This window comes from Culex pipiens, chromosome 1 (assembly GCF_016801865.2).
Source record: "Culex pipiens pallens isolate TS chromosome 1, TS_CPP_V2, whole genome shotgun sequence".
Lineage (NCBI taxonomy): Eukaryota > Metazoa > Arthropoda > Insecta > Diptera > Culicidae > Culex > Culex pipiens.
Window position 1 is genome coordinate 68,350,371 of NC_068937.1, and position 68,584 is coordinate 68,418,954.

The 68,584-nt window shown below is 36.6% G+C and overlaps 3 protein-coding genes, 1 long non-coding RNA gene and 2 pseudogenes across 4 annotated transcripts; 2 read left to right on the plus strand and 4 right to left on the minus strand.

The window, feature by feature from the left end:
- Positions 1-2,974: 2,974 nt before the first annotated feature.
- On the minus strand, positions 2,975-4,595 carry LOC120431100 (uncharacterized; annotated as a pseudogene).
- A 19,513-nt stretch (positions 4,596-24,108) lies between these two features.
- LOC120431102 (uncharacterized) lies at positions 24,109-25,443 on the minus strand. The gene is made up of 2 exons (XM_039596256.2): positions 24,835-25,443; positions 24,109-24,774 (listed from the first exon to the last, which is right to left on the minus strand). Exons 1-2 carry the CDS (start codon positions 25,038-25,040, stop codon positions 24,513-24,515), a joined length of 468 nt encoding a protein of 155 aa, XP_039452190.1. The 5' UTR covers positions 25,041-25,443; the 3' UTR covers positions 24,109-24,512.
- A 4,027-nt stretch (positions 25,444-29,470) lies between these two features.
- LOC120431096 (60S ribosomal protein L8-like) lies at positions 29,471-49,325 on the minus strand (annotated as a pseudogene).
- On the plus strand, positions 30,494-32,034 carry LOC120431105 (uncharacterized). Its single transcript, XM_039596259.2, has 2 exons — positions 30,494-31,688; positions 31,740-32,034. The coding sequence occupies exons 1-2, from the start codon at positions 31,474-31,476 to the stop codon at positions 31,837-31,839; spliced, it is 315 nt and encodes a 104-aa protein (XP_039452193.1). The 5' UTR covers positions 30,494-31,473; the 3' UTR covers positions 31,840-32,034.
- Positions 49,326-58,797: 9,472 nt separating the features above from the next.
- Positions 58,798-60,465, minus strand: LOC120431099 (2-(3-amino-3-carboxypropyl)histidine synthase subunit 2-like). The gene is made up of 2 exons (XM_039596254.2): positions 60,186-60,465; positions 58,798-60,121 (listed from the first exon to the last, which is right to left on the minus strand). Exons 1-2 carry the CDS (start codon positions 60,333-60,335, stop codon positions 58,859-58,861), a joined length of 1,413 nt encoding a protein of 470 aa, XP_039452188.1. The 5' UTR covers positions 60,336-60,465; the 3' UTR covers positions 58,798-58,858.
- A 6,818-nt stretch (positions 60,466-67,283) lies between these two features.
- On the plus strand, positions 67,284-68,584 carry LOC120431104 (uncharacterized). Its single transcript, XR_005607800.2, has 3 exons — positions 67,284-68,328; positions 68,393-68,460; positions 68,525-68,584. It is a non-coding gene; the product is annotated as an uncharacterized LOC120431104 (long non-coding RNA).

The following is a 68,584-nucleotide window of genomic DNA, read 5'->3' on the forward strand; positions in this document are numbered from 1 at the left end:
ATCACGATATGTGAAACGCTTCCACGAACACCTGTAGAAAACCATGTTTTGATTAATGCACCTGAATCAAGATTTCAATGTTTTTTTGTTGGCCGATAAATGGCCGCCCGGGAATGATACAGCCTTAATCAATGGAGATATTTTTAGACTTTAAAAATCAAACGCAATTTTATGAAATCTTTGATGATCTTTGCTTTAAAATTTTACAAATCAAGGTTTACCATTTTAACTTTAAAATACCCTTCTGATTTAACCATGGTAACCATTTCAAGAAAAAATCGTAAATAGATTTTTATTGTTCTCAAAAAAACTTGTTACCATTACAAACTTTGAAATAACTATAACAATTATGGTAACCTTTTGACAAACAATCATCCAAGTCCGCCAGTTGAACCATTTGAATTTTAAAATTACCTTATGATTTAGGGTAACCATTTGAGAAAACATCTGCAAATAGTTTTTTAAAGTGATCAAGAAAATTGTTTACCATTACAAACATTAAAATAACTCTATTACTTATGGTGACCATTTGACTAATACCCGCATAAACGAGAACTTTAAAAAAACTTTTTGTTAAATGGTTTTCTCACCATTTCAGAGATCGTAACCACTATTTGGATAATGGTAGGAAAACCTTTAAAATACTATATCGGAAATGGTACCCTACCATTTTTCATAAAGTTCGACCATCTGAGATGAGGGTGGTTAGCAACCCCGCATAGAAAAAAACCGTTTGAAAATCATTTGTTAAATATTCAATCAACCTTTTACCAAATTGTATAGCAACTATTTGGTAAATATTTTTTTTAATTCTTCACTGTCTCTCAAATAGTGAACTATTCCCCATATATGTTGTTAGCAATATTCACTATTTGATTTTTTCTTCTAGCGACACTTTGTCAAATTCTTTTTGAAAGTTCATTTTTGCGTATATATTTTAGGGATTTCACCATTTCTCAAACGGTATTTTTATGGTTTTAAATAGTTATTTGAGTGATTTTCCATGGCGCGTTACATTTTGAGAAATAGTTGTTACAATTCGAATTAACATCAATTTTTTAAGGGTTTTCGGGATTTTGAGCAAAAAAACAGTGCAGTTTTACTTTGTCCAAATGTTTTAATTTATTTTGTCATTTTAGTAGTACAATGATCGAAAAATCCTAAGCTAAAAAAGGGGGTTCCTTTTAACTGGTGTTTAATTTAGGGAGGAAGAGGTATTGCGTGTGTCTAAAGGTTTGACTTGTCAAAAAAAAGACATTTCTAATTCTAAGTTAAACAAATCTGAAGGAAACTTTCGCTACAGCAGGATGTTGATCAAAGTCGTACGCCCCATCCAGCACAACTGTAGCATTTTCGATGCCAGCTCCATCTTCGCCATCCTGTGGACGTCGTCAATTAGGTACTCTGCTTGACTTGAAATCGCTTGCGATAGGAAACGGCGCAGCTATATCACGCCGGTTATTCGTAGTTTGGAAGCTTCGAGTTTAGATAAAAGTGGCACCGCTGGTTGATGAGAGCGTGTCGCACCCTGATGACCTGTCGCACTTGACGAAATTCATTTTAAGATCAAAGCATGCTTCAGGTACAAACCTAGACAAATAAAACAAAATAAACCACAATGTATTTATTTACAATATAATATTCAAGTCCCATGGTGATATTCCACTCTACGTTGAATACAAAATCTGCAAATAAATCGAGTTGCACATTTGAAATGAGAGAATTTAGAGAAAGTGCAAATCAAACAGAGTACTTCTGATTTATTCGAATTATGTTTGATGGGCAAACAACGAGATTCACATAAAAAAAAGCAAATGGGAATAAGAAATGAAACTTCTCGACATACATACCAGTACATTCTTTGTGATGTTTCCATTTAGGCCGAAAACTCTCGGGCTGCATTGGTTCTATTGCCAGCTCCGTCAACAGAATATCAACTGCTGCTTGGCCGCTCGAAAAGACTTTTTTACTCAAGAGGAGGACGAAGAGGAGGAGGGAAGATAAGCTAAATATACCTATCTAAATGGCCGCGACGAACTTTGCCCACGACCATCCTCGACAATGTCGACTAGAATGCACAAGAACAGGTCCACACAATTCGGGATTCACCGAGAGAATCTGTCGCTAAAAACGCGTCCTTGTTGGTGGCAGCCGGGGTCGGAATCACAAATCTGAAAAGGTACTTTTCGTCGAAATCTGAAACAACATGATTGTTTGCATTAAAATTTAATAAAAATTTGCGTGGTTATCCGGTTGATTTGTTTTGGTTGGTTCTTGGAAGTAAACAAACCTGGTGGATTTTCACGTAGCACTCTAGAAGCAAACACTTCTGTAAACAAACGATCCGGAAAACCACTCAATTGTCACCTTTGTATTGTTTTTCCTCCTCGGCGACTTCGATCCCGCTGGACGGAAGGATGGAACTTTTTTTTTCTAGCTGCTCACGGATGTAAACAAACGCAGCCAATACTTGCTGTGAGGATGGAAGGCAGTTCTTTTACACTCACTTTTGAAAACAAAACACGAACGCGAAAATAGTGAAGATGCTTATAAACAACCGCGAACCGTGACGACCACGACGAAACGCACCAAAACAAGAGGAGTTTGGACTTGTCAACTTTCAGCGCAGACCTCTTTTGACTGTCGCTGCGCGCGACGGGCGAAAACAGAAATATAAACACAAGGGAGAGAGAGCGCGCGCTTTGTGGAATAGCCTTTCACCACATACAAGTTTTTGGTGTAAAATACAAAGCAAAATTCTAAATTCCGCATTTTTAACCTTCGGGAAGTCGCGTGTTTTCGCCTTTCTTACAAGTGCCCTTACAAACTGTGTACAAAGTACACGTACGCGACCTCCGGTTACGTTGCCACCAAACAGCAAGAACAAATTGCGACAAATTTCAAACCGTGAGTTTATCAAAAACGGGACATCATAAAAAATCGACTCACTCTCTCTTTGGGCAGGTTCAGCTTGACGTGACCCCGCGTAAATGCTGCACCATGTCCTGCCGCGTCAGCGCGTCTTACAGTTTCATCGCTCGGCACTGGAACTGCTCATTCTGCTGCATTCCACTTTCGGTTCCCTTGATCCCAAAAAGGTAAGCCGAGGTGAAGAAATCAATCGCTTCATACACATCCGTTTGAGACTTGGACATCACCATGTCCTGCAGCATAGACGATTTCCGCGAAACGGATCGAATCCTTCAGGAAGTTGACCTCGTTTTCCTTTTCTGGAACTCCTCGTTCAGGTTCGGGCCGTGCTGGGTCTTGACGTAATACGCTTTCGAGAACATCATGTAGTACACCCACTGCTGTTGGGTTTTCTTGAGCGCCGGGTCCTGCTCGAACATCTTGTTGCGAATTTCCTGCAGCTGACCGTCTTCCGTCCCGTTCTTCATTGCGAAGTTTCGCCAGGGAGAGCTTAGCGGAGAACGGATTATGCTCGAGGATCAACGCGATCGAGTTCTTGCGCACCAGCAGTGACTTGTCCTCGAGCCGTTCGACAGAACCTTTCAGCACCTGGTGCTGCCAGCTGCTAAGTGGAACCGCGTTCTGGCCCTGAATGTAGTGCCTAATCTGAAGCACCTTCGAGCGGACATGGGCCGAAACGTCCATCGTGTGGTTGAACAAATCATGCAGGAAGTCATCGCGTGTTTCCTTCAGCTCATCGGCCAGTTCCTCCTAGGTCAGCTCGGTCACGATGGCTTCGCCCATGATATGCAGGACACAGTTGCGCATCACGTAAGATTCCAGGTTCCTCAGTTCGTCGCTCATCGTGGACAAATGTGGAATGATAAGCTTCGGAGCGAGCATTCCCAGCTCCAGCAACTGGCTCATGTGCTTTGCAGTTTGGCTGTAGGTCGTGTCCACGTTGACCCGCTCGATCAATTCCTTGTTCAACACCAGGTAGATGGAAGCGATGCAAAATCTTCGTACAGCAGCATCACGCCGTCAGCGATCAGCACAATGGACGCTTCGCAGTGCTCCAGGATTCGCACTTGATTACGCTGAAAACGAAAGATTGTGATCATCTCAAAATAATTAAACGAAACATGTTCCAACTTACGGCCGTTGAAACAGATTGTACAGCACCTCAGCCTGCTCGTTGTCCTTCAGCGCCGGCACCCATTCCGCCTGCGGCACCCCCTTTTGCCATCGCTGTCCTGCCGACAGTCCAATTCCGGTCTACGCGAGACACTCCGACCAAAATACGGACAATCTTGCCAAGTCAACCTTGACCCTAAGTGGGGGGAGAGAAAATTTTCGCACAAAACAATCACAAAAATGTGCACTTTGGCAAGTACCCTTCACTCGTCGCAAATTCCGCGCGGATCCACGGTCGGAACGGAACGCAAAGGTCCCACCGGAACAAGGATACGGAGCGCACAAGGTTTTTTTCCTCCTCCACGAACTGTGCTGAATGTTTGGTTGTACGCGAACTTTGTGTTTTGACAGACGTTCAAAAGGGGGTTTGGCCATTTATGTCGATCATGTCGATTGATTAATTAAGTCGATCTATATTATGCAATGTTGGATACAAGTGGAATGCATTAAAACTTGGATGCAACCAACGACATTGAAACGCATGAAACTTTTTTTTTGAAAATGCAGTGCAAATAGTTGGGAATCGGTTTAGTTAGAAATATTGCAAACTTTGCAGAGTTTTTTTTTTTTAAAGGACGAATAAACTATTGTCTTTCATATGTTTATATGACCTAATAAAACAAACTCTAGAATTTCAAACTAGGGTGTGTGTCTTATATAGTTTTTTTTTGCACTTTGTGCAATAATTAAACTAAAAGGCCATCTAATTGAATGTTGATGTCACCAACAAATTTTTGCCCGAGTTGGATGCTATGAAACTATGTGTTACAACTAAAATTATTTTTATACTTCATGTAGATTAAATAAAAAACATAAATATTTCTTATTTTGTAGAAACAATATATTAATTTCTAATTTTGTAAAAACAGCTTCTTTAAAAGAATTTTGATTAAAATTTAAAAATATATATATAAAAAGAGTTTATCTGAAAAGGTCCTACGTACACAAACAACGTGTTACACTAAAATTTTACATGTTTGCATTTTACCCTAAAAACATAAGATCTGTCAAATAATTAATTCATAATCAGGAATATGATCAAAGTCTTGCAGCATTTAAAATTTAAATTAACAATTTTCCAAATACTGACTATTTGTGAAAACATAACTCCATATTTTCGAACCAACAATTTGACAAATCGTCAACATTTCCCAAAAAGTAATTTAATGTTTCTTTATGGTCACTAAATCATCCTCGTTCATCCGGGACGGTAACCTTAAAAATCTCCGAACAACGTTTCGTCAGATTACCATTTGTGTAATGGTAGAAATAAAGTTAATTTTCGCGTGGAAGCGACCTTTTTCCTCCGGTTTTTACTGTTTCAAAAATGGTTTTCAAATGGTATTTTAAGGTTTTTCTAACAATTTTTAACCTTGCTGCTACTGTTTTACAAATGGTTCGTAAATGGTTTTTTAGGGTTTTTCTTGCTATTTTTACCGAGCACTACTATTTTAGAAATAGTTTTCACATGGTTATTTAAGGTTAATTCTATAATATTCTCCCAGTTCCACTATTTGAGAAATAGTTTTCAAATGGTTTTTAATAGTTTTTCTAGCATTTTTTACCTACCTAATTTTTACAGAATTGTTCACTTTTTGACGGATGGTTCACAACAATAATATTAAAACTTTTTTGGCTTTAATTCTAGTTGATTGCCGATTCTGTTCGGTTGATCATACTGCCAAAGTCGTCCAAACCTGAAGAAATAAGAAAAAAAAATCACAAAGTATCGAGTAGAATGTAACATTCAAATATGTGTACTTATCTGATGATTCAAATAATTTCCTTGATCAATGCCAATTGTGCGTTCGCTTCGATTTTTTTTTGTCGGTCGGCTGCCGCCGAATCTTCCAGCACCAGCTGTTCCGTTGTTTCAAGTTCTCCACGGCGCTGAAATGATCAACGAGGAAAATTTCACTTCAGACTGTTTTTGCCTGCGCCAGCCTGCAACGAGTGCAGGTAACGAGCATAGCTAGAGAAGAGAAACGAGAGAGAGCGCAAAGCAGAGTAATAATACTCTGCCTGGCGCGCTCTTTCATTTCTCTTCTCTCGCTACGCTCGTTACCTGCTCTCGCAAATATGCCGTAAATCCAAAATTATCAACTGTTGAAAAATGATTCGCTCATACAATTGAAATAAAGTAACAATTATCACAAACATGATATGCTTAAAATTGAATCGTCAACGAAACTCAAAGGAATTGTAGCGCATCAAGGAACCGACATTTTCGAGCCTTTTTGTTCTTGAGCTCCTCAGTTTGTTTTCTCTTTTTGTTGGTTTAGATTCTGTCAATTAAAATTGGTAAACTTCGGATTGGCTTTCTTTGGCAGCTTAAATGTGGGTAAAATCCAGGGCCAAGTAAGCCAAATGATGTTCACATAACTTGGTACTACTGGTGCAGCTGCACAACGAACACTTCACCGTATAGTGAATGCCTTTACCATGTGGTTCAAAAAATTCTCCGCCAAAGTTGTAATTCTTCGCTTTTATCAGCCCCACCATCGTTGAGTAGATCGTACACTTTTCCGGCAACTTAGTCAGACAAAATCTTGTTCCGGAAGTTGCCCAAATCCGACTCCAGCACAAACTCAACCTCTTATGAAGCTACAGAGAAAAAAAATTATTCTTTCATTTGAAAACAAAACTTAGTCAAATTTGGTAAACGCTTTTTGCAAATTCTAACTATTTTTCAAATGGGTATTTAATGTTTCTATATGGTAATCGTGAATCAATATGAACCATTTGAACTTAAAAATCATCTTATGATTTAGGGTAACCATTTGAGAAAACATCTGCAAATAGTTTTTTAAAGTCATCAAGAAAATAGTTGACCATTACAAACATTAAAATAACTCTATTACTTATGGTGACCATTTGACAAATAGTTATCAAGGTCCGCCAAATAACATTATTACAAATGGTGACCATAACTCATAAGGTTGTTTTAAGGTCCTCACTAGAATTCATATAGTTTTCGTTTATCCGGGTAGTCATCAAGGTCCGCCAAATAACATTATTACAAATGGTGACCATATCTCATAAGGTTTTTTTAAGTTCCACACTGCAATCGATATAGTTTATTCGTTTATCCGGGAAGCAATATCTTGACTCTTGGAACAAAATCTTGCACATTTTATGATTTAGAAGTTTTATATTTACGAAACCTTGCTAAATTACGTGGCAGTGCGTGGCCGAATGGTTACGCTGTCCGCTTTGTAAGCGGATGATTCTGGGTTCGATTCCCATCTGCTCCAACCTTCCATCGGATGAGGAAGTAAAATGTCGGTCCCGGCCTTGGTTGTTAGGCCGTTAAGTCATTCCAGGTGTAGGAGTCGTCTCCATGCCATAAGTACAAACAACACACCACCAAACCAAGCCTACTCCGGTGGAATCGCTGGCGGCGGTTGGACTCGCAATCCAAAGGTCGTCAGTTCAAACACTGGGGTGGAAGGTTCCTTGGAGTAAAAAGAGGTTTGGGTGCTCTCCCCATTCAAGCCTTCGGACTCCTAGGTTCGAGCAGAAACTTGCAATAGAGACCACAAAAGACCCGGGGGTCGTTAATGTGGATGGTTTGATTTTTTGTTTGCTAAATTACAAATAAAGAAAACTTTATGTAAGAATTCATAAATCGATTAGTTTTATCCTGTAAATCTAATCTTAGCCTGCACTAGAATACAAACATACAAATATTCGAAGCATCAAAAAATTAAGATTATCAAAACATAATTTATTGAAATGATTGAAAATTATTTTTTGAATATCTTTATTTAAAAATGATAAATTTTTTTTTTTAATTTAAGGATTTTTTTAATTGTAATTATTTTATAATTTTTTAAGTTTTTGATTTTTTTCATTTTTGGAATTTCTGTTTTTTTTTTTAAATTATCATGTGCAATTATTATCTTACATTGTTCATGTTTTAAAAGTAAAGAATACTTTATGTAAGAATTCTTAAATCAATTAGATTTTTCCTGTAAATCAAATCTTAGTCTGAATTTTGCTACAAGAACTATATTTTACATTCAAACGAAAATTAAAAAAAATGTCCTGTAGTACGGAGACTCTTAACATTCCATACAAAAAAAAATTATCAAGAAAAGGTTTACGAAAAGATATGTGTTGATGAGATTTTGATTTGTTTATTTGAATGCGACTGAAAATAACGTTTGGAAAAAAAGGAATTCGCTTAAATAATATTGAAGAATTTTCTCATGAAGCTGACTGTCAAAACGCTGAATCTTAAAATGCCTAAAAAAGGGAAAAGCCATTACAGTAATCACTTAATTTTATGGTAAAAATAAATAATTTTAGGAATATTAGAATTCAAACATAAAATTATTTAAAGCATCAAAAAAAATAAGATTGAAAAAACATATTTTTTTGGATTTTGAATAACTCAATTTTAAAATGATGTTTTTTTAGTTTAGGATTTTTTAAGTATTAATTATTTTATATTTTTTTAGTTTTAGATTTTCTTATTTTTGGAATATCAGATTTTTTTGAAATTATTCTGTTGAATTGTTACCTTAAATTTTTTATGTTTTTATAGTCTTTATTTTTGATTTCTGGCATTTCTTGGTCTAATACCAAAAAATATGAAATCAAAAATTATGAAGATTTAGAAATTTGAAAGTGTTAAATTTTTAAATCTTTAATTAGGCCGTTGCGAATATTATTCCGAAGTTAATGTCACTAAATTCAGACCAAAGTCAAGAGGGTTAAAAGTTAAAACTACAAGCTATTGTTTTATTTTTTTTAAGTGTTTCAAAATACGCTTTAAATCAGTACAGTTGTTTTGCATAATTAGTTTTCAAAATATCTAGCTGATGGCAAAATGCTTTTTTCGTGAAAAAAAACTTTTCGCGGTTCCGCGACATGTTACAAAAATTCTAAATATTTAGAATCAAAGCAGGAAAAACATTTCAAATTTGTTTTCCGAACCGACCTGGTCGCTGGTCCTAAAAAGACTTAATCGAAATAAGGTATGAATAAAAAAAATGTATTTAGTTGATTAGACTTCCATTTCCATTTAAATTGTGAAGCTTTTTTTTTTAAAAAATATTGTATGTGCTCTTTGTTTTTTGGCCGATTTTGAAAGGGTGGCAACATAAACTTTGGAAAATATTTGAAATTGATATTCAGAAACAAGAAATTAAAATAAATAATAAAGAAATTTTAAAATTTTCAAAATGCAAATTCTAATCCGTAAAATAAAAAAAAATTGAAATTAAATAGTTTAAAAATGAATTATTGATCAGAAATTTTACAATTTGAAAATGATGTTTTATTAATTTAATTTCAGAGTTTTTGAATCCGAGCTTAAATTTTTTTTAACGTTTATTATTACTTTTATCATTTTATTTCTTCCTTTAAAAATCGCAAGCTCATGCACAAAGTGAAAATTAGTTGATAATAAGGATTCACTTAGTTGATCTTCCGATTTTTGATACATTAATTAAAAATGGAGATTGGCCACGGTGGAAACTAAAAAATGTGACCAAAAGAAAGCATTTTGGACGAGTGGTTTCGCAAAAAAGGTTTTCGAAAAAGTAATAAAAAATACACACAGATATTTCTCAAGCATTTTTCTCTAAGGTCTCAGATATTCAACTAACCATATTATTAAAACCAAAACGATAAAATTAAAAGTGTATTTCTGATAATAGTCGATATTCACTCAAATGTTTTTCAGATTAAATGCTTTCGTTTTTGGAAACAAAATCTAAATATTTTTGAGAAATTATGGTAAATTTTGAAAAATGTAGAAAAAATCATTTGTTGACAGTTTAAAGGTCCTCAAAAAGATAAGGGGTTTTAATGCAAATAAAGGAGGGTTGTTAATTTTACAGTCCATATTCGACTAGCCGAAGCCTCGATTATCCGAAGTTCGAAGGATTAATACCCCTGACTCAAGGCGGTTTCAAAAGCACCCAAAAAGCAAAAACTGGAAATTTGGTTTATTGGACCTTTAATAAAACACACACCAGAAATATTTCTTGACCACCATTTTGGCCGCCACATTGAATCCAAAAATTCTAAATTGTTTTATGGTTCTTCAGGGATCATACTTAAGCTCTACAATCAAAAATAAGACAACGAGATCTAAGGATTTTTGCTGTCCCTATTCAGACTGTAGTCCCAATTCGCCCCAGATGACGGTAATTATTTCTATGTAGCCAATTTAAACATGAAAATTTTTAGGAAAAAAGACAAAAAAATACTTTAAGACAAAAAAAAATCAAGCATTTTAAATTTCAGATAAAAATCAACATATGTATGGAGAATCTTGTTTTTTTTTTTTTATTTAAAGTACATGTGTTTCTTGGGACACTTAAGTATTTGTAATGAAGCAATAAATTTTAAAGCTTTTGAACAATTTTGAAATGTTTGAATGTTAGAATCGTTAAAATTTAAAATATCAGAATAATTTTCTAATAAAAATAAATTCTTTGATATTTTTAAAAATAGTTTATAAAATCAAGAATTTAAAGAATAATAAGTTTGAAAATTTAGGAGTTTAAGATTTGTAGAATCTAATTTTATAATTTTATAATTTCATAATTTTATAATTTTATAATTTTATAATTTTATAATTTCATAATTTTATAATTTTATAATTTTATAATTTTATAATTTTATAATTTTATAATTTTATAATTTTATAATTTTATAATTTTATAATTTTATAATTTTATAATTTTATAATTTTATAATTTTATAATTTTATAATTTTATAATTTTATAATTTTATAATTTTATAATTTTATAATTTTATAATTTTATAATTTTATAATTTTATAATTTTATAATTTTATAATTTTATAATTTTATAATTTTATAATTTTATAATTTTATAATTTTATAATTTTATAATTTTATAATTTTATAATTTAATAATTTAATAATTTAATAATTTAATAATTTAATAATTTAATAATTTAATAATTTAATAATTTAATAATTTAATAATTTAATAATTTAATAATTTAATAATTTAATAATTTAATAATTTAATAATTTAATAATTAAATAATTAAATAATTTAATAATTTAATAATTTAATAATTTAATAATTTAATAATTTCAGAATTTCATAATTTAATAATTTAATAATTTAATAATTTAATAATTTAATAATTTAATAATTTTATAATTTAATAATTTTATAATTTAATAATTTTATAATTTCATAATTTTATAATTTTATAATTTTATAATTTTATAATTTTATAATTTTATAATTTTATAATTTTATAATTTTATAATTTTATAATTTTATAATTTTATAATTTTATAATTTTATAATTTTATAATTTTATAATTTTATAATTTTATAATTTTATAATTTTATAATTTTATAATTTTATAATTTTATAATTTTATAATTTTATAATTTTATAATTTTATAATTTTATAATTTTATAATTTTATAATTTTATAATTTTATAATTTTATAATTTTATAATTTTATAATTTTATAATTTTATAATTTTATAATTTTATAATTTTATAATTTTATAATTTTATAATTTTATAATTTTATAATTTTATAATTTTATAATTTTATAATTTATAATTTATAATTTTATAATTTTATAATTTTATAATTTTATAATTTTATAATTTTATAATTTTATAATTTTATAATTTTATAATTTTATAATTTTATAATTTTATAATTTTATAATTTTATAATTTTATAATTTATAATTTTATAATTTTATAATTTTATAATTTTATAATTTTATAATTTTATAAGTTTATAATTTTATAATTTTATAATTTTATAATTTTATAATTTTATAATTTTATAATTTTATAATTTTATAATTTTATAATTTTATAATTTTATAATTTTATAATTTTATAATTTTATAATTTTATAATTTATAATTTTATAATTTTATAATTTTATAATTTTATAATTTTATAATTTTATAATTTTATAATTTTATAATTTTATAATTTTATAATTTTATAATTTTATAATTTTATAATTTTATAATTTTATAATTTTATAATTTATAATTTTATAATTTTATAATTTTATAATTTTATAATTTTATAATTTTATAATTTTATAATTTTATAATTTTATAATTTTATAATTTATAATTTTATAATTTTATAATTTTATAATTTTATAATTTTATAATTTTATAATTTTATAATTTTATAATTTTATAATTTTATAATTTTATAATTTTATAATTTTATAATTTTACAATTTTATAATTTTATAATTTTATAATTTTATAATTTTATAATTTTATAATTTTATAATTTTATAATTTTATAATTTTATAATTTTATAATTTTATAATTTTATAATTTTATAATTTTATAATTTTATAATTTATAATTTATAATTTTATAATTTTATAATTTATCATTTATAATTTATTATTTATCATTTATAATTTATAATTTATAATTTATAATTTATAATTTATAATTTATAATTTATAATTTATAATTTATAATTTATAATTTTATAATTTTATAATTTTATAATTTTATAATTTTATAATTTTATAATTTATAATTTAATAATTTAATAATTTAATAATTTAATAATTTAATAATTTAATAATTTAATAATTTAATAATTAAATAATTAAATAATTTAATAATTTAATAATTTAATAATTTAATAATTTAATAATTTTATAATTTTATAATTTTATAATTTTATAATTTTATAATTTTATAATTTTATAATTTTATAATTTTATAATTTTATAATTTTATAATTTTATAATTTTATAATTTTATAATTTTATAATTTTATAATTTTATAATTTTTTAATTTTTTAATTTTATAATTTTATAATTTTATAATTTTATAATTTTATAATTTTATAATTTTTTAATTTTATAATTTTATAATATAATTTTATAATTTTATAATTTTATAATTTTATAATTTTATAATTTTATAATTTATAATTTATAATTTTATAATTTTATAATTTATAATTTATAATTTTATAATTTATAATTTATAATTTTATAATTTTATAATTTTATAATTTATAATTTTATAATTTATAATTTATAATTTATAATTTATAATTTTATAATTTATAATTTTATAATTTTATAATTTATAATTTATAATTTTATAATTTTATAATTTTATAATTTTATAATTTTATAATTTTATAATTTTATAATTTTATAATTTTATAATTTTATAATTTTATAATTTTATAATTTTATAATTTTATAATTTTATAATTTTATAATTTTTTTTTTTTTTTTTTGTATTTATTTAGGACCTTTTAACTATGAGTCTTTCGGGTCCTGTTTATGAATCTTTACATTTTTCCATACATGTCAGTAGCCTTTAAAAATTTCAACACATTTTTCGCCATATCTCGATCATCAGCCAAGGCTTCCCTGACGTTGGATGGTACTCCAGCTCGGCGTCTCTGCTCTTCAAACTCAGGGCATTCCGCTAAGATGTGTTTCACCGTCAGCGCCAAATTGCACCTTGTGCAACGCGGCGCACTGTCCTTCTCCAGCAGATACTGATGGGTTAGCAAGGTGTGTCCTATCCTGAGTCTTGTCAGAATGACGTCTTCCTTCCTCGATCCAACAAATACATCTCGATAAGGTAGTACCGAGTTCTTCACCTCTCGTAGTTTGTTGCCCACCTTTCCGCTCCATTCCGCATTCCAGCGCCAAACAGCTCTCTTCTTGATCACCGTCCTGAACTCCTTGAATTCTACGCTTCTGTCCCAGATGTTTCTGTCGTTCAATGACTGCTTCGCTTCTTCATCTGCCTTCTCGTTGCCTGCTATTCCTACATGACTTTTCACCCACATGTAGATTATCTCCGTGCCATTACATTCTGCCTGATTGTGTAGGATGTTGATCTCATCCTTCCATCTGCATTTGGTTTTTCGTTTCCCCAAGGCCGTGATGGCACTAAAGGAATCTGTACAGACGAGGTAGGTCCCCACGCGATTCTGACCAATTATCCACCTGAGCGCTTCAGTGATCGCACCACACTCCGCAGCAAAGATACTGCTCAGATCACTGATTCTTCTTCGAACAACCAAGTCCCCTCTAACCATCGCGTAACCAACCCTGCCATCTTTCTTTGATCCATCGGTGAATATTGTTTCACACAAGCGATATTCCGTGTTCCTTCGGGACACGAAGAGCTCCTTCAGTTGTGTTGAAGTTGCTCCGGCTCGTTCAGCTTCGAGTAATGTTTTGTCTATCCGGATCCGTCTGCGTTCCCAGGGGGGACACAATGGTAGTGTGAATATCTTCAGCTCGGGTAACGGTAGTTCCAGCTCTTCAAGTATCGCCTTTCCTCTTGTCTCAGCAGTTTCCACTCCACGGTGCGGACCTCGATGCCTAGTCGAATTCCACTCCTCTCCTGAACTGTTGCTATCGTAGCTGCTCTCGGTACTGCTTCCTGCTGATTGTGAGTCGTCTTCTGCTGGCTGGGTTATGCTCTGTGCTGATATGGCTGCTTTTCTGGCGGCGTAGATCGCTGTCCGCTGTTCAAAGAACACTCTCAGGCTCGGGATTCCTGTTTCAGCTTGGAGACTATCTACAGGGCTGGTACGGAACGCACCACAGATAGCTCTCAAGCCTGTGTTGTGTGTTGGCTCGAGGATCTTCAGGACGTTGTCACTGACGGCAGCTGTTATAGGTGCTGCGTACAGGATTTTCTCCAACACTGTGGCTCTGTACAGCTTGATTAGAGTCTTCCTATCGCCACCCCATGACCTACATGCTACACAACGGATTAGCTGGACTCGTTGTCGGCAAGCCGCTTTCACTTCCTCGCAGTGTGTCTTGAACAGTAAATGTTGATCAAGGATAACGCCCAAACATCGGTGCTGCTTTTTGGTTGGGATCAGGGTCCCATTCAGCTCCAGTGCAGCTCTGCTCGGTGGTTTCCTCGTTCCGTAGCTTCTAAAGATGACCGTAGCGCTTTTCTCCGCAGAAATTTTAAATCCCGTTGAGCTCTGCCAGCATTCCACCGCCTTCAGTGCAGCTTGCAAGTCGTTCTCAACTTCTTCAACATTTCGTCCACTGGCCAGCAGTACAACATCATCTGCGTACAAGAGTGTTGTTATGCTGGGCGGCATCCGTGCTACCAAGGTGTTGATAGCCACCAAGAACAAGGTGACGCTCAGTACTGATCCTTGGCAGAGGCCTGTTTCCATGATCTTGCTTTGTGACAGCTGGCCGTTCACAAAAACTCTAAATGAGCGATTTTCCAGCATTCGGTCCAAGAATTTCAACATCAGACCTTCTATGTTCCAGTCACGCAGTTGGTTCAGGACCAGTCTTCTCCAGGTGGTATCGTACGCCTTGGTCACATCCAGAAAAATCCCCTGAACGTACTCCTTCTTGTTCCAGGCTGCTCGTACCACTTTCTCAAGCTCAGCCAAGTGGTCAACGGTAGTTTTTCCTTTCCGGAAGGCAAACTGGTGAGGATGCAGTAATCTTCTTGTCTCGATGATGTGAACTAGACGATTGTTGACCATTCGCTCAAACACCTTTCCCAGGCAACTGTTCAAGAAGATTGGCCTATAGTTACGAGGATTTGCTTTTTCACCACAATTTTTGAAGATAGGGATCACCAGCGATTCCGTCCATTCGGGTGGGTATACTGAACCGAGCCACAGCCGGTTGTACGCGTCAAGAAGCTGTCGTTTGCAATCCAACGGTAACTTTACGATCATGGAGTAGTGGACAGTGTCAGGGCCTGGTGATGAGCCACGCAAACCTGCCGTTGCCTCTTCAAATTCAGTGAATAAAAAGGGCTTGTTGTACTCAGCACTCGTGTCAGCTGGGATTGACAGAGGAGTTTGCTCAACCTGATCCTTGAATGCGCGAAACTCGGGGCTGTAAGCATCGTTACTAGAGATGGAAGCGAAAGAGCTAGCCAGCGCCTCAGCAATATCTTCATCTTTAGACACCGTACCTCCTTCGGCTGTTATTGCACTGATACGGTTCGTTTTGCACTTGCCTTGGATCCGGCGGAAGTTCTCCCACACTTCTTTAACAGGTGTTTGCACTGTGAAGTCGTTGACGAAGTTGATCCACGAGGTCCGTTGTGCTTCCTGGATGACTTTGCGTGCATGAGAGCGGGCTGCTCTGAATTCTGCTGCAAGAGCCTCTTGATTCTCCAAGTTGTTCCGTTTGGCTGATTGCAGTGCACGCAAGGCTTTCTTCCTGCTCTTGACAGCGGAGGCCACCTCTTGGTTCCACCAAGGCACCGCCCTCTTGTTCACCATCCCCGTCGTTTTCGGTATAGTTTGTTCCGCTGCTTCAAGTATTTTCTGGGTAATGCTGGAGATTTGTTGTGTAGCTGTAGGCATGAGGGGGAACTGCACTGTTGTCTGGAATGTCTCCCAGTCTGCTTCCTCGATCTTCCATTTGGGTCGCGTTCGGATGGCATGGGCCGTGTCAGGGAGAGTTAGCAATAGTGGTAGATGGTCACTACCGTAGGCGTCTTGTAGTACAGAAAAATCTAGTTGGTCTATTATTTCTGTTGAGCAGCATGCCACGTCAATACTCGTGAGAGTTCCGGTCGCAACACTAATGTGGGTTGGATCTGTTTTATTTAGGACCACCAGGTTGCATTCGTTCAATACTTCCTCGAACATTAGTCCTCGGGCGCTGAACGTTTCCGATCCCCACAGTGGGTGGTGGGCGTTTATATCTCCCACGAGTAGGCGTGGCTGGGGGACTTGGTTTATCAGGTGTACAATATCCGAGGCTTGTATGGCTTGCCCCGGTGGCAGATATATATTGATAATGGTCAGGTTAAATGGGGGACCTACCTTAACAGCGATGGCTTCCAGGTTGGTGTCCAGGTCGATTTCTTCACTGTCCAGTTCAGGTTTCACTCCAACCAAAACTCCTCCGGCTGCACGGTCGCCACCAACTCTCGGTCGGTAGTATATGCTGTAGCCGTTGATGTTCGCCTGGTCCTTAGATGAGCACATGGTTTCTTGGAGGCATAGTACAGATGGGTTGATTTTGCTGCATAGTATTTTCAAATTTGGTTTACTGGTTCTAAGTCCTTGGGTGTTCCATGAAATAATGTTCGAGTAGTTCTTGTTCATAGCTGGTTCTTTGTCCTTGGTTTTGTTTGTTGTGCTTAAATCCATGGTTAAGTGGAGTGCATTTCTGCATCAAACTTTCCTGGTTCAAGTGTTGGAGTTTTCCGTGGCCTTCCACGACCACGGCGGGGGTTTTTCTCGGGCTGGGAGCTGATGCTGTCCTGCAGTTTTCCTGCTTGTCCTTTGGCGAATTTAGCTTGCTTTGGCGATCCTTCTTTTTCTGAGCTGTCTTTATCCGATTCAATTTCGCTGTCGTTTTTGGCAAATTTGTTTTCGCGCAACTTCTTCATCAAGGCGCTTGACAGTCTCTTGGTTTGCTCGAGTTCATACCTTAGAGAAGTGATGACTTCGTCCTTGTTTTTGTCCATAGCAGTGTTCTTCAATTTCTCAATTTCTTCCTTGAGAAGGCGAATCTCGTTGTCCTTTTCGTTATCTTTACCAATGGCTTCCAGTCTTTTCTGGGCGCCAACAACTTCAGCGTGGGTGGGTAATCCATGTGCTTGGTTACGCTTTTCATACTCTCGTCTCGCTTCCGCGAACGTTACTCCCGTTTCTACCTGGATCTTGATTATTGCCACCTCCTTTTTGTACTTAGGGCATTCCTTGCTGGTAGCTGGATGAGCCCCCTTACAGTGCTTGCAATACGGGTCCAAAATGCATCGTCCACCTTCCGACGGCTCAACGGTGTGCTGCAAGGAGCAGTTGAAGCAAACGGCTTCTTTCTTACAGTTCTTGCTTGTGTGTCCATAGTCACTGCAGTTAAAGCACAGCATCGGTGATGGATAGAACAACCTTGTAGTTATTCTGAGCGGTCCAAACCAAATGAATTTTTTTTTTTTTTTGAATTAAATATACTTTATTGAATCTTTCTTATAATAATTACATTTGGTTTACATAATAAGTGGTCAGCTGTGGCTCTTCAGCTTTAATTTGCTTTTCGTGATTTAATCACTGTTCATTTTCATAACTTTAAAAGTATATGATTTATCATTTTTGTAACACTAGGTACAATGAGGAAAAAAAATGTTAAGAAAACATTACCCTAACCTAAAACTAACTTAAACTTACAATAAACTAAACCAATCCTTGAATCAAGGGGTATTCAGAAATAGCACATTTTTCCCTGAATTTCAAACATTTTTCTTGAATCTTCTGATCCAACATTTTTACTTCTGCTAATTCATGAACCTCACTTGATCTTGTCCAGCCAGGAACATTCAAAACCATTTTGAGTACCTTGTTTTGGACACGCTGGAGCTTCAATTTATGAGTTCTAGCGCAACACTCCCAAACAGGTACTGCATACTCAATAACGGGGTAAATTATTTGTTTGTAAACTGCTAGCTTATTTTTCAAAGAAAGCTTTGATTTTCTGTTAATTAAAGGGTACAAGCACCTGATAAGAATGCTGCACTTGTTCAATATGTTGTCTACATGCTGCCGAAACAAAAGTTTCGAGTCAAGTATGAGACCTAAGTAGACAACTTCCTTTGACCAGGTTATCGAAACATCATTCATTTTAATCAAAACATCATCCTTTGGGACAAATCTGGCCGATTTGGAAAGAGGAAAAATGATGGTTTGAGTTTTTGCTGCATTTATACGAATTTTCCAGTCGCCAAAGTATTCGGAAAGAACGTCAAGACCCTTCTGAAGACGGCCAACTAAATATCTGGTTATTTTACCCTTATAAATAACGGCAGTGTCATCAGCAAAAAGTGACAACACACCATTACCAGGAAGAGTAGGCAAATCAGATGTAAAAATATTGTACAGAAGTGGGCCAAGAATACTTCCTTGGGGAACCCCAGCATCAATGTTGAATAATCCAGAAGCAATCCCATTCAGAAAAACCCTGAACGATCTCTCCGAAAGATAGTGCTGGATAATTTTGATAAGATACATTGGAAAACCGTATAAATACAGTTTATGTATCAAACCATCATGCCAAACATTGTCAAAAGCCTTCTCAACATCCAACAAAGCCATAGCAGTTGATTTAGACTCAAGCTTGTTCTGCTTGATGATTTTAGTTACTCTCGTAAGCTGATGAGCAGTATTATGTCCCTTACGGAAGCCAAACTGCTCATTCAAAATTATATTATTATCGTTGGTAAAATCCAAAAGCCTTGAATAGATGACCTTCTCAAAGAGTTTGGACAAACTACTCAAAAGACTAATGGGACGATAACTTGTTGGCGATGTTGGATCTTTTTGAGGCTTCAAAATTGGTATGACTTTGCCCAGTTTCCAATTGGTGGGGAAGTAACCAAGTTGCAAACATTTATTGAAAATATTGGCTAGATGTTGAAAGAACTGATCATTCTGTTTTTTCAACACTAGATTAAAAATGTTATCAAAGCCAGGAGCTTTCATATTTTTCATTTGTTTTACTGCAACTTTGACTTCCTCACCAGAAACATGGGAATCTGCAGGAAATTCAAAGGTAGAGTTATTAATTGTTGAAATACTATTGGCAACTGATGTTTCTTTACGGCTGGTCATGGAAGCGCCAAGATTATGAGAACTAACAAAATGAAGCCCAAGTGCATTTGCCTTTTCCTCGGATGTAATCAAGGGAGAATCCTCAACAATAAGAGGAGGAATAGGCTTTGGTTTGTTTTTAAGAACTTTAGAAAGTTTCCAAAATGGTTTTGAATAATTCCCAAGCTGGCTTACATGTTTTGAAAATTCTTGATTTCTGATATTGTCAAGTCGGTCTTGTATGATTTTATTCAAATTGTTCACTGAAATCTTTTTGTCATAGTCCCCAGTCCGTTGATATTGTCTCCTATAAACATTCCTAAGTCTAATCAAGTGTTTAGTATCTACGTCAATATCAGTTACCTTAAAATTAACAGGAACCTCCCGAACGTTGGCAGCCTCTGCTTGGTTGATAGCCTGCTGGATCACCTCCAGCGAACGATCAATATCGGCAGAAGTTTCCGGGTGTTGATCATAGTCGATGTTGCTGTCGACCACTTGCTGAAACTGCTGCCAGTCAACGTTGTGGTAATCTTTCCGGGTTGGTTGCCGCTGCGGAGTAACGGAAGCTCCAACCTCCACAACCACCGGATAGTGATCAGAACTCAGCTCTTCAAACACCTCAGGATGAGCCACGTTCTCAGCCATATTGGTAATGAAGAAGTCGATGATTGAGTGATTTCCAGACCGAGCCACCCTCGTTGGACGATCTGGACTCACAACGTTGTAGTATCCGTTTTGCAGATCGTTGTGCATAATCACTCCGTTCCGATTCCTCCTGCTGTTGCCCCAAACTTCATGCTTCGCGTTGAGGTCACCAGCGATGATGTACTTTGCGCTCCGCCGTGTCAGCTTCTGGATATCGCTCTTCAGTTTTGCTGCTGAACCATCTCTGGCATTCACCTGACGTGGGCAGTATGCAGCAATGAAGAGTACTGGGCCAACCGAAGTGGGAATTTCCACCCCAACGGCCTCGATGATGTCCAGCTTGAAGTGTGGCAGCCGGCGTGGCTTGAGATCACGATGAACAGCGACAAACACACCTCCTCCTCCAGAGGTGGTCCTGTCGAGCTGCGTCGCGATCTTGTAGTTTTGCAGATAAACTTTTTCACCGGGCTTCAGATGAGTTTCCGTGATGGCAGCTACGTCGATCTCCTTCTCGCGAAGAAAATCCACCAGCTCTAAGTTCTTCCTCCTAATGGAGCAAGCGTTCCAATTCAGCAGCTTGAAGGACCTACGATCCATACTGGATGACGAACGAGGTCAGCACTTCAATCTGCTGGGTACCAAACCAAATGTGTTTGGGGACCACAGTACCATTCAGAGTTAGGCAGACTGTTGCGGTGTTCACTCTGTTATTACCCTCTCGTTTTGTGAATCTGCGCGCATTCACCACTCCTTGTGCCGAAAGTTCCGTGACCAATTCGTCCTCGCTGAGTTCGATAGCTTCTCTGCAAACGACGACGCACCTGCATACGTTTTGTCTGGGGTGGGTAACCACTTCCACTTTGGTACCATCTATGAGCTTCGTCATCGCCAGCAGCTTTCTTGCTTGATCGACGCTTCGAGTTTTCAGTGCGTATTTTGTACCATTTTCTTCCGTGTTTGCTGACTCGATTTTTCCGCAGGTTTGTTCGATCGATTTGCCGATTACGAATGGGTTGTTTGGTAGCATGCTTGTTCCTGTCGGTTGCAGGAGCAGAACAATACGTTGCCCAAACATTCCTTGTCGATCCATCCATTCCGGCATTGTCCTCGCGTTTACGTTTGTACCACTAGGTCCAGCATTCCCATCCGGAGGATCCCCGGGAGGGAGTGGGTTCAGCGCGGCCATGGCCGCAATAGCGTTGCAGCTCACTTTAGAACCAGTACAGCGTTGCGTTCTTGTCTGAACAAGGAACGACTACCCTTTCACCTTCACACCAGATTCACCCAAGGGTTAAAGGTCCAGGTGATCGGTTTTGCGACACCGCCTAAGCAAGTGACGACTACCCTTTTACCTCAACTCAGACCCACCCAAGGGTTAAGGTCCAGGTGGCCTGTTTTGCGGCCCCGTCGGAACGGAAGACGACTACGCTTTACCCTATTTACTCTACAACGACCAAGCGTTAGAAGGTCCAGCCGTGTAGTTCGATTTCAGCTCCTCACTTTTTGGGACACACTAGTGTAGTCCGTATACTGCAGTTCAGTTGATGTGCGTTTCTCCACCAACGGACGACAGGTGCGTTTCCAATGAAACGAGCTGTTGACGATGGAGATCCAGTAGAAGCTAGCAGATGTAGCAGTAGAAAGCTTGCCTGCACGTTTAAAGAGGCGAGCTTGCGGTGCTAGCTTTCGCTCTCTCTCTTGGTAACACCACTCTGCTGATCTAGCACTTGCTCCGTAGTCTGTTCGAATATCAACAATCCAGATTCTGCTCGATATTCGCACTAATCCGTAATTTTGCTACTGTACTCGATATTCCACCGATTGTCCGTTCACTTATGCTTCGACCGATACGAGAACTATTCGCGAACCGATCCGATTTACGCTTAAAAAGCGATACTATTCCGAGACTCAAGACTTGGTATAACTATAGACCTTTACAGTCAAACCTCGTGTGATTTTATAATTTTATAATTTTATAATTTTATAATTTTATAATTTTATAATTTTATAATTTTATAATTTTATAATTTTATAATTTTATAATTTTATAATTTTATAATTTTATAATTTTATAATTTTATAATTTTATAATTTTATAATTTTATAATTTTATAATTTTATAATTTTATAATTTTATAATTTTATAATTTTATAATTTTATAATTTATAATTTTATAATTTTATAATTTTAATAATTTTATAATTTTATAATTTTATAATTTTATAATTTTATAATTTTATAATTTTAATAATTTTATAATTTTATAATTTTATAATTTTATAATTTTATAATTTTATAATTTTATAATTTTATAATTTTATAATTTTATAATTTTATAATTTTATAATTTTATAATTTTATAATTTTATAATTTTATAATTTTATAATTTTATAATTTTATAATTTTATAATTTTATAATTTTATAATTTTATAATTTAATAATTTTATAATTTTATAATTTTATAATTTTATAATTTTATAATTTTATAATTTTATAATTTTATAATTTTATAATTTTATAATTTTATAATTTTATAATTTTATAATTTATAATTTTATAATTTTATAATTTTATAATTTTATAATTTTATAATTTTATAATTTTATAATTTTATAATTTTATAATTTTATAATTTTATAATTTTATAATTTTATAATTTTATAATTTTATAATTTTATAATTTTAATAATTTTATAATTTTATAATTTTATAATTTTATAATTTTATAATTTTATAATTTTATAATTTTATAATTTTATAATTTTATAATTTTATAATTTTATAATTTTATAATTTTATAATTTTATAATTTTATAATTTTATAATTTTAATAATTTTATAATTTTATAATTTTATAATTTTATAATTTTATAATTTTATAATTTTATAATTTTATAATTTTATAATTTTATAATTTTATAATTTTATAATTTTATAATTTTATAATTTTATAATTTTATAATTTTATAATTTTATAATTTTATAATTTTATAATTTTATAATTTTATAATTTTATAATTTTATAATTTTATAATTTTATAATTTTATAATTTATAATTTTATAATTTTATAATTTTATAATTTTATAATTTTATAATTTTATAATTTTATAATTTTATAATTTTATAATTTTATAATTTTATAATTTTATAATTTTATAATTTTATAATTTTATAATTTTATAATTTTATAATTTTATAATTTTATAATTTTATAATTTTATAATTTTATAATTTTATAATTTTATAATTTTATAATTTTATAATTTTATAATTTTATAATTTTATAATTTTATAATTTTATAATTTTATAATTTTATAATTTTATAATTTTATAATTTTATAATTTTATAATTTTATAATTTTATAATTTCATAATTTTATAATTTTATAATTTTATAATTTTATAATTTTATAATTTTATAATTTTATAATTTTATAATTTTATAATTTTATAATTTTATAATTTTATAATTTTATAATTTTATAATTTTATAATTTTATAATTTTATAATTTTATAATTTTATAATTTTATAATTTTATAATTTTATAATTTTATAATTTCATAATTTTATAATTTTATAATTTTATAATTTTATAATTTTATAATTTTATAATTTTATAATTTTATAATTTTATAATTTTATAATTTTATAATTTTATAATTTTATAATTTTATAATTTTATAATTTTATAATTTTCTAATTTTATAATTTTATAATTTGCATCAGAGGGAGAATTTTTTTCTCGCTTATTTTTATCGGACAAGGAGAGAGATGTAGAGTTATGAGTAGTTCCAAGTGTAGCATCTACACATAAAATGAGTAAACCAAGTTCAGCGTGTAAGTGGAGAGATGTGTCAGACGAACGAACGAACATGAGCGAGAGAGTAAATGTCAAACGTCAGTTGTGATTGAATAGCAGCATGGAACGGATGTGTGTTAGGAGAGTGAAGATTCTACAGATATCCTGTTAGCTTACACTTTGTATCAGGGCAAAAAAACATTTTGTTTTTGTATTAAAGCTTCTGGCCAACATCCGAGTACAAACTGTACCGATTCTTACGGTAAGCAACCGTTCACTTCCGAAGACTCCAAGCTGGACGGTTCCTAATGGACGTTTCGATGCGTGACAGCAGTGTAGAGAACATGATGGTCACGTTGCCGGCCTTCATCAGGACATTTTTGGAGAAGTTGGCTGTTGATTCGGGAAAAGTGGTCGACGTTTCCCGGCTGGGAAGTGAAGTGCCTGAACGTGGAGTTCCCGATCCTGGAAGCGCATCCGGAACTTGGGGTTGATGAGTCCCTCGGAATGGAATTTGATTTCGAGCACTTCATTCTCCTTCGAGAATGACACAGTTTTTCCGGCACACTTCCCAGGTTCATTCGGCTGAAGCTGCGCCGTCGCGAGGTGAACATTTGTGGGAAGGTAATTGCTAAAAGAGATGCAAAGTAATTGAAGTTGGCTAGCCACTGTACACATGCTAATTACTCACAGGTGTTTTAAACCGCCGGCACCGAGTGCAACATCCGCTCTGACCCTAGTCTGACCTCCTCCGATAATCCCACTCCTCGTCATCCTCCTCTTGGTCGGATCCTTCTCCTCACCGTGAAAATAATTTTCTCGTACTTGTCCAAAACCTGTTTTCATAATCTTCTTTAACGCAATCTTGTTGTTCACGCAACGCTTCGGCAGCACCATCTCATGGATGATCTCGTCCCAGTTCCGCGGCAATTGACTATCAACCACCAATCCCGGGCCACCACCACCGAATGCAACCGGTGCAAATTCACATCCCGACCTCCGATCTTCGGCATTGGCATAATCGGCGTTCTACAAAAACAAACAAAATCAATCGCAAACCCCACAAAATATCCAAGCTTCTTTCTTACCCATTCCGGTAGTGAAACAGCTGCAGTTTCTGCAGGAAGCTGGCCTTGCCCTTTTCGAGCACTTGACCTCGTTCCGCTGCAGCTCCCACGAAGGTTTCCGCGTCCGAATCCTGGCGGCTGCCGCGGTCGGCTTTACTTCGCGTCCCAGACTCACCAGCACCAACGGACCCACCAAAGTGTTTGTTTACATTTGAAACTTTGGCGTACACGGTTACACGAGAACGTCAAAATAAAAGAAATTATACAGTCGTATTAAAAGTTAAGACTTTTAAATCAGGTAGTAGGGAGATTTTCAAAAAAATTACGAGTAAAAGTTTTCATTTTTAAAACAAGAATAAAACTTTCCCTCAAGCAAATTTTACCAACTTTGTAAATAAAAAACAAGTTACTTTTGTCATTACAGTAATATTTTTTTGTGTGTAGTAATGCATTTCATGTTTATTTGGTATTCCTTATGGTATTTTTATATTTTAATTTTCGCAATTCGCAATTTTCAGTGTAAGAACGGGCCTTGGCCGATCTTATGCACCAGGTTCCCAACGAACACGCACTGCCCTTACACCTACATCTTACCCTTGCTCTGAGTCAGTACGAGCAGCACGCTAGAACACGCTTTGAGTGTTCGTGCCAGGCATGCACACCTTCTTTTCCGGTTACGCATTTTAACTCGGACGGGGGTGGTACATTACGTAGGGTTTGATGTAAGTATAAGCGCCTAACCATTTATAGTGTGCCTATCAACTTTCATTAAAGCAAAAACTGTTATATTTTAGTTTGAATTCAAAAACTAATTGTTATTATACTGTGTATTGTTTTCTCCTGAAATCTTTCCTAGTGTTGAGTCGTGTTTATCTGTTGCTATTTCTTTTGTCGCGGTGTTTTGTTACATTTTTGGTCCTAAGCATTTTAGAAAAGTTTTTCAAAAGTACAATAGTAATATTTGTGTTAATCCTTTAATCATTCCATAAATTGAGTAAGGGCTCGAACCTCACTTGCTTAAGAAAAAGGTGAAGTTTCAAAACAATAGACAGTGAAGGAAATATACTATGTAAAGAATCAATAATAAAAGAAAGATAGTAATTTATGAAGTAGATAAAGAAATTAACAATAGTTAACCTTCCTACGGTATTGGGGTCCTTTTCGGCCTTTTTGAAAATTAAATTTGCCATAACTTTTGTTATATACATGCTAGAGCCTTCACATTTTCTGACATTAAATTTATAGTATAAATACACATTTCACAAAACAAATAAACCTCGGACGACCCCTAGGGGAGCGTCCATAACAAAAGTTACTTTAAAGGTATTGGGGTCCTTTTCGACCCCAAACTTCAAAAAATCGTCAATAATCCAGTTTTTGACCGATTCCGGTTCTTTTGGTCACACATGAAAGCTTAAAACGTCCCCTTTTCGAAACCGACCCGGAATACCGGATTTGGTCACTGTGGCCACCGGGAATCGGCTACAACCGAAAAAAGGCCTTTTTGAGACCCCAACTTTGACGACCTGTATCTCCGGCAAATTTAAACCAATCAGGATGCTCCGGGTTGCATTCGACAGGTATATACCTGTACTTTGACCACAAATATTAATACCAGGGCCAGGTGACCTACCGGTTCTGGAAATCCGGACCATCCGAAAAGTTCATATTTTACTGTTTTTCACGTATATGTGATACCAATACTCTCTTGATAGTTGAAATTGATCCATAAAACTTACTAAAAACACAATACACGATTGCCAGAACCACTCTGGAGTGTTAGTGGCCACTTCCGGGTAACCTGGAACCGGTTCCCGGGTACCCGATGAACGGCCAATTTGATTCTTTTGTTGAAAACCCATCATGTCGCATATCAAACTTCATGAAATTGAAAGATATGTCCATCTTTGGTAATGCCGTTAATTGCTGAGCCATCCTGACCAATCTGGAACCGGTTACAGGTGGGCCCTTGGGGACACTCCCGGAATATGAGAGAAACCCTATCATCCGACATATCAAACTTCATGAAATTGAAAGATATGTCAATCTACGGTCATGCCAATGTTCGCTGACCCATCCTGGCCAATTTGGGACCGGTTACCGGTGGTCCCTTGGGGACACTCCCGGAATATGAGAGAAACCCTATCATCCGACATATCAAACTTCATGAAATTGAAAGATATGTCAATTTACGGTCATGCCAATGTTCGCTGACCCATCCTGGCCAATTTGGAACCGGTTACTGATGGCCCCTTGGGACCACTTCCGGAATATGAGAGAAACCCTATCATCCGACATATCAAACTTCATGAAATTGAAAGATATGTCAATCTACGGTCATGCCAATGTTCGCTGACCCATTGTGGCCAATTTGGAACCGGTTACCGGTGGCCCCTTGGGGACAATTCCGGAATATGAGAGAAACCCTATCATCCGACATATCAAACTTCACGAAATCGAAAGATATGTCAATCTACGGTCATGCCAATGTTCGCTGACCCATTGTGGCCAATTTGGAACCGGCTACCGGTAGCCCCTTTGGGGACACTCCCGGAATATGAGAGAAACCTTATCATCCGACATATCAAACTTCATGAAACTGAAAGATATGTCAATTTACGGTCATGACAATGTTCGCTGACCCTTCCTGGCCAATTTGGAACCGGTTACTGATGGCCCCTTGAGACCACTCCCGTAATATGAGAGAAACCCTATCATCCGACATATCAAACTTCATGAAATTGAAAGATATGTCAATCTACGGTCATGCCAATGTTCGCTAACTTATCCTGGCCAATCTGGAACCGGTTACCGGTGGCTCCTTGGGGACATTCCCGGAATATGAATGTATCCCTACCACCCGACATATCAAACTTCATGAAATTGAAAACTACGTCAATCTACGGACATGATGTTGTTCGCTGACCGTTGGTTGACATATCTTTCAATTTCATGAAGTTTGATATGTCGGATGATAAGGTTTCTCTCATATTTTGGAAGTGTCCCCAAGGGGCCACCGGTAACCGGTTTCAAATTGGCCAGGATGGGTCAGCAAACATTTTCATGACTGTAGATTGACATAAATTTTAATTTCATGAAGTTTGATATGTAGGATGATAGGATTTCTCTCATATTCCGGGAGTGTCCCCAAAGGGGCTACCGGTAGCCGATTCCAAATTGGCCACAATGGGTCAGCGAACATTGGCATGACCGTAGATTCACATATCTTTCAATTTCATGAAGTTTGATATGTCGGATGATAGGGTTTCTCTCATATTACGGGAGTGGTCTCAAGGGGCCATCAGTAACCGGTTCCAAATTGGCCAGGAAGGGTCAGCGAACATTGTCATGACCGTAAATTGACATATCTTTCAGTTTCATGAAGTTTGATATGTCGGATGATAAGGTTTCTCTCATATTCCGGGAGTGTCCCCAAAGGGGCTACCGGTAGCCGGTTCCAAATTGGCCACAATGGGTCAGCGAACATTGGCATGACCGTAGATTGACATATCTTTCGATTTCGTGAAGTTTGATATGTCGGATGATAGGGTTTCTCTCATATTCCGGGAGTGTCCCCAAGGGCCCACCGGTAACCGGTTCCAGATTGGCCAGGATGGCTCAGCGATTAACGGCATTACCAAAGATGGACATATCTTTCAATTTCATGAAGTTTGATATGTGACATGATGGGTTTTCAACAAAAAAATCAAATTGACCGCTCATCGGGTACCCGGGAACCGGTTCCAGGTTACCCGGAAGTGGCCACTAACATTCCAGAGTGGTTCTGGCAATCGTGTATTGTGTTTTTAGTAAGTTTTATGGATCAATTTCAACTATCAAGAGAGTATTGGTATCACATATACGTGAAAAACAGTAAAATATGAACTTTTCGGATGTTCCGGATTTCCAGAACCGGTAGGTTACCTGGCCCTGGTATTAATATTTGTGGTCAAAGTACAGGTATATACCTATCGAATGCAACCCGGAGCATCCTGATTGGTTTAAATTTGCCGGAGATACAGGTCGTCAAAGTTGGGGTCTCAAAAAGGCCTATTTTCGGTTGTAGCCGATTCCCGGTGGCCACAGTGACCAAATCCGGTATTCCGGGTCGGTTTCGAAAAGGGGACGTTCTAAGCTTTCATTTGTGACCAAAAGAACCGGAATCGGTCAAAAACTGGATTTTTGACGATTTTTTAAAGTTTGGGGTCGAAAAGGACCCCAGTACCTTATGTGTGATTTTTTTTTAATACCAGGGGAAGGTTAATAAATAGAGGTAACAAACAAGCTTAGATTGTATTGAGGGCAATTTACAGGGAAGATGAGAAATTATTCAAATAGATAAATAAAGAAAAGGCACATGATAAACAAAATTGACGTCGCTGCCAAATTAAGGGAAAGCGTTGAGAAATAAGAGAATCAAATAAGTAAAATCGAAATCAAATGGAGGATAGTAAACAGAAGCCGTTTTAGAAAATCAGTGAAACAAAATAAACAGAAAATAGCTGTTAGCTGAAATGGAAAGAGGAGAAACCCCGTTCTGCGATGCTCAGGTACATCCACAGCAGTTGACTCAACATACTGCGAATCAAAACAATACCGTCTACAATCACAAATTACTTCCCTTTCCCACATTGACGCGCCCCTTTCTTCTAGCCGTCTCGACTCTGACCCTCGCTGGTCAAAGGTTTACGATCCGTTTCCACAGGCCACCAGCTAGGTCATCATGAAAACCAAGCCAACGTGGAGGTAAGAAAATAGGACACTTGCAAGGAACCAGAGCTATACTGTCCTGATCAAGAATGATCTAACAGGACTACGGACGTAGTCAGTGACGCTCCTTCCAGGATGTTCCTCGCCTAAGCGTCAACTGAAGAGGTATTAACAGTATCATTCGCCCTTGGCCTGCATTTTTATATTTTAATTTTCTTTCAATATTAATTATTTACAATATTTAATAAGATTCTGCTAACAAAGGTTGTTTTTTATTTTAACGCACGTGTTTTTTCTTTAATTTACATTCTAAATAATATATTTTTAACAAGCAAAACTTGAACCCGCCGAACAGCAACCGCTCAAACCGCCATGTACGCTTTCCAAACCCCTCTGCCATCGCCAGAACTCAGAAGTAGCAACTTGTCCGGGTCGGGGAAGGTCTTGTGGGTTACGAGGTAGCGTCAATCTCCGGTGAGGAGCTCCGGGAGGAGGTCGTGTACACAGAAAAAAATATGTAGATTTCCATGTCATGTAAAGTGTGTTTTCCATGTAATCACTGCAAATGTAAATTTGAAATCCAATGTAAATCGCTAAATTTGATGTATTTAGCAATCATGTAAAATCTAATCGAATGTAAACAATAAATGTCATGTAAATGGAAATGATTTTGTCAACAAATGATGAATCTGAACATGTAAAAGTTGAAAAAGATGTAAAAATCGTCTAATGTAATTTCGAAACACTTTTTTTTACGAATGACAGCAAATCAAAACAAAACAGATCGAATGTGAAGTTGTTAGAGAGCGGTCCAGCCTGATGGCAAGATTGTCAAATTGTATGTATGGGCCGCGATACTCACATTGGTTGGACCGTGGACCCCGCTATTTGGTCGCTTTACCCCTCTGACGCTAAATATAGGGTAAAAGAGCCAGCAAATGTGCAATTGAAAAAAAAGTTTTTTTTGTGAAAAATTATTTTAAATTTTGTTTTTGATGAATAGGTTTGAATATTTTTTGTCAAAAAATAAATAACTAGAAAAAATAAAATATTATCCAGCCTTTTGAGGACGAAGTCAATCGTTCACATTTTTTAATGTTAGCTTATACACATATTTTAGTGTTAAATGTAAATATTCCAAGAAGATAATGTCCAGCTTGTGACGATAAACTACTTTTCCTTTACTTAGAAATCGAATTTAGAAGGGAAACGATAACCTGCTATGTTGGTCCGCACCGGGTTCTGAACTCCCATTTATGAGGCGGAAGCGTTGCCGCATGGCTCGATCTTAACAAAAAAATTAACTAGACAATAAATAACAATTTCAAATTACAAATTTAAATATTAAATAAACTTATTTTCGAATTTACTCATAAATGGCCTGTATACCCTATTTTGTGCAACCAGTTTATGGAGCGTTCACCCTATATGGACTGTCAAAAGCGAGGTTCACTTTTTGACAAGCTTGCCACCAGTCTGGAGCGGTCGTTTTAAAATGGGGTTTTGTGAATACTCCTTTGTTTATGCAACGATAAACACTCAAATCTCAACAAATGAGCAGCATTGTGCAACCCCTCGTCGACGTCGTCGACGCATCCAACATCTGTCAATACTGGCCCGTCAAAACAAAGCTAGCTTTAACCCGCAGCAGGCTGGACATTTTTACCGCGAAACTGCTGCGCGCTCCAAGCACACCCTCGGACCAGTTCCAGCTCGAGTCCCAGAACTTTCTGCGCGATCTGCACCTGCAGCTGCGGTTGTGGCGAAGGTAAGGTAAACTGCCGACTGCTCTTCAACATTTTGAAATGCTTTTTCTCAGCACACAGGAGCTGTCAGTGCGACGCAGAACGCAGCGCCTATCACCGCAGCTGCACTATGGGGCATCTCCATACAAACAGGCGGCCAAATTATTTGGGTAATTGTATGGTATTGAAATGATATACGTCGATTTTTATGACTTTTCATGTTTTTCAATAGTTGATTGTTTATAATAAATAGTCTTTTCATACATTTGCAAGTGCAACAGAATTGCGTATATATTGTATTGCAAGTTTATATTATTAAATTATGGATAAGCTAATACATCCCCACTTAAAGGACACAACCCCTCCCTCCTCTTTCTCCCCCCCCCCTCCACCTCTTTCTTTCACCCCCCCCCCTCTCCTCCTCCCCAAAATTTAATTAAGCGTAATAAATTCATTTTAAGTCAAATATTTATTATTTACTGCTGTGTGTTTCTTTTTGTGAGTCCATGCCATATAACTTGAGACCCCCCCCCCCCCCCACCCTTACGGGCATAAATTGTGAAAATTTTAATTGTTAAATCAAATAACAGAAAAATTAATTTTATTCAAAATATTAATTATTAAGTAAAACGATAAAATACAAACCATATTCTTAAAATTCATTTGATTATAGAGTTTGTGACAGCTTCAGGATATGTTAAAGGTACTTTTTATGATGTTTTGTACTAACCAACTTAAATGTGGATCAGTTTCATGGATTGATCGCAGAAATTCATCATGCTAAGTCAACATTTTGCTGAATACTTTTTCCGGTATCAAACTGAGATTCTCCAGTTTCGCTTGAGAAACTTCGGTACGAATACCTTATTTTGACTAAGGTACTCAATTTTAAATGTAGGCAACAGAAAATTCCAATAAAGTCATTTCGAACTTCTTGAAACCAGGTATTGATTTTTGAAGCGACGATGCCCACGAAGTAGGTAGCAAAGCAAGTGAAATAAACGGGCGCATATGTAGATTGCAGCAAATTTTGATAAAACGTAAATGTTCAAAATGGAATATCTCCGAAAACGCAAAAAATCGCAGGCTGGAAATTTCAGCAATGTTAGATTATAATCCAATCTTTCAAGTGATCTTAGTTTCATGTTTAGCATCGGTTAGCAAAAAAGTACTCGATTAACAAACACAAAAAAATATGATTTGTCAAAACAATGCTCCAGTTATTCGATGAAAACTTCAGTTTTTGGTTTGGAAACAACATTTTATCTATTAATAGTAGGGCGTCCCAAAAAAATGAAAAGTTGTCAAATCTTTGGTGCTCACCCCTAGAATGATAGATTAGGATGTCAGGAACAATGTTTTCATACAACAAAAAATTCCCAAAAATGGTTTACAACTCGCGCGCGGAGCCTGAATGAAAAAAGTGCTTTTTTCGAGTATTTTTCAGAAATGCGCGTACAAATCATACTAAAATCATTCAAATTTGGTCGCCGTGGGCTTCAAGTTATAGTTTAATGTCCCCTGAACAAATGCCTGTACAGACATGGTCCATAAAAGCTTGTGTTTGAGCATGGCAGGGCGTTTTAGGGAGAAAAAATTGTATTTTTTAGCTAAAAAATTTCAAAAATCACTCCCCAAAACGAGCCAAAAAATTTTGCAGCCAAAACTAACGCATTCAGCTTATAGGAAATTTTACGAGGATCATTTTGCTATTTTTAACATTTAATTTGTGTCCACGCAAAGCCGAGATATTTGCATTTTAGTGAACAAAAAGTGACGAATTTTCAAAATTCTTAGTATATAAGCGTTTTTAACACAAAAAATGGGCTACTATGATTACAAACGAGAAGGCATATATTTTGAAGATTTTTATTATGCTTGCTCAAAAACGATATTTGTTCATAAAATTTCATGAAAAAACATGAGATTTTCTCACAATGTGACGTAAACGACATATTTATTAGTACTACTCTGTAATCTTCTCGATATGAACAAAAAAAGCTTTTATGGGCAACTATTTTTGAAAAAAAAGTTTTTTTTTATAAATGAATTTGTTTAATTCGAATGTACAAAAAAATCAACTTTCACAGCTTGGAGATATGTACTTTAATGAAATTAATTTTGATTTATGATTATTTGTCGTTTACGTCACATTGTAAGAAAATCTCATGTTTTTTCATGTAATTTTATGAACAAATATCGTTTTTGAGCGAGCAAAATAAAAATATTCAAAATATATGCCTTCTCGTTTGTAATCATAGTAGCCCATGTTTTGTGTTAAAAACGCTTATATACTAAGAATTTTGAAAATTCGTCACTTTTTGTTCACTAAAATGCAAATATCTCAGCTTTGCATGCACACAAAAAAATATTTCCGAATGTTACATCATTTATGATGTAACACTTTTGCACGTCATTAAACCTTTAAATTTAAATGCAATTTGATGTAAATTTGCAACAAATTATACGTAAAAACATGATTTTACGTGTGATTCAACCGTTTACGTTGAATCTCAAGTTTACATGAACTGAGTTCACATGTGATTCATTTTTTCCGTGTCGAGTAAATTCACATATTTTTTTCTGTGTGGACATAAATTGAATGTTAAAAATAGCAAAATGATCCTCGTAAAATTTCCTATAAGCTGAATGCGTTAGTTTTGGCTGCACATTTTTTTGGCTCGTTTTGGGGAGTGATTTTTGAAATTTTTTAGCTAAAAAATACAATTTTTTCTCCCTAAAACGCCCTGCCATGCTCAAACACAAGCTTTTATGGACCATGTCTGTACAGGCATTTGTTCAGGGGACATTACTGCCCACCATTGAAAAAACGGCTAATATCCACTTTTGGCAAAAACGAGATATTAGCACCAGGCGGTAGAGGATGTTCCAACGCATCTCCTGGAACTTGAATTTCACTGAAATAGTGTTTAGACTTGGCTGCCGATGCGAAAAACCAAACGGCTAATATGCCACTCTTATGGGAAATTGCCTTGACGGAGATTTTGTGACAAATACTAAAACGCGTTTTTCTCGGAATACTTGATTTGGCATAATAGCCGAATTTTCAAATATGGGCAGATTAAACCACAGACAAACAGACGGGACACTCGAGTGCCGAACCATCGTCCTCCAAAAACGGCCATTTGAAATTCAATTTTGTTTCGGCATCCACTCACCCGGCGCTGATGGCGCTGCAATCATGACAGTTCGCCCGCCTTTTCTTAGTGTGTGTGTTTTTGTTTTTCTAAGTTGAGCGTGAGCACGTGTGAAACAGCAAATGAAAACAAATACAAATATGATGGAATTCGGGAATTCTAACGGTGATTCACAATCCATGCATTGCGGAAGAAGATTGGGGCAGTCTCGGCCAGGGTCAGATGAGCGGCAGACTAGCGAGGACATACCTTTTGCCCCACTATTAACGCCTACTCAACTGCCTGTCGATATCGAGGCTGCTGCTTAGGCGCCCGCTACTGCGGAGGAAGTCGGACCATGTGGTATAGTCATCTCCTTCGGAGCGACCTGCTTATCCTTCGTGAACTGATGCTCAGATTGCTACTGCTGGTCGTACTCTTGGCGATGTTGCGTCGATCTATTTTGCGGCAGCATTTTTTGGAATCTTTGCAACTTTTTTGTCTCATTCAACTTAACTGCGCTGTGGACACGTTCCCCGCAGATGTTTCCACACGTCCCCCGGGTGTGGGGGGAGGTGGTCAATTCAGGTAGATTTGAATTGGATTTTTCTATTTCAGCGGCCACTACTGTTATTTTCGTGACTAGAAGTAGATTGTTGATGATGGTGTCAGGTGTAATGGTTCGAGGTTTCGGTGGAGGAGGATTCTTCGATCGAACTTGGAAGCAACGGGGAGGACCAGTGGTTTGGTCTCTGTCGTTGCGGTTGTAGTGCATCGTTGCTGGTGCTGCGCATGATTTGTCTCATGGGGTTCTGCCATTAGAAACGGAACTAATCCACCGTCATCTTCGGCCGCCGACGTTGATTTGCATATTTTGCATCGAGTACTGACGATCAGTAACAACAAAAATATTTCGATCAGCTGTTGATGTTTACAATCGTTAAGGCTTGATTGTCTCACGCATACACTGACATGACACATGACAGTAATGGATTTGTATTGGTATGTTTGAGCTGCGCTTCGGCATCAGCTCACCAGGTAGTGCTGGCGTCGCCGTGATTTGGTGGTTTGATGAAGGACGATGGATTTCAAAAATAATTTGTATGGAGAGTCACGTCTGTTTGTCTGTGATTAAACTATAACTTGAAGCCCACGGCGACCAAATTTGAATGATTTTAGTATGATTTGTACGCGCATTTCTGAAAAATACTCGAAAAAGCACTTTTTTCATTCAAGCTCCGCGCGCGAGTTGTAAACCATTTTTGGGAATTTTTTGTTGTATGAAAACATTGATCCTGACATCCTAATCTATCATTCTAGGGGTGAGCCACAAAGATTTGACAACTTTTCATTTTTTGGGACGGCCTAATTAATAGTTTCAAAGCTTATCTCATTACCTTTCCAACGATGTATATTTGTCCTGATAAAACATTTAAAATGGCTGAGCTATGTTAAAATTAAACAATCAGCCTTTTTTACGAAAAACGCTAGTTTTTTACTCCATTTTTTGACTTTCAGCTTGCGTATCTCCGTAATGAACAAACTTAGAGCTTTGAAAATTTGGATTTTTCTTAGTTAGAATGTTTACTTTCGAGAAAAAAATACCAAAAAATATTTGGAGAAGGTCACTTTTTTTAAACTTGGCCACCCAATGTACCATAGTGAGCTGCAGGTGCAGATCGCACTGAAAGTTTAAACTGGACAGAGAACCTGGTCTTGCGCCGGAACAGTTTCCCAAAGAGCGGTGATCGATTCCCTTTCTGCCGTATACTACAGGAGAAACTGTAGCGGGAATAAAAAAAAATCATTCAGATAAGTATTTTTTCTCTTTTTTCGTCTGTGAAATGATACTTTGTGTTTATTTGATATTTTTCAGAACAAAACGTCAACTTCAACTATGGAAAAAGCGAACGGTTCACCGGGCAAATTGGTAACATTCAGTTCAGATCGCTAAAAGTGCAGCTGGAAAACGAAACAAACATCAATGCCGGCCAGGTGAGTCGTGACCGTCACGAGTCTTGGTCCTATTTTCGATACTTTTGCGTCGTTGAATGAGGTTAATTAAATTTGTATTTTTTTCAGATGGTCGGAATCCTAATGACCAACGACGAAAATGTGATCCTGCTCGAGATAACGGTCCAACATTCGGCGGTGAGAAGCATAATTGGCCGCACCTACACAGAAAAAAAAGTGTAAATTTACCCGACACTGAAACCATGTTTTAAACGTAAACGTGCTCAATGTAAATTCGAAATTCAATGTAAAATGGTAGATTGCATTTAAAGAACCTGCATGTAAATTGAGATTCAACCTAATGCATGAATCTCATTTAAATGAAAATTTTGTTTCAGAGAAATCATAAATTGAAAATATGAAAAGCATGTAAATGTACTTTTGATGTAAATTTTTGTAAACGTAAAGCCAAAAGCATTGAAATTTGTTTTTGCGAATGACAACTCAAGTGAATGACAAAAACAAATCAGTTCAATTTGTGATGCGTAGTGAAATGGAAGGGGAGTTGTTTTGATGTTTGCTAAAAGTGTTTGCAAATGAGTTGAATTGTTGAATAAGAACTCAGGTAATGTAAACAAACATTAATTTGATTCTGATGTGAAAGAACAATGTACTTTGAATTGTTCAGTTTAATCAAATTAGGCAAAAGAAATTGTTGTTTACATTACAGCTGGTCTCACCGGAATGGTGTACGCTCTATCAAGACGTTCTGGAAGATGGACTGCTGCTAAGCTGGGCCACTTCGGAGCGGCAAACGATGCCCGGATGAAAGGCCGTCTGTAGACCAGTGGTTTTTGCTGATACTTACCAAATCAAATACTAACATTCGAAGCAGCCACCAGCCGCCGATGCTGTGGCTTCCATCATCTTTGAAGTGCTTCCGGAATCGCAACCGTATTGTTCACCTGGAGCCGACCTGGCGCTGCGTACCTTGTGTTAAACTTGGACTGGGAGTAGGGGAAATCTACCCTTTCCAATCAAACACCTATCTTCGTCATATGGAGAGTTTGATGCTCGATTAAAGCTCCAAAAATACTATTTGGGCTATAAACTTACCAGCAACAGCACCGCCTCGAGTAAGCACGCAAATGTATGCCACTTACTGGCCAAAAAGATCACATTTAATGCACTTTTGATCATAATTTGTATTTTGCGAGACCACTTCTCATCATTTTGTTGGCACACACAGTGACACACACGAGAATCCCTCAAACGCTTAATGAATATCGCCAAAATTAACTTTTCACTTTCGCTTACTTTTTCACGGCGCTTAAGATATGAAATTGCTTCCAACTACCGGCAACATGTTCTTTTGACCGTTACTTAGTCACTCACTTGAAGAATAATCTCGAAAAATGTAATAAATTAGCAAGCGCCATCAAAAAAACAAACGCGCCAAGTCGTTTGACGTTTCAATTTTCACTTTGCATTCCAAACGAAGGCTGAAGAAAACCGAGCGAGAGACGAAGGCAAAAAAGAACAAAGGCTGGCCGTCAACACCACCAGCAGCACAGCCAGCGATGCCAGGAAACTTTCCCTATAAATGCCACTTTTCGTGAGTGTTCGTTTGAACTGTCAGCGCAAATGGCAACACTCAACAGAGTGTTGGAAGAAAAAAGAACTAAGCCGATATTAGAAAAATGGGCGTGGCCCAATGCATTCGCCTCGATTAGAATACCCTTGGGAATTTTTTTTGTTAAATGCTTGGTAAAGAAATAGAATAACTTTTAGTGAAAGTGAAAATAAACAGAAATGTTCACAAAAACTTGCTCTACTCGTTGGTGTACTTGGTACTTGGTACTTGGTTTAGTAAAATTCAAGGGAGACTCTAGATTATCCAGCATCATTCAAACACGACCGCTTATTAGGATTAAAATGGGTAGATTTCCCCTAGCACTTGCTGTCCGTCCCACATAGAAAAATGGGCGGAAAACGGCCAAAAAGCGGGGACGTTTTGCCTGAAAGCGGGCCCGATTTTCAGCACGCTTTTTCCCCTCGTTGTGGCCTTTTTCGTGCCAGAATGCAACATTTAGGCGGGCGTTACGCATTTTGGCCGAGCTGTTACGCCCGTCTGTGGCACGCTTCTGGGCACATTCTGACCACGATAACGGGCAAAAAAACGGTGGCGGAACGGGGCGCATTTTGGGAGTGCTTCTTCTTCTTTAGTATTTCCGGATTCAGTTTAGAGCGGTTAGGGTGATCAATACAAAAAGGGTGACAAAAAAACAAAACAGATTAAAATGTTTATTCAAAGAGTTCTTAAAATTACAATAAAAGCCACTAAACCTATTTAAAACTAGCTTATATAAATAAAAGTTGAATTAATATGTTTGAATAAATTTAAACTGGTCCTATTGGTTTAAATAACTGAATTTGATGAAATTATTTTACTAAACTAACCAAAATAGTTTGAATAACTTTAAATTAGTAATAATTAATAAAATTTAGTTGAAGTTAGGTAAATTTTGTTAAATTAAGGTGAATATAGATTAATTGAGTTAAATGTCAAGTTTAGTTTAATGTAGTTAAATACAGTTGAATTTAGTATATTTCAGTTAAATTTAGTTTAATTAAGTTGAATTGAGTTAAATTGATGTGAATTAAGTAAAATCTAGTTAAATTAGATTAAATTTAGTTAAACTTACTTGAATTTAGTTAAATTTTGATAAATTTAGTTGAATTTATATGAATTATGCTAACTCAAGTTAAATAAAGTCAAATAAAGTTAAATCAAGTTTAATTAAGTTAAATAGAGCTAAATAAAGTTAAATAAATTCAGATGAATTTAGTAAATTTATGAAAAATTTAGTTAAAATAAGTTAAATTGAGTAAAATTTGAAAAAATAGAGCTAAATAAAGTTAAATGAAGTTTAATTCAGTTAAATTTAATTAAATTCTGTTAAATTTAGTTAAATTCAGTTAATTTTAGCTAAAATTTGTGAATTTTGGTTAAATTTAGTTAATTTTAGATAACTTCAGTTATAGTAAACTAATTTAAGTAAAACTAATTTATTTAGTTAAACTAAGACAAATATAAATAAATTTGTTGAATCTGTCAAAATATAGTTAGATAAAGTTAAATTTTGTAAAATTTAGTTAAATATAACTAAACAAAGTTAAATTTAGTAAAATTTAGTTAATTTTAGTTAAATTTAGTAAAATTCAGTAAAATTTAATAATATTTAGTAAAATTTAGCAAAATTTAGTAAAATTTAGTAACATTTAGTAAAACATAGTTAAATTTAATAAAATTTAGTGAAATTTAGTAAAATTTAGTAAAATTAAGTAAAATTTAGTAACATTTAGTAAAATTTATAACATTTAGTAAAATTTAGTAAAATTTAGTTCAAAAGTTCAATTTAGTTGAATTTTGGTAAATTAAATTACATTGAGTTTGCTAGGATCAGTTAAAATAAGTTAAATTCAGTTAAACTTAGATAAATTTAGTAAAATTTAGATAAATTAAGTAAAATTTGGCTAAATTAGGTTAAATATTGTTAAATTTAGTTCAATAAAGTTGAATAAATTTTAATAAAGTTAAATAGAGTTAAATATTTAGTTAAATTTAGGTAAACTAAGTTGAATTACGTTCAATTAAGTTTAATTAACTTATATTAAGTTGAAATAAGTTTAATTTAGTAAAATTTACTTAAATTTAGCTAAATTGAATTAAATAAAAATATAAATAAAAAAGTTGTTAAATTTAAATATATTTAAAAAAAAGGCTAGTAGGGTAAAACAAGCAAATTTAGTTTAATTAAGTAAAAATAAGTAAATATTTAACAAAATTAATTTAAACTAGTTTCAATTTAGTTAAAGTTAGTTTAACTAGGTGAAATTTAGTTAAATTTAGGAAAATGAACAAGCTGAATTCTACTAAATTTAGTTAAATTTAATTTAAATTAAATTTAATTTAAATTTAATTGAAAATGGTAAAATTTAGCGAAATATAGATGAATTTAGTTAAATTTAGTTAAATTAAGTTACATTCAGTTTAATTTAGTTATATTAAGTAAAATTAAGTTGTATTAAGTTATATGTAGTGAAATTAAGTTGAATTTAGTGAAATTAAGTTAAATTTAGCGAAATTAAGTCAAATTGAGTACATTTTAGTAGAATTTAGCTAAATTTAGTAAAATTAAGTAAAATTAAGATGAATATAGATAAATTAGGCTAAATTTATCTTTATTGAAGTAAAATTATTTAAAATTTTGTCCATTTGATTTTATTTATGTAGAATTCATTGAAATTTAGTAAAATACAGTAAAATTTATAAAAAATTAGTAACAAATAGTTAAATTTATATAAAATTAGAAAAAAGGTAAAATTTTGTAAAATTAAATTGATTCAAATTTAGTTATATGTTTTAATTTAGTTCAGTTTTTCATTAAGTTTAATTAATTTCAATTTTGTTTAATATAGTTAGCTTAAGTAATTTGATTTTAGTTTTTTAGTAGTAAGATTTAGCTAACAAATTTATTTAAATTTAGTTAACTTTAATTAGAGTTAGTTTAGTTTCGAAATTATTGATAAAAATTTTGTACAATTGATTTTATTTCAGTTAAATTTGTTGAATTTACTTTAATTAAGATAAATATAGCAAAATGCAGTTCAATTTTATAAGCTTAATTACATTTTAGTAAAATAAAGTTAAATTTGGTTAAATTTTGTTAAATTCACTTAAATTTAGATAACATTAGAAAAATTTAGTGACATGTCAAAATTGGCTAAATTTGGTGAAGTTTAGTTGAGTTAAATTAAATTTAGTTAAATTATGTGAAACTAAGTAAAAATAGGTTTAATTGAAATAAATAAATTAAGAAAAATCAAGATAAATCAAGAAAAATTCTGTTGATTTTTTTAAATTTTGTTGAATTTAGTCAAGTTTGGCAAAGTTTAGTAAAATTAAGTTAAGTTAAAAAAAATAGTTTAGTTAAGTTAAGATAAGTTGAGTTGGGTTTAAATTAAGTTTCTTTTCATAAAATTATATAAAATTAAGTTAAAGTAGGTTAGATTAAGTTAAATTAAGTTAAACTACGTAGAATAAGGAAGAATTAAGCAAAGTTAAGTTTAATTCAGTAAAATTATGTTAACTTTTGTTAAATTTGTTTAAAGTTTAATTATGTTTAATCAAGTTAAATTCAGTTAAATTTCGTAAATGCATATAAAATTAATTTAGGTAAAAAATAATCTGTTAATAAAAAAAATTATACTTAATTCAATTTAGCGTATGTTAAATTAAGTTAAATTGATTGAATTAAATTCAGTAAAATTTAGTTATATTTTGTAAAATGAACTAAAATTCAGTTAAATTTAGTTAAATTTGTAAAACTTAATCACAGATAGTAGAATTTAGAAGAATTTTTCCAAATTTAGATTAGTTTAGTTATGTTAAGTTAAATTTAGTTGAATAAAAATTAAATTAAGTTAAATTCTGTTTAATTTAGTTAAATTTAGTCAAATAAAAATACAATTCAGTTACATTTTGTAAAATTAAAATGAATTCAGTTAAATAAAGTTAGATTAATGGTTAAATATTTTTTTTTTTCGACTGCCTACTTTTTGTTAAAATAATGTTTAATTTAGTTATTTTTTTATAATTCGGCTAAATTTGATAAAATTCTGTTACATTTGGTTAAATTTAGGTAAATTACGATAAATTTACTTAACTTTTGTTGATTTGATTAAATATTGTTAAAATTATATATGAATTTTGCTAAATCAGTCAAAGTTACTAAAATAAAAATTAGGTAAAATTAAGTAATATTGAGAAAAAAATAGTAAAATTTGATTTAATTTTGTAAAATTTGGCTAAATTCATTTAAATTAAGTTTGATTTACATAAATTCATTTAATTTTTTTAAGGAAACTTAGTTAAAATAAGTAAAATTTAGTAAAATGAAGTAAAATTAAAAATCAAGTGAAATGAAGTAGAACTAAGTTAATTTAAGTAAAATTAAGTAGGATTTAGTAAAGTTAATTTACATTAAGTTAAATTAGGGAAAATTAAGAAAAATCAAGATAAATTCAATTTTATTCAGTTGAATTAGGCTAAATTTAGTTTAAGTTTAGTTAGAATCAGTTCAATTAAGATACATCGAGTTATATTAAGTTAAATTGAGTAAAATTTACTAAAATTTCACCGGTTTTTTTAATGAATTCAAATTTATATAAATTATGTTTAATTTAGTTGAATTAAGATAAATCAAGCTTAATTAGTTAATATTGTTAAATTTAGTCAAGATTGGCTGAGTTTAGTAAAATTTAGCTAAGTTTGAAAAAAACGGTTAAATTAAGTTAAATTAGGATTAATTTAAATAAAGTTGTTAAATTAAGTTGATTCAAGTTGAACAAGGTAAGATTAAATTAAGTTAAATAAGGTTAGATTACGTTAAATTTTAATTTTATTTAATTTAGTTAAATTAAGTTTGACTGGGTTTAATTAAGTTAAATTTCATAACAAAAATTAAATTGAGTTACATTTATTTCAATTTGACTAATTTCAGTTAAATTTAGTATTTATTTTTAAATTTAGTTAAAATAATTGAAATTTCGTTAAATTTTAATTTAATTCAGTAAAATTTGGTTTAATTTTGTTAAATTAGTAAAATTTTGTTCAATTTTGTTCAGTTAAATTTGGTTATATTTAGTTAAATTAAGTTTAATTAGGTTAGGTAATTAGGTTAAGTTAAAATTCAGTTTATCTAAGTTAAATGAAATTAAATTGCGTTAAATTAAAACTAAATTAAGTTAAATTCAGTTAAATACTGTAACATTAAAATGAATTTAGTTTAATTAAGGTAGATTAATGATTAAATAAAATATAATTTGTGTTACATTTGGATGCATTTTGTTAAAATAATGGTTAATTTAGTTATTTTTTTTTAAATTGGCCTACTTTTGGTTAAATTTAGCTAGTTAAATAAGCTTATTTTTTTTTAATTTGATTAAATATTGTAAAATTTAGCAAAATGTAGTTAAATTAAGTTGAATTTAGTTAAATTTTGCTCAACTTAGCAGAGTTCAGTAAAGTTATGATAATTTAAGTTAAATTTGGAAAAAAATAGTTAAAATTGAATATAAATTTAGTAAATTAGTTAAATTTACTAAAACTTAGGTAATTTTGATTAAATGGTGTTAAATTTAGGTTAATTTGCTGCAGCTGGTATCGCTCGTTCACTGCTTCAGCTTTTGGTAAGCCTTCATGGTCATGGTCGCCTCGTACTCGTGGAACTTCCAATGGGTTGCTCGTCTTCCGGCAACTCGCCGAAATCTACGCGACTGACTGCACCGGTTCTCATCGTCGATTTGTACTTGTAGCTTGTTCCTCATTTCACTTTCACGTGAGGCTGCTCGTACGACTGTCGAATTCCCCCGGAACATGTCATCGGCCTTAGCTCCGGATATCGGAGCGATCATTGCGGACGTTGACATTCGCTTGGCCGGTGAAACTGGCTGACATACAATTGCGGCTGATGCTTCGAGCGGGAAAAGTAGAAGGTTCGCGACAGGACGCTTTCTTTTTGAACTCGGCACGGCAACACCTCCAGGGGGGTCGAGAGGACAGATGGACTTGTGGTCATCGGCCAGGGTCGTAGTTCGATACTACTGATGAAGCTGGTCGGAAGTGGGAAACGGTTGGCAGCTGGTCGAGGTTGACGGGTCGCTGAAATAAGTGAAATAATGAGTTAGGTTAGGTTTAATTAGAAAAATCTGTAACTCACCATCGCCTCCGCTGGGCGCTTCTCTGGTCGTCCCTCAATTTCCTGCACCAGATCCAGCGGCGTCTCCGATTCCCGGCGTAACCCGCTTCCCCCGGGACGAAATTGATCTTCCCAGTCACTTTTTCTTATTTGTGGAACTTCCCGCTACCTTTCGCTTTCTCTTGCCAGCCTTCTGTGTTCAATTCCTGCTCCGCCTGGTCCTGGTCCCGAGAATAAAACGTGTGAATGTCCTGATCGACGGATTGCTTCTTTGCGGCGGTAACCGCTGGATGCTTTTTGTGTTTGGCAACTTCTGGTTCGGGGAAATACGGAAGGTGGATTTCGGAACGCGTTCGGGAACTCGGCTATGGTCGGTTGGCCGTTGGCCGAGAAAGATTTTCCGCGGTTGATCGGGGAGAACTTTAATTTTTTTGCGCACAAACAAATCAAACAAAAACACCTGCAAAATGCATTTTTTTTGACAGCCGCCGGTCGCGTTACGAAATGGGAATGTGTGCATGCGCGCGGGCAAGATGATATGTTGGTGTGCGTGTGCAAACAAAAATATTTTTGTAAGGATTGAGTCTAAACTAAAGGCGTCTTAACTGGCACTGGCGATGCCCGATTCTCGCCCGCAGCCCCCCAAACGTTAGAGTGGGGTGGAGGTGATTTGAAACGGTTAGTGTCTTTTTCCATCTAATGTTGGCCGATACGGATTTGCTCCGGTGATGAAAAAAAGTAAACATACACGTCCACAAAAGATTTCTGCTCGAACTCGGTAGGGTAGCACTCGCTGGGCTATGTTGCATGTTCTCAGTGTTTTTTATTAATTTAAGATTTTTTTTGTCTTTTTTCAGGAATTTGAAAATATTAAACCACTTTGATTGGATACGCTTGACAACTGCACGCTAACCAGTCGATCTCAATTTTGAGATGAACGTCGCAAACCGGCTAAAAGTGAAACCACTCAACGTTGAGATGAGCAACTCGATCTCAAAATTGAGATGGGCATCTCGATCTCAAAATTGAGATGCTTTCGGTACCGGGAAAATCGCCGGGAAAGCAGGAAATCGGTTCCGGGAGGTTATTTGATTGAGTAAATCTCAATTAAATTTTCAAAAGGCCCTATCTGCATAGGAAACCCATGAGGGATAGGTTGTTTTGAAAATTTAATCTAGAAATAACAATAAACAAAAACAGAAGCATTTCAATGAGTTTTCTTTATTATTGTATCATTTATTAATAACAGCATTTCTGTGTTTTTTCGTTTTAAGTGCTTTGATCTGGTCATGAAATATTTGTTCCGATGTTCCTTGCCGGGAAGACCATCTAATTTTACATTGTTCGGTTGGCTGCTGGTACTGGCCGGAGTAACCACCCTGCTGGTACTGTCCCTGGGGTGGTGGAATCGGAAATGGACGGAGGATAACTGCCTTGGGGCGGAAGTCGTTAAACTGGCCTGGGCCGGGGAGGAAGTGTACGCTTATGGTGGAGGAGGAGCCCCGGGGCGCCTGTACCTGCGGCATATCGGGTCGACGTGATTGAGGGAATGTGGGTCGCGCTGGAGGACGGAGCATTTGCTGCTGGACGTGGAGGTTTGTCCTGGAGCCGGACTGGATTAGTTGGTGTAGGTCTGCACTCCAGTGGTTTGACTTGAGGGAGCGTCTGCTGGCGGAGTCGGTGCACTGGTCCTTGACGTGGTCGAAGGACCGTGCGGTTGGCTTGGCGTAGGATATCTTGAACCTGGATATTGTTGCTGGGGTGATGGGAGGATTCAAACTTTCGTAACCTGGCTAAACGTGCGGCATCGAAGGGCCGCTGGCGGACTGAGGAGGATACTGGCTAAGTGGATCGTAATGGAGAGCTGTGATGTCGGAGCGTTCGGTGGTCCTTGCTGATAGCTGTCTTGCTGGGGAGAACCTGTGGGGTCTTGTGGAGGATCTACACTGGGGTAGGGCGAGGAACGAGTTTGGTGGACCATACGACGGATAACCTGATTGACCTGAAAGAACACAATGCTATGAGATGAACTAGGTTATTGTGGGCCATCTTACTATGGCGGAACGCCTAGACGACTTAGCTGGCTTGGAACAGGTGGCCCTTAATTGATCGCCGTTTGAACAACCGACGAAGTCGGCGTGATGAACCTGCCCGGAGGTACAGCTTCACCACAATAACCTCCGGCCGGTTGCTGCTGATTCGGAAGCGGCGACTGATTTATTATTTATTTCCAGCAGCATTCGAAAGGTTATCGGTACATAAAACGATATATCATCAGGATTACTTCTTCTCCTTCTCCTGGGACCTGGGAGCGTTCCTCGCTTGACGGTCAAGGCCATACCATTGTGTTGATGGTTATCTCCACGGTGAGGATGCTCGACAGTGTTCATGGCCACACCACACTCCTTCGGCCAGCAATTACGCTTCACCTTGTACTTTTGGTACGCACGACCTGCCTTCAGATGGGCTTGATTCCGACCATGGCGCGGTTTGCCGACGGCAGAACCTTCTTAGCACCGGACGACAGCTTGATTCGGGTACGCTTGCTATCCGGGATGTGTGCGATGACGGACGCTTAGTTTTTAACGGACGTACGGGCCAGCTTGCCAAGGTCACTGGTCTATTCCTCCTGATTGCACAAAATCGTGCCAGAACAATCGGCAGAACGTTTCCGATCTGAGATGGGCGCTCTTTCCGCAGTACACGAACTGACGGACAGGACTTGGGGCGGCTTATCCGGGGGTTGTCACGGAAGACCTTGCTGCTGCTGCGGGGATGATGGGTGTTGCTGCTGGCCCGAGGGTGACCCTTGCGCTGCTCCATTCCTGACGTGAACTGCCTGCTGCTGATTGGAACCGCCGGCTGTCCTGGATGGCGATAGTTAAAAGTAGTTGTTTAGTAAACACTTGTTTACCTTCGCACCTGGGCAGACTTCTCCTTCCCCTGCACATCCGGATTGCTGAAGAAGAATAGATCGGGCTCCAGCTCCCACTTGTTGGATATCTTGGCGAGCACCTCGCGGGCCAGCAGCTACCACCGATTGAGTGCGCCGACTTTGTGTTAAAAGGGTGGCAATGTCGCTGTAAAATTAAAAAAAAAGGAAATCGATTAGAAACATAACCTTTAATTGTCAATTGTTACACATCTTCTTTTTCGTATCTTTCGGTTCCCGCTAGTCATCGTTATAAGCATCGAGGTTCGACGAAGCTTTTTCAGCTTAGATGTATCCATCGGTTTCTGTATCCGCCGGAAAAGTCTTGTCAACGCCCGGAATGTGCTCGTTGATACCAAGCAGTTAAATAAACAGAATGGCAGCAGTCCATGTATAACCTACCCAAGTAACCATCCAGCACTAAATAAAGTCACTGTTCAGCACTAACAGCGCATTTACAGCAGCGGCAAAAAGCTAAATTGTTTTGACATCTGCACCAAATGCGCTTTTACAGCAGATTTACAGCTAGTTTTGGACTTTATATTTCTGTTTTACAGCTGAGCCCCTACTGTTGTTGCTCCACCCCTGCAAAATGTCAAAAAATTGGAGAGGCAAAAATGTTGTTGTCCCTTTCCCTCTCTCTCTCCTCCGCTTCACTCAATTCTATTTTTGGGTTGTTTACTACTTTGCCGACTCAGCTGATTGAGAGGGGAAGTTGAATTATTTGCTTGAACTCGCGTTGTTGTCGATATGATCCCGGATGCTAGGCTGGATGTTGAGGTTGTTCGATGAATCCTGAGACCGTGTCCTCACGGCTGTATGAGGTATGGATTCCCAGGATTTTTATCAGAGCTACATAAACAGTGTTGTTGCTCAGTTATATGCATGGATTCTACTTATTATGGACATAATCACATAATTCAGTTGACCATGTCACTAGGAGTTTTCTCTGTGTATTTTTAAAGACATTTCTCTGTGGATTATGGATAATTTATTATAATTTCAATACAACCATTTTACAGCCTCCATAACTGCCTAAACCGTTCAATTTCACTTTTTCACCGCACCGAACCACCGTATCTCGGAGAGTTGGAGGCCGTTCCTCGGGATGGTTCCTTCAATCGCCCTTTTCATCACTATCCTGGACAACCGGGAAATGTCCATTTTGAGTGCAAGAAGCCGGATGTTCCAGGTTTCACTAAAGATGCATCAATTTGCCACTTTTCCTGCGTATTCGTTAGGAAACAGCTGCTGGAGGCCACTGCAAGGGTAGTAGAAGAACGCTAGTATTTTTTTATCGTTTTGAATCTAAAACTAGGGGTCGGACAGAACGGTCAATACATTATCGATGCATTAAAATACTTTGTTAACAGATCGACATTTTGTCAATATATTAACGCGATCCTACCATGACCTTTAGAACCTTGGCGAGTTGAAATGTCAAATTAAAATCAAAACAAAACAAATTTCTAGTTCACGGTTTCACGAAGTCGTTCCAGAAAAAATATAAAATACCGGAGAAACGGTGTCAGCGACTTCCAAACCGTTGGAAACATACGGGGAAGGTGGTGTCGATGCCGGGAACGTAACCTCCGCATCCGCCGCAAAAATGCAGTGTGGGAAATGAAGGGTTTTTGGAAACATCGAAAAGTTGCTTGAACAACGAGAGTGTGGTGTCTAATCGGTTGTGAATCGAACCGCACATTAGTGTTGTACGCCGGTCCCGGCTTAGATTTCCGGATGCTTAAACGGTCGACCTGGGGCAGCAAACACGAATTCCGTTGAAAAATCAAGCATCGCGGCAGATTCCCAGGTGTGTCCTCTTGCGAGTTTGTTTGGACAGCTACGTACTGTGTACTCCACGGAATCTTCCATCCCAGGGTTCGAACTGACGACCTTTGGATGACGATTCCAACCGCCGCCAGCGATTCCACCGGAGCAGGCTTGGTTTGGTGTGTTGTATGTCCTAATACGGGGGAGACGACTCTTACATCTTGAATGACTTAACGGCCTAACATCAACTATGGCCGGGGCCGACGTTTTAATTCCTCATCCGACGGAAGGCTGGAGCATTCGGCCACGCCTGCTGCCTGGAATGTCGAGTCCGAATTGCCAGGACATCTCGGTGTTGAAGATGCACTTCATTGGCGAGATCGCAGAAAGCATTCTGGTGCTCAAGTTTGGCTTCTACTTCGGGGTCTCTCAAGCTACCAAATTGCCAAATCCGGCTGGTACACGGACTGGAAGCAGGTCGGCTGCATTGGCGAACGAAACATTCAACTCAAGTCCCAGCACGGTCGCTTTCCCCGAGAATCTGGTCTTCCTAGCCGAGCTCGTCGAAAAGCGAAATCACCTCAAGCTGAACGAATCATCGTCTTGGCGCGGTCTTGGCAAGAACCGGCAGTGACTGAATGTTTCTAAAATTCTTAAAATTGCTCGAATTATCTAGGATAAATGCACTAACATAGATAGACGGAAAGCATCTTTTATCTTAACAAAATAAAAATCTTGGTGAGGGTGGCTGGGGGGAGGGGGGGATTGTTCGGGCTTTGTTTTGATTAGTTTAATCGATATAAAAAAATATAACACATATGCGATCAGCAGTCTCGTCTCGCAAATTGCGGATTCGGGGGGTGATGCAAGCATTTCCAGGACTTTTACAGCAGCACAAAGTTGCTGATGTTCTTCTTCAGCTGGCACAGACTCTTTGCGAGTTTGTTGAACAACTAGGAACTTCATCAGCTGGTCGTTAGCTTTGCTGGAGGAAGAGGGCTGAAGACGACGGTGAACAGCGGCCGGAAGCCGGACGGAATTCTGGAATCATCGGCGTCGGCGGCGGCCGTCTTTGGTGATTAGATGCGTTCCCCCAGCCGTTGCATCCAGAAAACGTCTAGCCGGAAGTTCTATAGTTCATGCCGAGATTGCCACCGAACCAAAAGAGAACCTGCTTCGCGGCATCGTAAAAGATCTGGTGCATCTGTGGATACAATCAAAATGAGTTGATGTTCAGGTCCAAGGTCCCTTGTCACCGTCTATCGCATCCGTACCGACATTCTCCGGAATCAGACTGGTCAGCTGGACACCGCAGTCTTCGCTACGCTTGCTGCCAAAGATGTACTGTTTGTAGCGTTTCTGGAAGAAAAAGTTTTTTACAGAGATTCAGAGCAACATCGAGTTCACTTTCATGATGGAACAGCATCAAGTGCGTCCAGCGACTTGGTACTCTGCACGTGGGGACTGGCGACGGATGGGTGGCAGCATGTGGTTCCACTTTTTGGTGCTGATGTGGTACGAGAACATTCTCAAGTACTTGTAGTCTCAGGTGGTTTCCTCCACATCCACCGTACAGGTAGATAGTGTGGTCAGCAGAACGATGATCAGCTATTGAACACCTCGTCGACTCGACCGCGGTTCGTGCTCCGGCGTCAACTCGCCGGTTTCCTCCTGCATTGGGTTTCCTCTTCGGGACACTTGTTGAGGTCGTAATTTCCACCGGAGAGATGGCACCGGTCGAATCATTAAACAAATTGTGAGGATTAAATGCTTTTCCAGCAATCTAAAATAATTATAAAACATAACTTACCTGTTGTTGAGCACGAGTCAAAAAAACACATGTTTTTGTTTATAAAAAATAAGCTGTCAAATTTACCCGAGGTCTAAACTACACGGTGGGAACGCCGGCTCAACTTTTCGTTAAAGTATTGACGAAAATATCAAAACCGTCGTCAATAGATTGACGAATTGTTAACACATTAATTCTGTCCAACCCCTAGATACCAACCATAGTTACATCATTATGCTTTAATGTGATGTTCATGCTTGATTCATATGAATTTCACTTGGATTGGCCCCATTCGTATTTTCTGTTGATTTTCAAGTGAAAACCACGTTAAAATCGCATGTTTTGTTCTGTGATGGCGAATGTAGAGAACTGGTCAGAAATCAAAATGGCGAGTTGCAGAAAGACGAGTTTTTGTGCTCGTTCTTTTAAAAATAAATAAGGGTCATTAAAAGTTTTTCTTTCGAACAGAAGGTAGTTTAAAAAATGTAAGTATAGTAGAATAAGTATATTAACCATAGGCAATCAACTGAAATAATTATTTTTGTCACTTTTCTAGCAAATTAAAATTGGGTGCATCCCGCATAATCAAATACCAAAGGTGAAACTGTCGAAATCATAAGAAAATTTTTTCTGGTATGGTTACCATTTGTGATATTGTTGATATAATGTCACGACCATATAACAAAATTAAAATGGTACTATTTCCCGAATTGTTACACTTATCTTAAATATTTAATAAATTGTAGGATTGTTTGGGGAATGGAAAATGTACGGTTGCACCCTATCTGGTGTATTATCAAGATCATTTAGGAAAAATCATTCGACAAATGGTGACTGTATGGTTGTGGACTATGCGGGATGACTTCACTGAAAGAAACCAACATTGCAATCTCAAGTGTTTTTTCACGTGAGTGTCTCCAAAAATCAACACAATAAATTCACGTGTTTTTCCTTTGACCTACACATGTTTAACATTTCAAATGGATGTGAAAATCATTAAAAACCAGCTGATCGCTATCGAAAGACCTTTCACTTATTTCTCGCATGCTGTTCACTTCATATTCAAATGAAATCCACTTGGATTTGCCCCATTTGACATTTCCTTTGATTTCGAGGTGAAAATCACGTTAGATTGTAATGATTTGATTATGAAAGCGTGTGGCGAAAAAATCTTCATTTCTAAGATGGCTACGGACGGTGGTGGTGCGAAATTTGCTGTTCGGAAGGAAATATTCCTTTGCCAGCAAATTTTCATCGTTTTTTTTAATATTTGTGCGCTGGTGGTAAGTAAAAACAAGAGAAACCCAAACAATTGATTTAAACTAACTAACAATATTTTTCAGAGGATCAGGTTCCGGCCAGAGGTCTTCCTCGGAATCTGCTCCGATCCGGAGCTGTTAGTCCGGACGAAAGAATACAAGCGGTGTAGCGGTGTCTAGAGATTCACCCTGGACATCAAGGGCGGGCTACGAATCCGCCAGCTGCTGGATCAAGAAGTGTTAGATGGTCTTGGGCACTTGTCATTTTGGAACCTGGTCCGGTGAAAGTTTAATCAGTTTAGTGAAGTGTTTGATTTTATGTAATTTACATATATCCAAAGAAAGTTTTTGATTTCGTAAAATAAAGCATAATTATGATTAAAGCGTGACAGAGGTCCAATCTTCAATGACACTTAGAAAATTTTATAGCAAATTTTCTGAATTTTTCAAAAAAAATATTTTTGGAAATGGTCACTCATGGTCACTATTTTTAAAAATTGAAAAACTGCAAATTGTCCTATCCCTCGGTTTTTCCGCATAATGTCATTTGACGTTAGTGCGATCAAATGTAACCAATACCAACACATGTAAGAAAGGTATAAATAAAGAAGCGAACATGTATCGCGCCCTCTTTCCTTTTTGGACAACAAGCTGAACACATCTCTTTATTCCAAATCCGACGTCTACGCAGATACAGTACATTTTAATTAGCGACGAGGAATTAAAGAACTGCGCGGCGATAAATCGGTGATTTTCTTTCGTTGGAGTGACGGTGTGGACGGTAATAAAAGTTCTATCTTCCTCACGGGGGATTAAGTCGTTCACATTTGTGCTAGCGAAAAATCGCTGAGAAAAAAAAAAAGCTGCAAATTCACCAGTGTCGGGACTGCTAGCGTCTCCGCGGCAACCATTTTGTTAAGTCGAGCAGCGAGCAGCGACGCCAAGTGAGCAGAGGTTGTTAAGCCAGTGATTGAACCGGAGTGCTGTGGTTTTGGGAGCAATTTTGACGTCGTTGCTGGTCGCGGTGGGCGATTCCCGGCGGGGTTTTTTGTGTGGAACCGGCACGTTATCGGCGAATTCGTGTGCTAAATTGATCTGACGGTGTGTGCGGTGCATTTTTGGCGTAACCGGCAGGAGGCGAGCAACTAGCGAGGAAAATCTGCGCACGGTTCAGGAACCGGCATCGGGAGTGTGTCACGTCGATTGGTGAACAAAAGGGGCTGCGGAAGTGCGGTAGTCGGTGGAATTTCATCATCGGACGCCATTTTGGACGCTGACTGGTCGGCGACGTGACGCGGCGAGCGTTGATTTTCTTTTGTTGTTGGAGGAGCTGAAACGCAAGTGGGGCTTATTGGCCACGGCGGAGTTTCTTCTGCTGTTCCGGGCACTGACGATTTTCGGTGCTGGTGCGCTGATCGAAGGACGAGTCATCTACTGGGGGTTTGTTTTGCTTGCTGGCAAAGGCCGGGACGGAGATTGGTGAGTAGAAAGCTTTTTTTTTGTTCGATCCCTGGATTTCGGAGTAATTGAGATTTTTTTTTTCTCTCCATTTTGCTTTCATTGGAAATTTTGATTTTATTCTTGATTTTTTTAAGACATGGGTTCGAACGGGATTGCCTCTTCCATTGAGATGTTCAGAAAAGGCACGTCGTTCACGGACTGGTCCGATCGACTAGCCTATACCTTTCACGCAAATCAAGTGCCGGATGATCGTCATAAATCGCATTTCATGACGATCTGTGGTCCGTTTCTTTTTTCTCAATTAAAATTGCACTACAGCACAGATGAGCTGGATAAGGCCTCTTATGCTGACATTGTGTTGAAACTAAAACAAAAATTGGACAAAACGGAGCCTGACTTAGTCCAGCGCTTTCGTTTTAGTCAACGGAACCAGCAAACTGACGAATCCAATGAGGATTTCGTGCAGTCGGTCAAGCTGCAGGCGGAATTCTGTGGTTTTGGGGCGTTTAAGGACGTGGCCATCATGGACAGAGTTCTGGCGGGTCTTCTTGACGGGAATCTCAAAGAGAATTTGCTGAAGGAGGATGGTTTGACTTTGGACAAGATGGACAAGTTCATCACAACATGGAACATAGCAAAACAAAACGTTAAAGCATTAAACAATCAATCAGGGAAATCTCAATTGGGACAGTACAATTACTTTACACCAGAACAAATTCATTACATTCAAAAGACAACAACACAAAGACAAGGGTCTTCACGGTACGGAAATTACAGACAAAATGATGGGTTGCAACGGCAAAATTATCCAGAAAGGCAAAACAATTCAAGATTTCAGCCTTATATAAACTACAATTCTAATTCCAACCGAAGGTTCAATAACCAAACACAACAACAAAGGTATTATGACAAAAGCTATGATAGGAGATATCCTCAGACTAGAATTTCGTGTGATTTTTGTGGGAAAATGGGTCATTCTAAGCAAAATTGCTTCAAACTTGATTTCTTTAACAAACAATTTGTGAATTTCATGGGTGAGAGTACTGCAGATGATTATTCCTGCAACGAAAGTGGTGACATTGAGTACGCAAATGCGGAAATGTTCAACCAAATAGAAAACATTCAAGATAATAACGATCAATGCATGAAAATTTTTACTGTTTTGAACACAACTTATGTTAAATTGGATGAAACACAAATAGAGGACCAAATGGTTGAATTGGAAATTGATGATAGTTGCTTGTTAAATGACAGCACTTTTTCCTTGCATGATGTTGATATTGATCTAAATTGTTTATTTACCCCAAATTGGGAGGATGATTCGTTTTTTGATTTAAACTGTTTGTTTGATAAAACTTTTTGTGATATTGATGTAAATTGTGATAGTGCCCTGGATTGGGATGATAAACTGTTTGATGGTTTAAGAGATTTAAGTGAAACTAAGGTGGAAGGCGAAATTGTGCATGCCCCGGATTGGGAAGAAAAATTTGATTTTAATTTGGGTGAATTATTTTTGATTCGTGATGATTTGGAAAAGGAGCAACATTTAGCAGTGAATAATACAGTGGGTTCGATTGAACAAGATAAATTACAGTATACAATTGAAGCTAATTTTAAAAATACCTCAGATTGCGAGAATGATGAGAATCTTGTTTTAGAGTTTGTTTTTGAAACTTTTAAAAACATGAAACATGTGCAATTTAACAGTTATGAAAGTTTTACGGAAAAATTGCTGATTGGCAATGATGTTGATTGTGCAATTGAGATAAATGTTGATAATAATCATGAAGATTTGATTTTAACTCCAAATTTGGTTTCAATTAATGAAACTTTAAAGTGTGTTAGTTTAGATTACATTTTATTTGACAAGGTTCCTGAGAATTCAGAGCGGCAATTTGACAGTAACAATTTGAGTTTAATTGAACTTATGCTATGTTGGCAAAATTTGGAAAACGAGTGCACTATGCCAAACATTGATTTAATTCTAACAATTTTAATGATGAATTTTGTGATTTTAAGCCGAGTTGGCGTTAAAGCGATGGAAAACACGTTGTTTCAGTACACAAAGATGGTAACAATTTTGACGAACATTGCAAACATGCAATCTATTTTGATTTTGTGTAAAGGATGGGCTAAAATTTTAGACAATCGCTTTGTTAACATTTTTTGTGGTCGGCATGATCTAAAATTTGTGGACGATTGCTGGTTGTTAAATGACAAAGTTGTAGAATCGCTGGATTTTCAAAGCGAGAATAAGAAATGCTTACAAGTCATCTATGCCAGATCAATGAAACTGTTTTGGAAAACTCATGTTTGGTACTATATCAAGAAACAACAAATGTTGGACATGAAATTGTTTGGCTGCAACAACACAAATGTCATCGTATTATCAAAATGTCTGCTTGAAATTCTCTTTATAGAGCCGATTCAATTGACGAATGGAGAATTCCATAATTTGTTTTTGTTGATAAATATTGTAAATACTTTTAACTTTTACGATGGTGGTCTATCAAAAGCGAAGCTGTGTTTTATAAAATTGCAAAGGCATCAAATAATGTATTATAACAAAGTAATATTTAATGATAAAATTTTGATAGAAAACCTGATATTTGAGAAAATTTTCTGGCATTGGTTGCTGAAAGTAAAAATATTTTGTTCCTTGCAAAGGCAAATTTTTCGAAGGGTGGTGAAAAGGGTGATTGCCAAGACTGGAATTAGAAAAGTTTCTTTTGCTTGTTTGATGAAACAAAACATAAGTATGTGCTACAAATATAAACAACATTACAATTTAAACACCTTTAAAACTGGTAACGTGATGAATGACGGATTGTCAAACTGCCTAGTTAATAGACTATGCACTTGTAATTCTGATTGTTTCAGTATCCAATATTTGTTATTTAATGTTGGAATTTTGATCATTATTATTAAATCTTATTTCTTATCATTACAACAGAAATGGAGCACACTGCAACCAAGAAGCGTTACCGTTGGAGTGGTGAATCATGGAATGTCGATGGGCATGCGGCTGGCCATGGCTGGTCGGGTGCAACGTTCGGGTGGTTGCATTGGATACAACACGGTGTCGAGTCAGGCTGGATGTGGCCAGGAATATCGGTTTCGACGGGTGGTCTCGGCGAACCGATACAAGTCGATGTCGATGAATGGAAATCGATCAAGGAGCAGTACGGCGGCTTATTTGCTGGTGACCTTCTTTCGAAGAACTCAGAATTGTTTATTCTTAATTATTAGTGAACATTCAGGACTGTTTTGTTCTCATATCTAATTAACTTTTGATTTTGTTTTATATTTTAAACTGATAAACTTATTAACTGTACTTATTGTATTTTCCTATTAAAGGGTGAAGGAATTGTCCTATCCCTCGGTTTTCCGCATAATGTCATTTGACGTTAGTGCGATCAAATGTAACCAATACCAACACATGTAAGAAAGGTATAAATAAAGAAGCGAACATGTATCGCGCCCTCTTTCCTTTTTGGACAACAAGCTGAACACATCTCTTTATTCCAAATCCGACGTCTACGCAGATACAGTACATTTTACAAATATTTCGCTAAAATCAAACTTTCGGTGGCTATATCTTGAAAACGGAGCCCTTTATCAAAAAATCTGTAAAGTACTTTTCGATTGCAAATTCAATTTTGCATTAAAAAGTAATGTCAAACTTGTTTTTGCATAAAACTTCGATTTTTTCAAAAAATCACTATTTTTTCAAAAAATCATAACTCGGCGGCAGATTTTTTGACCATGTTTCTCTATGGCTCAAAAGTTGCGGATTTTTGTCCCCTAAAACATATCAAAAAATCTCGAAAATCAAAAAATACGTATTTTGGGAAATTGAGTTTTAGTAAAAAAAAGTTGATAAAAAAATCTTCAAATTTTTTTTCCGTGTACCTATTTTTTTACTTGGGGTAACGGCTTCGGCTGCCGATCCCGATGATGCTATGAGACGCGGGTTCGATTCCCGCCTTATCCACTGAGCTTCTATCGGATGGTGAAGTAAAACGTCGGTCCCGGTTTCTCCTGTCTCGTCAGAGGCGCTGGAGCAGAAATCCCACGTTAGAGGAAGGCCATGCCCCGGGGGGCGTAGTGCCAATAGTTTCGTTTTTTTTTTCGTTTTCTCAAAAGTCCTCAACAATACCTACAACTTTGCCGAAGACACCAAATTGATCAGAAAATTCACTCAAAAGTTACAGCTGTTTGAATATTTACATACCATTTTTGTATGGACAGCAGCCAAAATTGTATGGAGACTTGTGTGGGTGAACCAATGACACAAAATAGCATATTTGGTCATAGGGAAGGCCCCCACAAAGTTTGAGCCAAATCAAAAAATACAAATAAAATCCATTTCCGGTTTTGGTAGAGAATTGCTCCTATAACGATTCTTAGATAACTGTTTTAATGTATAATTCACAACACTTTTTTTTATAAATTGTTAAAACCATCAAATAATTTCAAGCCCTATTTTTCAAAAGGGTGTTTAAACCACATAAATTGGAAGTAACTATCAGAAGAAAACACACAAAACAATGAAAATAATAAAAAGTATTAACGGGAAACACATAAACAAGAAAAGTAATTATTTGTGTGGAACTGATGTTGATCAAAAGAACTTCTTGAACAAAGAAAAAAAAAACGTAAAAGATGACTGGAGAGTAGGGTGACAAAAAAATATTTTGGAAAATCTTAAGAGATACCCGCTGGCTCGAATCTTTAGGTAAAAAATAAGTAACTGTGCCAATTTTGAGCCAAATCGGTTAAGGCTCTTTAAGGTCGCTTTAAATCGTTGAAGTTTGCATGAGAAAATCCGCAAAAATGTACGGCGAAAAGCAAGAAATTAAAAATTCCACCAAAAGGTGGCGTTAAATGTGTCGGATCATTGACAAGTGTGGGATTCTCATGTAAAATTTTATGACATACAACTTTGTCGAAAACCGCAAAGCGATCCAAATTAACCCTGAGTTATTTTCACAGACTTTAACAATCTACAGCGACCCTAAAACCAAGTGGAGAGGGTAATTGGAGTTTCTCAAATTCTAACTGAACAACGTAATTTTTCCAACATCGTTAAATTGTTATTCAAAATCTCGCAACCCGTCACCTTTTCACCCCTCCTTCGGATCATTGTCATACCGAATCGGCACCCCACTGCGACCCTCCTCAATCCGCGCCGGCTCGTCCCGTCCCAGATTCTGCTCCAACCCTTGCCATTCCCTTCCCTGAAAAACGTCCCCGGAGCTAATCTGCGCCACCTCGTTCCTTCCACGCAGCTGCACATCCGTACAGGATTCTCCGTTGCCCACCACCACCTGGTCCTGGGTCGTTGCGTTCCGGATTTTTCCCGTTACCAAGCTTACGTCCGCGGGGGCATTTTTCGCCGCTTCTTCGTCAAAGGTTTTATGCAGGCGCCCCTCCGGTAGAATGTCCGCAAAGTCGGTGCTGTACCCTTCGGGGAATTTACCGGTCCACGCCGGGTTGAAGGCCAGTTCGCACTCAAACACGGACACGAGCGGCTTGAAGAAGTCCCGCGAGGTGAAGAGATCATTTTCCGGACAGCCGACGAGGACGAAGCAATCGATTTCGGCGAAATTTGCCAACTTGGCCGGGTTAATCTTGCCGACGGAGATGATGTAGCTGCGAATGCCGCGGGCCTTGGCTAGCCGTTGGATCCGGTTGACCACGTCCAGATAGCCGGCGGCCGTGAGAGTGGCCACGACGATGCCGAGCGAGGTCGCGTCCTTGCACTTTTCGATGTAGTAAAAGCGACGGCGCATCCAGCGCGAATCGAGCGGGTTGGCCTGCTGAAGCTGGCTCGTGGCTGGATCGAACCGGAACCATTGTTCCGCCCGGATTCCGTTGGCGGTGTTGAAGAAGCTCTGATTGTCGTGGCCAATGAAGATACAGACGGCGTCATCGAAGGACGCGCCGCCCGGCAGCTTCCAACACAGCAGATCCGGTTGCTCCCCAGTCTTGGCCAACTGCCCCACGGTAACGTTCCGGCCAGCTTCCTTCAATCGTTCCGCCACCTCCCCGACACAATAATCGTAAGCAACGTCGTAAAACAGTCCCAGCCTCTTCCCCTCATGCTCCCCAAGAACCTCCTTCACCCCCTGGACCACGCTCCCAACATCCAGCGGACCGCGCAGGAACACGTACCGCGTCGGAAGCCGAACCGACCGGCTGAGGCAGGCGTGGCCAAAGTGAATCACGGCGTCGGCACCAACGTGCGACGCGGCAACCTCGTCCACGCAGCAAGACCCGTACGAAGTGTCCCCCAGGATGAATATTCCGGCGGTGGATGCGGATTGAAGCTCGTTGGCCACGACGGCGCTGAAGGGCAGGAGCACGTCCGGGAATTGCAAGGCGACCTAAAATGATTGAAACCTCAAAATAATTTAAACTTCAAATTAAACAACCCGGATACAAACCTACTTTTGTAAAGTCATTAGTACGAATCCACTGCACCAGCTGGTCCCGTTCGTCGGAATTCCAAAACGATTCCAAACGGACCTCCTCCGACGCAACCTGGTCCACCTGGCGCTCGATGGCGGCCGCATCACTCGAGCTAAACGCGGAAGTCATGATGAAGGTTCGATCACACTGCTAAAACCATATAAACTAAATCCAAAAAAAAAACCAATCAGGAAAATCCAACGCAATAAAATTTTGGAGAAAAATTTTTGTGATGAAATTCGAGCGATCCCGCAACAGTCGCATGTTTTTTGTTTACATCATCGGCGCGCCGAGAGAGTTCGTCGAGAGCGGTTTGATGATGGGATTTTTTGACAGCTCTGTCGATGAAAAGAGCGAACCGGTTCGATGGTACGCAGGGCTGTGCTCGTTGAGTAGTACAGGAGAAACATGCAAAAAGGGCGGATGAGAAATCGTTTGAGATTTTTCAAAATTGGTTGTTTTCTTTTTATTTAATTGTGGATTTTGCTGAAAGCTGGATTTTGCCTTCCTCACCTCAATGAGGAAAGGCTATAAAATCACTCGAAAAACGAACTGCTTACTTTGACCTCCTAGACCACCCTTCATGTATACATATCGACTCAGAATCAAATTCTGAGCAAACAGGGGGCGACATCTATATCTCACTACAGGCAGCTCCTCGGGTTTAGGTATTTAGGTCAATGCGTGTTTGCAAGGATTAAGGCCGTGGTTAAGCCCATATTTTAAAAATTGGTGATCATTCTCAATATCGTGCTTGCCATTTCATTAGGGCACATAACTTTTTTAGGCAAGAGTGTGTCCCTTTCACACCTTATGTAAACTGTCATTCGAGTGAAAGGGATACACTATTGTTTACAAAAGTTATGTGCCCTTTTGAAATGTTAGGCTCCATATCAAAAGTTCCGTTTTGACGGCAGCCCGCGGCAGCCCTACTCATTTGTCACTAAAGGTTAATTCCAGTCACAATTGTGACCGGAATTTCGGTAGCAAGGTAGACTGCGATGATAAAAAGATTTTATGTATAAATATACTCAAACAGAATTTCAAGAGTTTTTGTTTATATTCGAAAACACCAAAAAGGAAAAAAAATGTTAAAAGGTCCTTTAAAAAACTCCAGATTTGTACCATTTTGCAGAAAAAGGTAATAATCAGAATAGGGGAAATTCTCGTATGTTTGGCAGGTTAAGCCTCGAGCTAATTAACCCTTTCAAGCCCTAGGGGTCGGACAGAACGGTCAATACATTATCGATGCATTAAAATACTTTGTTAACAGATCGACATTTTGTCAATATATTAACGCGATCCTACCATGACCTTTAGAACCTTGGCGAGTTGAAATGTCAAATTAAAATCAAAACAAAACAAATTTCTAGTTCACGGTTTCACGAAGTCGTTCCAGAAAAAATATAAAATATCGGAGAAACGGTGTCAGCGACTTCCAAACCGTTGGAAACATACGGGGAAGGTGGTGTCGATGCCGGGAACGTAACCTCCGCATCCGCCGCAAAAATGCAGTGTGGGAAATGAAGGGTTTTTGGAAACATCGAAAAGTTGCTTGAACAACGAGAGTGTGGTGTCTAATCGGTTGTGAATCGAACCGCACATTAGTGTTGTACGCCGGTCCCGGCTTAGATTTCCGGATGCTTAAACGGTCGACCTGGGGCAGCAAACACGAATTCCGTTGAAAAATCAAGCATCGCGGCAGATTCCCAGGTGTGTCCTCTTGCGAGTTTGTTTGGACAGCTACGTACTGTGTACTCCACGGAATCTTCCATCCCAGGGTTCGAACTGACGACCTTTGGATGACGATTCCAACCGCCGCCAGCGATTCCACCGGAGCAGGCTTGGTTTGGTGTGTTGTATGTCCTAATACGGGGGAGACGACTCTTACATCTTGAATGACTTAACGGCCTAACATCAACTATGGCCGGGGCCGACGTTTTAATTCCTCATCCGACGGAAGGCTGGAGCATTCGGCCACGCCTGCTGCCTGGAATGTCGAGTCCGAATTGCCAGGACATCTCGGTGTTGAAGATGCACTTCATTGGCGAGATCGCAGAAAGCATTCTGGTGCTCAAGTTTGGCTTCTACTTCGGGGTCTCTCAAGCTACCAAATTGCCAAATCCGGCTGGTACACGGACTGGAAGCAGGTCGGCTGCATTGGCGAACGAAACATTCAACTCAAGTCCCAGCACGGTCGCTTTCCCCGAGAATCTGGTCTTCCTAGCCGAGCTCGTCGAAAAGCGAAATCACCTCAAGCTGAACGAATCATCGTCTTGGCGCGGTCTTGGCAAGAACCGGCAGTGACTGAATGTTTCTAAAATTCTTAAAATTGCTCGAATTATCTAGGATAAATGCACTAACATAGATAGACGGAAAGCATCTTTTATCTTAACAAAATAAAAATCTTGGTGAGGGTGGCTGGGGGGAGGGGGGGATTGTTCGGGCTTTGTTTTGATTAGTTTAATCGATATAAAAAAATATAACACATATGCGATCAGCAGTCTCGTCTCGCAAATTGCGGATTCGGGGGGTGATGCAAGCATTTCCAGGACTTTTACAGCAGCACAAAGTTGCTGATGTTCTTCTTCAGCTGGCACAGACTCTTTGCGAGTTTGTTGAACAACTAGGAACTTCATCAGCTGGTCGTTAGCTTTGCTGGAGGAAGAGGGCTGAAGACGACGGTGAACAGCGGCCGGAAGCCGGACGGAATTCTGGAATCATCGGCGTCGGCGGCGGCCGTCTTTGGTGATTAGATGCGTTCCCCCAGCCGTTGCATCCAGAAAACGTCTAGCCGGAAGTTCTATAGTTCATGCCGAGATTGCCACCGAACCAAAAGAGAACCTGCTTCGCGGCATCGTAAAAGATCTGGTGCATCTGTGGATACAATCAAAATGAGTTGATGTTCAGGTCCAAGGTCCCTTGTCACCGTCTATCGCATCCGTACCGACATTCTCCGGAATCAGACTGGTCAGCTGGACACCGCAGTCTTCGCTACGCTTGCTGCCAAAGATGTACTGTTTGTAGCGTTTCTGGAAGAAAAAGTTTTTTACAGAGATTCAGAGCAACATCGAGTTCACTTTCATGATGGAACAGCATCAAGTGCGTCCAGCGACTTGGTACTCTGCACGTGGGGACTGGCGACGGATGGGTGGCAGCATGTGGTTCCACTTTTTGGTGCTGATGTGGTACGAGAACATTCTCAAGTACTTGTAGTCTCAGGTGGTTTCCTCCACATCCACCGTACAGGTAGATAGTGTGGTCAGCAGAACGATGATCAGCTATTGAACACCTCGTCGACTCGACCGCGGTTCGTGCTCCGGCGTCAACTCGCCGGTTTCCTCCTGCATTGGGTTTCCTCTTCGGGACACTTGTTGAGGTCGTAATTTCCACCGGAGAGATGGCACCGGTCGAATCATTAAACAAATTGTGAGGATTAAATGCTTTTCCAGCAATCTAAAATAATTATAAAACATAACTTACCTGTTGTTGAGCACGAGTCAAAAAAACACATGTTTTTGTTTATAAAAAATAAGCTGTCAAATTTACCCGAGGTCTAAACTACACGGTGGGAACGCCGGCTCAACTTTTCGTTAAAGTATTGACGAAAATATCAAAACCGTCGTCAATAGATTGACGAATTGTTAACACATTAATTCTGTCCAACCCCTAGATCTAAAATTAATAAAATTAAACTTACCAACATGATGAAAAGGCTTCGATTGCAAACATTTTTTTCCAATCGTTAAACAAAATTCTCAGCTGACTGCATTTTTCTCCCCGAACGATTTGTTTTGGTTTAATGCATGAGAGAGTAAGCATTATTTTTGATTTTTTTGTTGGTGCTCTCTCTTTCGCTCTTACACGGAACAAAATAATGTTGCCAGTTTGATGAAATATGTTGTTGCAGTGTTGCTAGTAGCAGCATCAAATCAGCACTATTCCGGCTATTACTAGAGCAGTTGTTTTAAAGCTAATTTGCAATCACCTTAGCTGTTTTATGACTGATTAGCTGGTGAATGCTATTTAGCAGCTCATTTATGATTTCTTTTAGTGCTGGATGGTTACTTGGGTAACCTTGGAAATACAGTGAGTCAAATATTTGTCCGTACCCCCCCGTACGGGAAATGTTTGTGATATAAAAGTACATAAAATTCGACTAAAGTGCCATGTTTTATACATCAATCGACGCGGCAGAATGTCCTCTTTAAGACACTGTCATTGGATTTGCAAAAAACTTTTTCTTGAAAAATACAAAAATTGTTTACTGAAAAAAGTAAAAAAAAAGAGGTCAAATAATTGTCCGTACCCCTAGTAAAAGTACAAAATCTGATCGATTTAAGTGAATTCATTTATGAAATGTTGTTTCAGTGTCAAATACTAGTACCTTTAGCCAGTTTGTGACAACTTTGAACTTCTGATAAGTTTGTTTAGTTAATTTATATTAAAAATTGGATTAAATTTAGTTTTTTAAAGTAAAACTTATCAAAACATTAGTTTATAAACAACTATTTTTATAAAATTGCTATTTTGTGTTGTAAGAGTCTCTATTGAACAAGTTTCAACAATATTTGTTCAAAATATACATTGATTTCATCTTTTTTATTGACATTTTTCGACCAAAAATACTGTTTCGGAACAATACCGTTAAACAATCCGGATTGTCCCGGAACCGGTTCAACCCCTCGGAGGGAAATTTTGTGGTGATCAGATAGAGGACAAAAAAACCCACCTCTTGCAATTTGAAGCATCCAATTTCGTCCACTATAGCCCGATTACGAGTCCCTAGTCTGAAATTTGAAATTTTCACTTTCCGTGCTGAGAATTTCTGTACCGTTCTGGGTCAGAATGTTTTGCTTGGGGAATTTGAAAATTTCAAATTTCAGACTAGGGAATCGTAATCGGGCTATAGTGGACGAAATTGGATGCTTCAAATTGCAAGAGGTGGGTTTTTTTGTCCTCTATCTGATCACCACAAAATTTCCCTCCGAGGGGTTGAACCGGTTCCGGGACAATCCGGATTGTTTAACGGTATTCTTCCGAAACAGTATTTTTGGTCGAAAAATGTCAATAAAAAAGATGAAATCAATGTATATTTTGAACAAATATTGTTGAAACTTGTTCAATAGAGACTCTTACAACACAAAATAGCAATTTTATAAAAATAGTTGTTTATAAACTAATGTTTTGATAAGTTTTACTTTAAAAAACTAAATTTAATCCAATTTTTAATATAAATTAACTAAACAAACTTATCAGAAGTTCAAAGTGTAGAATCCGAACTGAGCACGCATCACTTGAGCGCTACTTGTCAAACTACGCTCCGGTAACTCACGCTCTCAGCGAATGCAGCACTCATTCTCGCCTGCTGTCAAATACTCTCAGAAGCATGACAATATAGGGGAACATGGCGTATAATGGTTAGGTTATGTCTTGACTCTACAATCCCTTTTCTACTCAAAACAAAAAAAATATTGCGTTATAGACATTTCATAGAAAAAAAAAACCTCACAATTTTGTAATACTGCCGCGCTTTAGTCTATGAATTACAAGTTGGTTATCTAATTTGACTTTTAAATAGTAAAATTACAAAGAAAACCAGTAGCATGTTAGGAAGTGGTTCCTATCCTGGATGATCCAGAAACAAGCTGTCGTATAAACGTGTTAGTTTTGATAACATTTATCAATTGTTCATCTCTTCAAAAGAAATTTGAAAAATAATTAGGAGTTGCCTTTATCAACTATACCGATATGATCACGGCAGGGTTAATTATTCGAGCTAGCGAGTTGGTGTGGCCGCATGACTGTTTAAAAAAAAAACAACTTTATTCTTGACTTGCCATATCTAAGTTATTTTATTCCAGGCCAAATCAATTTGATAACCAAATCAATACTGAACATTATTTTAATCCAACCGATTTTAACACAACGGTTGTTAAGCGGTATTAAGCTCCTGCCAATCATAGTGAAGACCATAAATAATCTTATCATGTAAAACCAATATATTGCCACTATTTGTGTAAAATTGCAGTTTTTAAATAACTCAAGCTGCTATTCATTCAGATTCTACAAACCCTCTACACAAACTTTAATTTAATTACTAACACATTCCCCCTCTGAGTATCACAGGCGTTGGTTTGTTTGCATAAGAATCTGTTCTTTTTCGCAAAAGTTGTTAGTCATGCGACTATAGCTGTTTTTTTAAGGCCTACAGTTATCATATTTTGCAGGGACACTTACAGCAAGGCTGTATATCAAAGGTACTCGTCATCTTGCTTTGCATTAGTGTGAGTGCATGACTCCGTGCCACTAAAACCAAAACAATAACAAAAGAACAAAGGACCGTGCCAGGAAAACCAAAACATAAACAATGTCAATGTCAGTGGAGTGAGAGAGTCAGAGATAGCGATTTTGACAACCGCACTACTACACACTCAATCGCGAGTACCTTAGGTAGAAAGCCATGCACTTACAGTTCGAGCTTGCATCAGGACACTGTGACGAGGAGTTCGTCGTCTAGCAAACCTTATAAAATTGAATTAGAGAATAGTCTCTCCATGTTCCACGCTTAATAAAAACTGCTGAATTCGGTTTCAACAAGGCTTTCTAGTCAAAAAATTTCTATCACATTAATAGACGTATCCAGTTTGAAATGGCCGCTAGGTGGCCAATGGTGTTAGAAATGACAGCTTCCATGTATTTGAATATGGGAGCTCAGGAAAACTCAATTTTTAAGCAATAAAATGATTATTTATGATAAAAGTATTGATTGATTAGGTGCACAAAATGTGTCTAGAATATTATTAAAATAAAAACTGTTCGAAAAATTTACAATTGAGATAAGTACACCATTCGATTCAGCAGGAATTTTGGGCACCAAAAATATATAGTTTTCATATGTAAGGTATTTTATTTTAGAAGAAAATTAACAAAAAGTATGAAAATCGAGACATTTAGTATGGGAGCTGTCAAATCTCTCACCATCAAAAAGCAGCGTTGAGCTTTCGCTGGATTTGTCTATACCCTGGGGTGCCGCAGAAATTGTTCTTTCTCGTAAAAAGTGTTTATCATGTGACATCTTGCCTGTTTTATTTTTGATTGACCGCCCGATATCAGCCAACATATTTCGCTGGGATTGTGATAGTTCTTTGTTTTCATCAGGAAACTACCAGCGGCTGTGGCGACACTCTGAGGAGAATTTATTCATTAGATTTTGAAGTGTGCCTAAAAAGTCTTATTATTGAATTGCAACAACTAACGTTGTATTCGTTTTTATCCTACATGTTTGTCTTTGTTTGGATCTTCACTCTTGGGTATTGCTTGGATCTCTGACAAATTTACTCTGAGGTTGGCTAGTATCTCAAAGGTATTCATCATTGTGATTTGCATTAATCTGAGAGATTTAGTCCATGCCACTAAAACCAAAAATTAAACAAAGTCAGCTTCCATATAAGAGAGTCTAAGATAGCCATCATGTCAATCGCAACACTTCACACTTGTGAGTAGAGGGTGACGAGCGGGAATTCCCGGGAAAAATTTCCCGGGAAATCGACCATTTTTGGACCTCTCGATTCCCGGGAAATTTGGTCGAGAGTCCCGGGAAATTTTGTACTTATAAAAATCGAAGCAAAATGTTATAAACTAATCAGAACATCATTTGACAAATTTCAAATGGTTTAGAACATTGGATGTTAACTTGTCGTACGTTCCAATAACTATAATCGAGAGAAGCCCAATAAATGTGGACTCCAAAATTTACCATAAAGCAAACTTAGCGGTTACATCCCAGAAATAAAATAGATTTTTTTTATTATTTGTAATAAGGATAACCCTTTTCAAAATGTTCAATTTCCATATACTCTCTCAAGCATAGCAATTTCATTGTTGATGGCAATAAGTCATTTTGTGTTTCGCATCAACCTCAATATTACACGCAAAATCCAGATAACACAGATCTGTGTTAAAAAATTACACAGGTTGTGGAACAGTTCCGGCTTTCAAAAGTGGGTAATTTTTTTACACAGATCTGTGTAAAAAGTTACACAGATTTTCGATCAGCCTTCCTTGCAAATCTGGGTGAAAAAGATAAGATGGCGTTTTCCTGCAACATTGAGGAAATTTGGTAAGATTTTTTCTCTTCTGGTTGTTTAAATTGTAATATTTTTAAAAATGTTTTCCTATTTCAGACTTTTTTGACGAAATGACCAGTTGTTGCATCGTAATTGAACTGGAATTGGTCCCATTGCAGAGAAATGTAAGTTTTATTAGTTGGCAATGTGGCCATCAATTCTAACCTTTCTTTGTTTGCTGTATTTTAGGATTACTCGAAAATTTATAATGCTCCCGTTGATCGTCTTGCATGCACGCCGATTCCGCCT

Coding starts and splice junctions, on each gene's coding strand:
- LOC120431099 (XM_039596254.2), bottom strand. CDS start 60,335: ATGACTTCCGCGTTTAGCTCGAGTGATGCGGCCGCCATCGAGCGCCAG. Junction 60,122..60,185: donor GTACTAATGACTTTACAAAA/GTAGGTTTGTAT, acceptor CAATCATTTTAG/GTCGCCTTGCAATTCCCGGA.
- LOC120431105 (XM_039596259.2), top strand. CDS start 31,474: ATGAGCAGCATTGTGCAACCCCTCGTCGACGTCGTCGACGCATCCAAC. Junction 31,689..31,739: donor CAGCTGCGGTTGTGGCGAAG/GTAAGGTAAACT, acceptor GCTTTTTCTCAG/CACACAGGAGCTGTCAGTGC.
- LOC120431102 (XM_039596256.2), bottom strand. CDS start 25,040: ATGGTGCTGCCGAAGCGTTGCGTGAACAACAAGATTGCGTTAAAGAAG. Junction 24,775..24,834: donor GCCGGCGGTTTAAAACACCT/GTGAGTAATTAG, acceptor CATCTCTTTTAG/CAATTACCTTCCCACAAATG.